The following is a 72,089-nucleotide window of genomic DNA, read 5'->3' on the forward strand; positions in this document are numbered from 1 at the left end:
TCCTTTAATGAAAATTATTATGAAAATCCTGAATCGAAGTGTCATAATTGGAAATAGGCCCAGGACAGTAATGAAGGAGTAGGAGGAATATTAATGTATTGGTCTTGTTTAATCCTTGTATCACAATTAAGTTACATATAGCGTGTGATTATTTGTGTTTCCATATAGCGTATGATTATGTGTGATTACATATAGCAGGTGATCAGTAGGGTTCTCATATAGCATTTGATCATCATGGTGAATTATTGAATCATTTAAGGGTGGAATTGATAAGATAATTATCTAATAAAGGTAAATGAATCAATAAACCATGATGAATTATTAGTCATACAGCATGGTTAATGAATAATCAATGTAATGATCAATGTAGGGATCGATTGGTCTGATTAGTTCCGGAAAGTCCAGGAACCACTGGAGAGGGAAAGAAATGTGTGTATGCAATTAGTATAGAGAGCTAGAGAAGCAGATGGTCAAGGGAGTAAAACTTCAGAGATTTCCTAATCTTGAAGTAAAGGAACAAGGTGAGCCAGAAGGTGATAAACAGTGTGAGAAGTTTATGGGGGATGCAGGTCACCAACAGATTGTGTGTAAATGAATGTGCGGAAGTAAGCAAGAACTATATAATGACTGTTTTGTTATCCTGACGCCAGAACGTTCTCATGAATAAAGCTACAGAAACCTTTTGCAGAAAGCTGAGTCCTTGCCTAATTATTATAACCCATTGTCTTACAAACCTTGGGCATTAGTCAAGGCGAATTGATTATTGATTATTATCATCAAGATATTAAATTCCTTTAACAGAACTACACTGCCATAAATACAAGGAAAGTCAAGTAGTGTTTTATGATTTAAAAAAATCACCTCCATCAAGGCACCAACTTTGAGAAGGGTTTAAAACAAAGGTTTCAAACAATTCATAGATGTTATTGAATGTAGGTATGCTTCACCTTTAATGTAATGGAATTGAAAATAAATGGCAGAATATTATACAATAGCTGTGTTTGAATACCCATACTAACATACTGTAACTACATACTATTAGTTAATTTTAGTATACTGTAACTACATACTTAATGAGTATATAAAACATACTATTAGTTAATTGTAGTATACTGTAACGACATACTTAATGAGTATATACTACATACTATTAGTTAATTGTAGTATACTGTAACTACATACTTAATGAGTATATACTACATACTATTAGTTAATTGTAGTATACTGTAACTACATACATAATGAGTATATACTACATACTATTAGTTAATTGTACTAAACTGTAACAAACCGTTTCCTTTCAGTTGAGGCTCTTCTCCTGTCTACCGGAAGTTTATGCTGTTGCTATGCAACCTCTTGCTAGCTAGTTAGCATAACACATTACAAGTTAGACATTTTACGACTTCGGGTGTGTTTTTAAATTCAATCTTGAATACCAGAGTGCTTCATGAATTCAGACCGTTGTCAGGTTGTTCGTTTGTAAATTCAGACCGTTTCGCTCTCGGAGCCACTGGACGCTCCGGCCGAGGAGTTGGGTTGATTTGACCGTTCTGACCTTAGCTTGCTAGCTACTTCCAGACACAAATGAGACTGGCCATTTTACTCGACCTAGCAGAGCTGGTTAGGAAGTTTTCATGTTATCCAGAGTGACAGTAACTGTGCTGCTGGAAAACATTTAATTACATTTTTTTTTTGCCTACGTTTACTGACACCTGGACATATTCAACGGGTGTTGAGCGCTAGTAAATTCATTATTCTGCTCTCTGGTACTCAGACGAGAGTGCTCTGAAATCAGAGTAGATAGCCAGAGTGAATTTATGAAAGCAACTGAATGTCTATTGAGAAAACACAATGACTATACCGTTTAGCTAAGCTAAGAATGACGGGAATAATCATGTCAATAAACATTGGGTAGTTAGTTAGATAGAATATAGTTAATATACTGACAAGTTTGATGTATAAGTAGCCAACTAACGTTAGGTAGCTAGATAACATGCCGGTACATACTGCTGTAATAACATGCTAACAAATTGTCAGCCAAAATAACGTGTGAGGTAACTTATTTGAAAAGTCATTACTTTATTACATTGCTCAACATTTTCTTAACCTCTTGAGGATACCCTAGGATAGGGGGCGCCACAGCGCATTTTGAAAAAAAATCGTTCCCATTTTCAACGGCCTACTAATCAAACTCAGAAGATAGGGCATGCATATACTTATTATATATGGATAGAAAACACTCTAAAGTTTCTAAAACTGTTTGAATGGTGTCTGTGAGTATAACAGAACTCATTTGGCAGGCAAAACCCTGAGACATTTTCTGACAGGAAGTGGATACCTGATGTGTTGTATTGAGTTCTAACCTATCCCATTGAAAAACACAGGGGTTTAGGAATATTTTGGCACTTCCTATTGCTTCCACTAGATGTCGCCAGTCCTTTCACAGTGGTTTGAGCCTTATAGAGTCAAAACTCAGTGAATGACAGGAGTTTGAAATTGGTCACAGGGGATGGGCCATCACCATTATGACGCCGGCGGCCATGTCTGCCCCCACCTTTGGAAACGGTTTTAAAGGCAATGAATGCATCCCCCTCGAATCTTATTGGCTCTCTTGGTGTTAGTGGCCCTGAACATTTATTTTATACAACGTTTGACATGTTTGAACGAACCTACATGCGCGAGGATTGCTTTCAGTATGAAGTGCAGAGCTGCGTTTGGAGAGAGCCATAGGACGCGCTACCAACATCAGGCTAATGGAACGTGAAGTATGGACTTTTTGACCGAAAATACATCTGTTGTGGACCTGGGATGCTTTCTGATGAAGACAACTAAAGGTAGGCGATTATTGACAATATTATTGAAGATGATATGGTTCATACTGTTGCATCCAAGATGGCGCCGAGCACTGTATATTAGCTGATTTTCTGAGTATCGCATCTCCTTTTATCGCAAAGTGTGATTACCCAGTAAAGTTAATTTAAAATCTGGTATGACGGGTGTTCTCAAGAGATATTCATCTATAAATGTTAGATTGACAATATACATTTAAAAAATCGTTATAGTATAGCAATTTATTGAAACGTAGCATTGTTTACCGGGACGCTTTTGAGGGGAAATTAGGTAGTCAACGTCAGACAGAGATGTAAAATGCTGTTTTTATATATAAATATGACCTTTATTGAACAAAAGAATGCATGCATTGTATAACATGATGTCCTAGGGGTGCCATCTGATGAAGTTTGTAAAAGGTTAGTGCTACATTTAGCTGTTTATTGATAATATGTGATGGAAGTGGTTGGTCGGAAAATGGCTATGAAGCTGCTTTTTACGATGGACTCATCTAATATAATCTAATGATTTGCTTTTCCTGTAAAACCTTTTTGAAATCGGACGACGTGGGTCGATTCAGGAGAGGTGTATCTATAAAAAAAAAAAAAAAATATTTTTAATTTTTGTAAAAAATTATGATAATTTTTTAATGCTAATTGGCGATATGATTTTTCGCTGGATTTTGATCCCGCTAGTTAAAGCAATGAATTTGTATCGGCTTTCGTTGAACTTCGGCTGCATATATAAATTGGCTGAATATTATACAATGACTTATCAATAGCTGTAACAATTTGATCCCCACAGGAAATCTACACTGGCAGTTATAGAAAGACCCATTTACTATATAACCATTGATACTTGAAGAATATAACTTATAAATGCCTCAAATGTTTCAACTTTATTACCCCACCAGAAACCAAAACATTAGCTTGTATAACGCCACTGTTTGTAAACAAGCACTGTAAAGAATTGAAATCTTGTTAAAAACTATCATTTTGACCTTTTGGATTGCCAGGCTTTGTATTTATAGTGTAGTCAATTCAGGGGGTAGTCCTGAGCTGAACTCAAACCTGGGTCCAGCAACTGTCAAGCCAACACTTTATAACTGTTACGCCAAGATGTCTGAACTTCTTGACAAGGTCGCTAGGTGTTTGGTTACGGTTGCTACAATAGCTTTCTCTATGAATGTGAGAGTGGTTACATTTCTCCAGCCCCCATCCCTCAGCTGTTTACCAAACCAAGTCTCAGGGCTGACAATTTTTTGCTATTTAAATCCTAGGTTGCCCCTATAAAATAGCTGCACATCTATCAACCAATCTGCAGTTCATACAATAAAAAAGCTGTCATTCCACCACTGATTTGGTAATAAGATGATGATGATGGAGAAATGTAACTACTCTCAAATTCAGAGACAGACCTACGGATGCAAGGACTGACCATCCATGATATCAACATTATATTTTTAACCATGTTGAGGCTATACAGTGTTGATTTACATTATTTCTAGACATTGGAGTAAAAAAGCTTATTTGGGGTTCTGATGGGGTACAACAGTTGAACTAAGCTCATGAGGCATGTGTTATATTCTTCAAGAATCAATGGCTATAAATAAATAATTTAAAAGTCTAAATATGGATGTAGCAATTGCAGATTTCCCCTTTAACACCACACATCAGTTCAACAACTGCAGAGTTTATGCCTCTGTTTTTAAGACAGTACTTACTAGTGTTAATCAGGGCCTGTTCATCGTTAGAACCATTGGACACCTTAAGATGCGTTTGGAAAACCGGGACCAGAAATCCACTTTCATCCTCTTCATCCTCGTCTTCTTCCAATGTGACAGTAATCTCCCCCTCCTCCTCTTTCACTCCAAAAACAGCATCCTTCTCTTTCTCTTCCTCTTCTTTAACTGAAACGTCTTTCTCTTCTTCTTTCACTGTAACAGCCTCACCCTCTACTTGTTTTTGTATTGTGACATCCTCCTCTTCCTCTTTCACGACAGCGTTCAGCCACAGTCCCTCTTTCTCCGTCCAGCAGACCTCCTCTTCTTTAACAGGAGGAGAGTAGCTTAGTGAACTCATGGTCGGGGATGTTAGCTAGCTATGCTAATGCTAACTTAAGCAGCCCGCTAGCTGACTAATAACAACAACACCGTAAATATGAAATTAAAACGGAAAACTAACTAGACTGCAGACAAGGGTTTAAAACACAGAGGCTAATATACACTAAAGCATCTTTGAAAGAAGCGTTCCGTCCACTCGATTATACGTCACACCAACAGCATCGCCTTAAAGCCCCACATGATGTATTGTTATACCATGTAGGAGCAGTATAGACCTAGTCTGTTCATTATATACATCTACATGATGTATTGTTACACCATGTAGGAGCAGTATAGACCTAGTGTGTTCATTATATACAGCTACATGATGTATTGTTACACCATGTAGGAGCAGTATAGACCTAGTCTGTTCATTATATACATCTACATGATGTATTGTTACACCATGTAGCAGCAGTATAGACCTAGTCTGTTCATTATATACATCTACATGATGTATTGTTACACCATGTAGGAGCAGTATAGACCTAGTCTGTTCATTATATACATCTACATGATGTATTGTTATACCATGTAGGAGCAGTATAGACCTAGTCTGTTCATTATATACATCTACATGATGTATTGTTACACCAAAATAAAGGGAAATTAGAATCATTTTATACTAATACAATAGCTCAGAAAAAGAGATTTAGTTTAACATGTAATTCACAAAATGTAGGGGTCTGAATTATTGCCACCCATGTTTTTAATTCTCCAGCACTTTCCCCTTGGGAGGATAATGACACTGAAATGTTTTATGAGATTAGAGAACACATACAGAATCTCTCCAGGTCCTTGATTGATTTAGTCTGCGCTTATGGACTGCCCTGTTCAATTCAAACCACAGGTTTTCAATGGAGTTCAAGTCCGAAGACTGAGATGGCCATTGAAAATGTTGATTTTGTACCCAATGAATCATTTCTTTGTGGATGTTGATGTGTCTTGCTGGAAGATCCACTTATGGCCAAGTTTCAGCCTCCTAGCAGAGAGGTAACCAGGTTTTGGGCTAAAATATCCTGGTAGTGGGTAAAGTTTATTTATTTATTTCATACAGTAATTTTAGCTAATATTTATCAAGGGTATCAATAACTAGGTGCTTATTTTGATATCTAGTTATTTGACTGAATCAGAAATACAGATGTGGAGTAGATGTAGAGTTTGTTTTAAATTCTCATAAAAACATCTGAACTAATCAAACAACACTTGTTGCTCTTTGTAAGTGTTGATATAATATTCATATTTAATGGAGAGGAAAAAAACGTTTCCCTAAACTGCTTTATAATATTATAATTCAATGAAGAAGAAAAATAGTTTTCCCTCCTCAACTGCGTTTCCTCCCTCCAGACAGCAGATGGCGATATGTGTCTTTCAGACGATGTTTCTAGTGTGACGTATAATCTAGTGGACGGAACGCTTCTTCAACAACTGCAGCCACCTCGGTAGCTCGCTAGCTGACAAAGTCGGAACATTCAAGCTGTTTGGACAATTTCGTGGTTTAATTGCCACTGTGATTTAAACATACTTATGTGTAAACAACTAGCTACCCCATTTAATTTAATATTTATGTTGTAAGTCAGCTAGCTAGCTGTCTGGTTAAGTTAGCACTAGTCTAGTCGCTAATGCTAACTAGCTGTTATCCCCGACCATGAGTTCACTAATCTACTCTCCTTCTGTTAAAGAAGAGGTCTGTTGGACGGAGAAAGAAACTCTGGTGAAAGAGGAGGAGGAAGAGGAGGCTGTTACAATACAAAAACAAGTAGAGGGTGAGGCTGTTACAGTGAAAGAAGAAGAGAAAGACGTTACAGTGAAAGAAGAGGAAGACGCGTTCAGAGTGAAAGAGGAGGAGGATGTTACTGTGAAAGAAAAGGAGGAAGATGCAGTTTTTGGAGTGGAGGATGACGTGAAAGAAGATGAAGACGTTTTTGGAATGAAGGATGAAGAGGGGGAGATTACTGTCACATTAGAGGAGGACGAAGAAGAGAAGACTGGAGAACTGATTAACACCAGTAAATACAGTGAGTACTATCTTATAAAACAGGGACATTGATCTGATCAACACCAGTAAATACAGTGAGTACTATCTAATAAAACAGGGACATTGATCTGATTAACACCAGTAAATACAGTGAATACTATCTTATAAAACAGGGACATTAATCTGATTAACACCAGTAAATACAGTGAGTACTATCTTATAAAACAGGGACATTGATCTGATTAACACCAGTAAATACAGTGAGTACTATCTAATAAAACAGGGACACAAACTCTGCAGTTGTTGAACTAATGTGTGATTTTTAAAAGGACATTCTACACTTGAATATGTTTTTGTACTGTATGAATTGTTCATGACGTCCTCCAGGATTTTTTTAACTTTTCCTGTTGAAAAGTGATATAAAAATACATTAAAGTATAAACACACTAAAAGGAAACAAAGAAATGTTTTGAGCAAAATAGTGTTTTTTTTAGACAACTGCAAACTAGAAGGAGTGAGTGATGTCATAGTAAGGCCTTCAAGGAGTTGGCTTGATGGGAAGTCATGATGTCATCCAATAGGAGACTGATCTTCATGTGAATATTCATTATTCTTTTTAAAATCCTTCCTGTTCTGTCAAGTTGGTTGTTGATCATTGCTAGAAAGCCAGGTCAGATCTGGGTGGTCTACCAGGGGCCGTTTCATTTAGTATCCGTTTGGGTCGGCATGGGGAATGATTGTATTTCCCCATAGTATGTTGTACCGAAGTTGACCGACTGAAAGGGAGTGTAACTTTATGACTATAATTACTGTTCCCTGTAGGAAAATAAATAAATCCTAAATCATTTCAGTTTGCTAAATCCAGTGGTTCTAACCAAGAGTCACTTTAACTTTATTGACACCCAAATGGATACTGTCATTAACGCGGTTCTTCAATAATTACACATAATACTTAATACTGTAGCTGTTTAGTTACAGTCACATGTTCAACTATCATCAGCTGATCCAGGAAATCATTTTCTGAATGACAGTCACATGACAACATCACGACATGCAACAACAACCAAAGTGCTTCTTCATTCATTACTCTGGTAAAGACAGTTATGCTGTGCTCCACGTTGGATCCAACATCCCTAACAAATTGATGTTTATAGTGTGTTATTGTCTGCTTGATTTACAGTAGGGTCTCGTTAGTCTGTTTGGACACAGAGATACTTAGTTCATAATGTGTAGAGAACTGTTCATTGATGGATAGGCTATTGTACAACACACAGAGCTATTTTCCTTTATTCAGGACATTTAGAATGACAACACATTACAGAGTAGCCTAGTGGGATTATTAACAAAATTATCTGGTGATCAGGTTATGAAATGTCATGACAAATACATTTTAGTTTCCATGTTTCACCTGAAGTATTAAATATATAGTCCTAGGTATGTGTTGTTGTTAGGTGAAGTTATGGGTCCTACAGTAGGTCTATGTTATTGTTAGGTGAAGTTATGGATCCTACAGTAGGTCTATGTTGTTGTTGTTGTTGTTAAGGGATGTTATGGGTCCTACAGTAGGTCTATGTTATTGTTAGGTGAAGTTATGGGTCCTACAGTAGGTCTATGTTGTTGTCAGGTGAAGTTATGGGTCCTACAGTAGTCTATGTTATTGTTAGGTGAAGTTATGGGTCCTACAGTAGGTCTATGTTGTTAGTTGAAGCTATGGGTCCTACAGTAGGTCTGTGTTGTTGTTAGGTGAAGTTATGGGTCCTACAGTAGGTCTATGTTATTGTTAGGTGAAGTTATGGGTCCTACAGTAGGTCTATGTTGTTAGGTGAAGTTATGGGTCCTACAGTAGGTCTATGTTGTTAGGTGAAGTTATGGGTCCTACAGTAGGTCTATGTTGTTGTTAGGTGAAGTTATTTGTCCTACAATAGGTCAATGTTATTGTGAGGTGAAGTTATGGGTCCTACAGTAGATCTGTGTTGTTGTTAGGTGAAGTTATGGGTCCTACAGTAGGTCTATGTTATTGTTAGGTGAAGTTATGGGTCCTACAGTAGGTCTATGTTGTTAGGTGAAGCTATGGGTCCTACAGTATGTCTGTGTTGTTGTTAGGTGAAGTTATGGGTCCTACAGTAGGTCTATGTTATTGTTAGGTGAAGTTATGGGTCCTACAGTAGGTCTATGTTGTTAGGTGAAGTTATGGGTCCTACAGTAGGTCTATGTTGTTGTTAGGTGAAGTTATGGGTCCTACAGTAGGTCTATGTTATTGTTAGGTGAAGTTATGGGTCCTACAGTAAGTCTATGTTGTTAGGTGAAGTTATGGGTCCTACAGTAGGTCTATGTTGTTGTTAGGTGAAGTTATTTGTCCTACAATAGGTCAATGTTATTGTGAGGTGAAGTTATGGGTCCTACAGTAGGTCTGTGTTGTTGTTAGGTGAAGTTATGGGCCAATTTGGCATGCACTTGGTGTACAAACCCTCATTGTCAGGCTGATGGAAAAACTTGCCAAAGAGCATTTTACTGGTTGAAGTGTTTTTTAAGTATAAAGCAGTTGATTTGCGACAATAACACAAACATATTAACCAGGACATTCAAACGAGCCTTACAATTATAATCCAAAAGTAATGTGAAATGCACTCATAAGCAACCTGGAAATGGAGGCTAATTTTGCTGTCAGCCTATGAGAACTCCCCTGAGTTTTCCCCCACGGTGGTGAAATAGTGAATAGACACAGAGCTTAATGTGAGTTTCCTTGAGTAGCACTCCTGATCTTGCGCTGTAATATTCAGAATACATTGTGAAAAACTAAAATCTTTGCTCACCATTTTTGCTCCATGCAGATGTACTACATCCATAACTAGTGGTTTCCTCATTACCAGATATACTACATCCATAACTAGTGGTTTCCTCATTAGCAGATATACTACATCCATAACTAGTGGTTTCCTCATTAGCAGATATACTACATCCATAACTAGTGGTTTCCTCATTAGCAGATATACTACATCCATAACTAGTGGTTTCCTCATTAGCAGATATACTACATCCATAACTAGTGGTTTCCTCATTACCAGATATACTAGATCCATAACTAGTGGTTTCCTCATTAGCAGATATACTACATCCATAACTAGTGGTTTCCTCATTACCAGATATACTACATCCATAACTAGTGGTTTCCTCATTACCAGATATACTACACCCATAACTAGTGGTTTCCTCATTACCAGATATACTACACCCATAACTATCGGTTTCCTCATTAGCAGGGAGGAGTTTCTACAACCAAATTGCCCTCGTGCCTCAATTTTAGCAAACACAGAAAGTGGCCTATATTGGAGACCAAAAGTCGTCTGCCACACTGCTTAGGGTTTCAACAACTTTAACTTATTTCTAGCCTGCAATCATCGATGTTACTAATAATGTGAAAACAAGACTAAATATGACTATTGTTGCTCATTTTAAGACAATTGTCAAATAATTTTAACATTCATTAGACGTCAATTGTTGTACAACATCATGGCTACGCTGTTGCCATCACCTTTTACAGTGGATTTCTGCTGTTGTGGGCCTTTAACCATCTATATGACTTTGTTGTTCACACAGGAGAGATATGGGACTATCGTGGATCCTCTGGGGAGCCTCAACAACCTCATGATGCTGACGAGGCAGAGAAGAGTCTCTCCAGATCAGAACTACTCAAGAAACACCTGCAGAGATCCACAGGGAAGAAAACTCACTGCTGCTCTGATTGTGGGAAGAGATTCACCTCCTCATCAGGCATTAAAATTCATCAGAGAACACACACAGGAGAGAAACCTTACGGCTGTGATCAATGTGGGAAGAGTTTTGTTCAGTATAGCCATCTGAAGATACACCAGAGAACACACACAGGAGAGAAACCTTTTAGCTGTGATCAATGTGGGAAGAGTTTTGGTCATTCAACCAGCCTGATATCACACCAGAGAACACACACAGGAGAGAAACCATATAGCTGTGATCAATGTGGGAAGAGTTTTACTACATCTAGCTATCTGAAGATACACCAGAGAACACACACAGGAGAGAAACCCTTTAGCTGTGATCAATGTGGGAAGAGTTTTGTTCAATCTAGCCATCTGAAGATGCACCAGAGAACACATACAGGAGAGAAATATTTTTGCTGTACTCAATGTGGGAAGAGTTTTGTTCATTCTGGTGATCTGACAGTACACCAGAGAACACACACAGGAGAGAAGTATTTTAGCTGTGATCAATGTGGAAAGAATTTTGTTACATATAGCCTTCTGACAATACACCAGAGAACACACACAGGAGAGAAGTATTTTAGCTGTGATCAATGTGGAAAGAATTTTGTTACATATAGCCTTCTGACAATACACCAGAGAACACACACAGGAGAGAAGTATTTTAGCTGTGATCAATGTGGAAAGAATTTTGTTACATATAGCCTTCTGACAATACACCAGAGAACACACACAGGAGAGAAGTATTTTAGCTGTGATCAATGTGGAAAGAATTTTGTTACATATAGCCTTCTGACAGTACACCAGAGAACACACACAGAATAGAAATCATATAGCTCTAATCGATGTGGGAAGAGTTTTACTCAGTCAAACAGCCTGGTACAACACAGAGAACACACACATGAGAGAAGCCTCTTAGCTGTGACCAGAGAGAGAATCATATACAAGTTCTCAGATCAAATATCAGAAAATACATGAAGGAGTTGTTTCATGATATCAATGAATTAATGTCAAAATGTAGAATGTTTTAACATTGTACTAGGAGTATTTTAATAATGTCACAATGTAGAAGCCAAAATGTTTGCCTCTTTATCAATTGATTTCAAAATGATATGGATATTATCCTCAGGGGAAAAACCCAGGCTCTGAATTGAAAGTTGTGTTGTGTTGAGTTGTGTTACACTTAACATGTTGGTGACGTGGATGGTAATAGTATTCAAATGGATGAGTACTATTTATGAGATTTAACAGTGATTTAACAAAAAGTGACTAACACAAAAAGAGCTGTGTTACACTTACCATGTCGGTGACCCACTGGAATCAAAATGCAACACTTCAAAATGTAGCTAGCTGTTTTCTAAAAATTGTCCTCTAACCAGGGATGTACACATTATTCCCAGATTCCATGTGGTTTTTGAGCTGTTAGTTTTAACAGGACGTGCAACCTCATCTCCCTCCTCTTGCACAATTGATTTCAACATGATATCGATGAGTGATGACAAATAAGTGTTGCGTTCCTTTGTTTAGCGACCCCTACATTTAAATGCATCACTCCAAAATGTAGCTGACTGTCTTCTGCAGGTTGTCCTCTAACCAGTGAGGTAAAATATATCTCCCATTTCCATGTGTTTTATTACATTTACATTTACGTCATTTAGCAGACGCTCTTATCCAAAGCGACTTACAAATTGGTGCATTCACCTTATGATATCCAGTGGAACAACCACTTTACAATAGTACATCTATATCTTTTTTTTTGGGGGGGGGGGGGGGGGGGTTAGAAGGATTACTTTATCCTATCCCAGGTATTCCTTAAAGAGGTGGGGTTTCAGGTGTCTACGGAAGGTGGTGATTGACTCCGCTGTCCTGGCGTCGTGAGGGAGCTTGTTCCACCATTGGGGTGCCAGAGCAGCGAACAGTTTTGACTGGGCTGAGCGGGAACTGTGCTTCCACAGAGGTAGGGGGGCCAGCAGGCCAGAGGTGGATGAACGCAGTGCCCTTGTTTGGGTGTAGGGCCTGATCAGAGCCTGAAAGTACGGAGGTGCCGTTCCCCTCACAGCTCCGTAGGCAAGCACCATGGTCTTGTAGCAGATGCGAGCTTCAACCGGAAGCCAGTGGAGGAGCGGGGTGACGTGAGAGAACTTGGGAAGGTTGAACACCGGACGGGCTGCGGCGTTCTGGATGAGTTGCAGGGGTTTAATGGCACAGGCAGGGAGCCCAGCCAACAGCGAGTTGCAGTAATCCAGACGGGAGATGCCTGGATTAGGACCTTTTAGTTGTGTTAGTTTCAACAGCACGTACAACCTGATTTCCCCGCTAATCGATTATCAGTGATTTATTTTTATTTATTGCTACTTGTCAAACCAACAGCGTTTTTGGTGCTTGTGCAGTTTATAAGGTGCTTGTTTGAAAAAAATACAAGTAATATGATTATTGTGGCAGATGTTTGTGTATATAGTACATTTGTTATTATTCCATACCTCACCATTAAGTGAATTATTGCCAATACATATTAACAAAGCGGTGTGCATTTGGTTTTGATATTTACAATTTATGTAACATTTAGTAATCATAATTATTTATGCAACCAGCTGACCATTTTTGGGTAAAATTATATTGACATTGTTGCCCTGATTTTAGAATATCAGGGTTCATTCTCAGATGTGCCAACCCAAATGTACTAGAGCATGACATTGGGGACTGGGCCCCGATCCAACAACATTCGAGTGAACCCTGAAAAGAGAGAGAAGCTCCGCAGTGAGGTGGAAAGTTACTACGGATATTGCAGGAGTTTCCTCTTGAAATCAGACATGTTCTTTTTAAGGACAACTTGGTTGCTGATTGTCTCAAGGGTGGGCAGTCAAAATGTTTGTGTTTTGCGTTTAGCCAATGGATCACAATTTATTATAACTGCATGTTTTTCCGTATTCGAGATTAGTTTTGTTTGGGCTCGTTCCAAGGGGATGGGAGTTCTAGAAGCTGGTGAGTTTTAGGAAGACGAGAGTTCTAGAAGCTAGTGGGGAAAAATATGTATACACGTATTTGGTTTTTCCATTTATGTTTTGAGGTTGGACTTTAGCACGTCTAGCTCGTTAGCTCTAGCTCGTTAGCACGTCTAGCTCGTTAGCACGTACAGCTCGTTAGCACGTAGGACGCACTGATTGACGTCACCTCCTTAGTCAATGTGTTACACCTGTGCTGGCTTGTCCATCTCGTTATGGTTGAATATTGCATCCAATTGTTAATATTTTAATCAATGGATTTTCCAATGCTCATTAGTCTTTGTTGTTGATCCTCTTATGTTTGTTGTGTAGTAAATATTTATGTTTATTTTCATTGGTTTTTTCCTGTGAAGCCATTGTGTTGCATCCATGTCTGAAATGTGCTGTATAAATAAAGCTTGATTTGATTTGAACATATTGCGAAAGAAATTAACCCAATGACTGAAAATCAAGACTTAATTATTTTATTTAACCTTTATTTAATTAGACAAGTCAGTTAAGAACAGATTCTTATTTACAATGACGGCCTACCAGGGAACAGTGGGTTAACTGCCTTGTTCAGGGACAGAACAACAGATTTCTACCTTGTCAGCTCTAACCACTAGGCTACCTGCTGCCCTCTTGCATAACCAATGAGCACATATTTTAGTCCATCTTAGTATGAAAAACAGTATCAATTCAGTGTATCTTCCACTATGTCAAAACAGTATCACTTTTCAACCAACCCAGTGCATTTGTTGAAACTGAAAAGTTTTGAAATCAACAATACGTCAAAGGATTCAACTACTGGAAACTGAAACAAACAATTGGATCAAACAGATCAATCCCACTGGACATTAGGTTTCATTCAGACCCTGCAGGGTTTAGATTAAGCCAGGACTAGATAAACTAGGACATTTAAGTAGATTTCCTGAACGTGGCTTAAATTAGGGTTAGTTAGTCGGAGTCAGGTAAGTAAGCCTAAATGAGAACACCTGGGTTAATCGTGATTAGGTTCAGTATGAACACCTGGGTTAATCGTGATTAGGTTCAGTATGAACATCTGGGTTAATCCTTATTAGGTTCAGTATGAACACCTAGATTAATCCTGATTAGGTCTAGTGGTGCTCATTAAAACCCGGAATAGAAAACACCAATACTGGTGTGAATCTGGAGACTAAACAATGGCAGAGGCAAAAATAATTTGTTCAAAAAAACTTTAGTGTGAATGAAAAAACGCTCCAAAACAAATGTTGTTAAACCATCCAGTTATTGAAGGTAAAAACCACACTGCAGCTACTGAGCAGTAGAACAAGAGGGTTGGGCTGCAATTTGCAGTGAATTCAATGGAAATGTAACCACAAGAAGAGTACAACAACTAGAGGTGAGATATCTGCATTATTATCAGGATTACAAGAAGAAACAACAACTAGAGGTGAGATATCTGCATTATTATCAGGATTACAAGAAGAAACAACAACTTCAGGTGAGATATCTGCATTATTATCAGGATTACAAGAAGAAACAACAACTAGAGGTGAGATATCTGCATTATTATCAGGATTACAAGAAGAAACAACAACTAGAGGTGAGATATCTGCATTATTATCAGGATTACAAGAAGAAACAACAACTAGAGGTGAGATATCTGCATTATTATCAGGATTACATGAAGAAACAACAACTAGAGGTGAGATATCTGCATTATTATCAGGATTACAAGAAGAAACAACAACTAGAGGTGAGATATCTGCATTATTATCAGGATTACAAGAAGAAACAACAACTAGAGGTGAGATATCTGCATTATTATCAGGATTACAAGAAGAAACAACAACTTCAGGTGAAATATCTGCATTATTATCAGGATTACAAGAAGAAACAACAACTAGAGGTGAGCAGCCAATCACTTCTGGGAACTGCCCATATTCAGATATTCATATTGCCCTTTATAGTTGGCTTGACCAGCAGCATCAGGAAACTAGATGTAAAGACTCCTCCTGCAGACTTTATAGTTGGCTTGACCAGCAGCATCAGGAAACTAGATGTAAAGACTCCTCCTGCAGACTTTATAGTTGGCTTGACCAGCAGCATCAGGAAACTAGATGTAAAGACTCCTCCTGCAGACTTTATAGTTGGCTTGGCCAGCAGCATCAGGAAACTAGATGTAAAGACTCCTCCTGCAGACTTTATAGTTGGCTTGACCAGCAGCATCAGGAAACTAGATGTAAAGACTCCTCCTGCAGACTTTATAGTTGGCTTGGCCAGCAGCATCAGTAAACTAGATGTAAAGACTCCTCCTGCCGACTTTGTGAACTATAAAACACACAGTTGCTTCACTGGCACCGACACAAATCACCAGTTTCACAATGAAAGATTCCAGATGCCAAAAACCTCAGTGATCAGAACTTGGAGAGAATTGGGTAAAGGCCTTCCTCTTTGAGACAGAGAGGACAGTCTAGGCTCAAGCGAGATATTATCTCGAATGCATTTTCTTTGTACATACGAAAGCGGTCTCAAAGTAATGTAATGGATTCCTCCTATCCACAAGTACTGGTCTGGCCTCTGTAGTGCATGTTGGTCTTCATTTAGACATTCCACATAGTCCAGGCTCCCTCACAAACAGCACTAAACAGAAGTTAAACCTGCCTCTTTGAAAGATTCATTTAATCTTCCATTTAGTCCTGGAGTAGCTCTAATCCTCCCTCTTGCAATCTGCTTTGATTAGTCCAGAACAGGCTAAATCGACCACTATTTTAAGATAAGTCTGTGCAAGTCGCTTTGAGTTAAGACAGCTCAAACAAGCATTTTAGTCTGGGACTAAGCTTAAGCCTTGTCTGTGAAACCTGCCCTGAGTGTTTTATATAATATGACTAAATGTGTTTATTTCTGTGTTGCAGGGGCAGTCAATAAATGGAACAGCAAGGCCACAGAACATGACATAATCAGAGCTGTGGGAGACCACCTCAAGCCCCTGGTAGAGCCGGGGGTGGTGTTTACCACTCCACCACGCCTTCAGCAGGCTGGAAAAGTGGGATTGATCTGGTTGATCCATTTGTTTGGTTCAGTTTCCAGTAGTTGAATCCTTTGATTTATTGTTGATTTAAAAACTTTTCAGTTTCAACAAATGCACTGGGTTGATTGAAATGTGATACTAAACTTACATACCATGCACTATTTTGACATAGTGGAAGATAAACTGTATAAATTCAGTGTTTCATACTAAGATACGTGTTGCTTTTGCACATATTTGTTCATTGAAGAGTCTGTTGATTGGTCATTGGGTGCAATTGTTTTACAGTATGATAAAATCAAGCTTTATTTATACAGCACATGTCAGACATGGATGCAAACACAATGGCTTCACAGGAAAAAACTATGAAAATAAACTGAAATATTTAGTAAACAAACATAAGAGGATAAAAAAGAGAAGATTAACAAGTCAAAGACCAATGAGCATTCTAAGGAAAATCCATTGATTAAACTACTAAGAATTGGATGCAACATCAACCCAAAATATCAGCTTGTTTTACTACATTGTTTGTTACGTTCCCCAGCAAGAAAACCAGAAATGTCACTAAAATAGGTGGAACTAACAAAGAGTCATTGACAACAACCACAACTAAACAGGTGGGGTTTTAGGAGGGGTTCTGAAAGACACTATGGGGGTGTCCACTGAAAGTTGACTAGTAACAACAACTGGGACATAAAAGACACCCACCATGAGATCCACTAAATCTGCCCAAGAAGAGGAAAACAAAAGAAAAACCCACACCAAACTTAACGACAGGAAGTAAACCAAAAAGGTGGCGCAACTAAAGGTGTTGACTCTCCACATGTATCAAGACAACTGGAGCACTGGGCCAGACACTCTTAAATAGAACCTGGACCAGCTCAGGTGAAACACCTTCCCACTAACGAGATGGACAAGCCAGCACAGGTGTAACACATACTGACTAACGAGGTGACACCAATCAGTGCGTCCTACGTGCTAACGAGCTAGACGTGCTAACGAGCTATACGTGCTAACGTCCAACCTCAAAACATAAATGGAAAAACCAAAGCCTGTAACACCTTCCCCCTTAAGACAACAAATATATCCTATATTTTTGTTGGACAAGTTTGCTCACCACCAACAGAAAACAACTTCCATTTCACATTATAATCAACTACAATGCTTCAACTTCATCAATATAAACATGGTGTCTACTGGCTGTCAACAATTAAAACCAATATATATATTTTTATATTTTTCCCCCACTAGCTTCTAGAACTGTTGTCTTCCTAAAACTCACTAGCTTCTAGAACTCTCGTCCCCTTGGAACGAGTCCAAACAAAACTCATCTCCAATACAGAAAAACATGCAGTCATAATAAATTGTGATCCATGGCAACGCACTGGCTAAACGCAAAACACAAATCTTTTTGACTGCCCACCCTTGAGACAATCAGAAACCAAGTTGTCCTTACCACAGACATGTCTGATTTCAAGAGGAAACTCCTGCAATATCCGTAGTAACTTTCCACCTCACTGCAGAGCTTCTCTCTCTTTTCAGGGTTCACTCGATAGGCATGTTGTTGGATCGGGGCCCAGTCCCCAATGTCATGCTCTAGTACATTTGGGTTGGCACATCTGAGAATGAACCCTGATATTCTAAAAGCAGGGCAACAATATCAATATAATTGTACCAAACAATTGTCAGTTGGTTGCATAAATAATTATGATCACTAAATGTTACATGAATTGTAAATATGAAATATCAAAACCAAATGTACACCCCTTTGTTAATATGTATTGTCAATAATTAACTTAATGGTGAGGCATGGAATAATAAAACATGTATTTTTTGTCAGGCTGGATGTTTGAAATATGAGGTGATTTGAGACCTGCTTCTTCAGTAGTGGAATAAAGACAATTAGCACTTGGATGTTGTAAAGAAATGCTGGAGTGATGTAGGATTGTTAATAAAATGGATTATAGACCGATTTATTATACTGGGTCCATGTGTATAGGCTGCAAGTAAGTTGAAATTAAGTTGTTTTCAAGCCATTTAAAAAAAACGACCAGAAAAACATCTCAATTTTCACTTTCAACCGAATGTATATTGGTCTTATTTAGTCTTATTTTCAACATCTTTTCAGTTACATTTTGCTAAGTGGGTTATTTCATTGATATCATGAAACAATTCCTTCATGTATGTATTTTCTGATGTTTGATCAGAGAATCTCTTGTCACATTGATCACAGCTACAAAGTTTGTCCATCTGTGTGTGTTCTCTGGTGTACAGTCAGATAGCCAGATGTACTAAAACTCTTCCCACATTGAGTACAGCTATAAGATTTCTCTCCTGTGTGTGTTCTCTGGTGCACTGTCAGATGGCCAGATTGACCAAAACTCTTCCCACATTGACCACTGCAATAAGATTTCCCTCCTGTGTGTCTTCTTTGGTGCACTGTCAGATTGCCAGATTGACCAAAACTCTTCCCACATTGACCAATGCAATAAGATTTCTCTCCTGTGTGTGTTCTACGGTGTACAATTAGATGGCTAGATGTACCAAAACTCTTCCCACATTGATCACAGCTAAAAGCTTTCTCTCCTGTGTGTGTTCTCTGGTGTACAATTAGATGGCTAGATGTAGTACAACTCTTCCCACATTGATAACAGCTATAAGATTTCTCTCCTGTGTGTATTCTCTGGTGCACTATCAAGGAGTTTGATGCAGTAAATTTCTTCCCACATTGATCACAGCCAAAAGGTTTCTCTCCTGTGTGAATTCTCAAGTGTACTTTCAGTGCATCTGCTCTTGAGTAACTCTTCCCACAATCAAAACAGTGGTGAGCTTTCTCTCCTGTGAGTACTCGCTGGTGTATTAAGTTCTGATGTAGATTTGCAGTAAGATTTATTCCCTGTGAGCCTCTGCTGGTGTTTCTTGAGGAGTTCTGATCTGGAGAGGCTCTTCTCTGCCTCGTCAGCATCATGATGTTGTTGAGGATCCCCAGAGGATCCACGATAGTCACGCCTCTCTCCTGTGTGGATGACAAAGTCAGACAGATGGTTAAAGGCCCACAACAGCAGAAATCCACTGTTTATTTGAGGTAAAAGGTGATGCCCAGAGCATACCCATGAAGTTCTACAACAATTGACATCTGTTAAATTTGACAATTAAGACAGTCAAGTTAGCAACAATAGTCATATTTCATCTTGTTTTCACATTAGTGGGAAGTAGAAATAAGTTATTAAAGTTGTTGAAATCCTAAGCAGTGTGCCAGACGACTTTTGGTCTCCAATATAGGCCCCTTTCTATGTTTAATAAAATTGTGGCACGAGGTCAAAACACACACAATTTGACTGCAGAAACTCCTCCCTGCTAATGAGGAAACCACTAGTTATGGATGTAGTATATCTGGTAATGAGGAAACCACTAGTTATGGATGTAGTATATCTGGTAATGAGGAAACCACTAGTTCTGGATGTAGTATATCTGGTAATGAGGAAACCACTAGTTATGGATGTAGTATATCTGGTAATGAGGAAACCACTAGTTATGGATGTAGTATATCTGGTAATGAGGAAACCACTAGTTATGGATGTAGTATATCTGGTAATGAGAAACCACTAGTTATGGATGTAGTATATCTGGTAATGAGGAAACCACTAGTTATGGATGTAGTATATCTGGTAATGAGGAAACCACTAGTTATGGATGTAGTATATCTGGTAATGAGGAAACCACTAGTTATGGATGTAGTATATCTGGTAATGAGGAAACCAATACTTATGGATGTAGTATATCTGGTAATGAGGAAACCAATACTTATGGATGTAGTATATCTACCTAGAGGAAAAATGGTGAGCGAAGATTTGAATTTTTTACAATGTATTTATAAGGTATTTATTTTTATCAGGATATTTTCTAACTGCAGTCTGCAACGTTTTTATTTGTTGGCTTTATGTAGGCTATTTTTACATAGTTGGCAATGGCAATAAAAGTTACTATTGGATTTGTATAATTTTCATTTAGATTTAGAGGGAATGTAGATTAATCACAGACAATGATTTTGAGATACTATTAGGAATTAAAATGAAACTGTTCCACGAAAATGAAAATATGACAATCATAACTGGCACCAGATCAGTAGAAATGGTCAGATAAATTGGCACCAAATGGAAAACGTTGCTGACTGCTGGTGTAGCCTATTACCAGAAACTATAGGAGCATAACGACTGCTGGTGTAGTCTATTACCAGAAACTATAAGAGCATAACGACTGCTGGTGTAGTCTATTACCAGAAACTATAGGAGCATAACGACTGCTGGTGTAGCCTATTACCAGAAACTATAGGAGCATAACGACTGCTGATGTAGTCTATTACCAGAAAATATAGGAGCATAACGACTGCTGGTGTAGCCTATTACCAGAAACTATAGGAGCATAACGACTGCTGGTGTAGTCTATTACCAGAAACTATAGGAGAATAACGACTGCTGGTGTAGCCTATTACCAGAAACTATAGGAGCATAACGACTGCTGGTGTAGCCTATTACCAGAAACTATAGGAGCATAACGACTGCTGGTGTAGCCTATTACCAGAAACTATAGGAGCATAATGACTGCTGGTGTAGCCTATTACCAGAAACTATAGGAGCATAACGACTGCTGGTGTAGTCTATTACCAGAAACTATAGGAGCATAACGACTGCTGGTGTAGCCTATTACCAGAAACTATAGGAGCATAACGACTGCTGGTGTAGTCTATTACCAGAAACTATAGGAGCATAACGACTGCTGGTGTAGTCTATTACCAGAAACTATAGGAGCATAACGACTGCTGGTGTAGCCAATTATCAGAAACTATAGGAGCATAACGACTGCTGGTGTAGTCTACTACCAGAAACTATAGGAGCATAACGACTGCTGGTGTAGCCTATTACCAGAAACTATAGGAGCATAACGACTGCTGGTGTAGCCAATTATCAGAAACTATAGGAGCATAACGACTGCTGGTGTAGTCTACTACCAGAAACTATAGGAGCATAACGACTGCTGGTGTAGCCTATTACCAGAAACTATAGGAGCATAACGACTGCTGGTGTAGCCTATTACCAGAAACTATAGGAGCACAATGACTGCGGGTGTAGTCTATTACCAGAAACTATAGGAGCACAATGACTGCTGGTGTAGTCTATTACCAGAAACTATAGGAGCATAACGACTGCTGGTGTAGTCTATTACCAGAAACTATAGGAGCATAACGACTGCTGGTGTAGTCTATTACCAGAAACTATAGGAGCATAACGACTGCTGGTGTAGCCTATTACCAGAAACTATAGGAGCATAACGACTGCTGGTGTAGTCTATTACCAGAAACTATAGGAGCATAACGACTGCTGGTGTAGCCTATTACCAGAAACTATAGGAGCATAACGACTGCTGGTGTAGCCTATTACCAGAAACTATAGGAGCATAACGACTGCTGGTGTAGTCTATTACCAGAAACTATAGGAGCATAACGACTGCTGGTGTAGCCTATTACCAGAAACTATAGGAGCATAATGACTGCTGGTGTAGTCTATTACCAGAAACTATAGGAGCATAACGACTGCTGGTGTAGCCTATTACCAGAAACTATAGGAGCATAGCGACTGCTGGTGTAGCCTATTACCAGAAACTATAGGAGCATAACGACTGCTGGTGTAGTCTATTACCAGAAACTATAGGAGCTTAACGACTGCTGGTGTAGCCTATTACCAGAAACTATAGGAGCATAACGACTGCTGGTGTAGCCTATTACCAGAAACTATAGGAGCATAACGACTGCTGGTGTAGCCTATTACCAGAAACTTTAGGAGCATAACATCAGAATTTACGAAGGCCAGCAGCAGCGGGAGGAGTACACTAAGGAAGAGGTTTTTCTGATGGTTAGCTATCTTTATTCAGAGGGGTGTCATCAATAGCCCATAATGACAAAGTGAAAACAGGTAAAAAAAAACAGAAATACCTTATTTACTTAAGTATTCAGACCATTTGCTATGAGACTCGAAATTGCTTTCAGGTGCATCTTGTTTCCATTAATCATCCTTGAGATCTATCTACAACTTATTTGGAGTTCACCTGTGGTAAATTCAATTGATTGGATATGATTTGGAAGGCACACACCTGTCTATATAACATCCCACAGTTGACAGTGCATGTCAGAGCAAAAACCAAGCCATGAGGTCGAAGGAACTGTCCGTAGAGCTCCAAGACAAGATTGTGTCGAGGCACAGATCTGGGGAAGGGTACCAAAAAAGATTCTGCAGCATTGAAGGTCCCTAAGAACACAGTGGCCTCCATCATTCTTAAATGGAATACTCTTCCTAAAGCTGGTCACCCGGCCAAACTTAGCGTTTGGGGGAGAAGGGCCTTGGTCAGGGAGGTGACCAAAAACCAGAGCTCCAGAGTTACTCTGTGGAGATGGGTGAACCTTCCAGAAGGACAACCATCTCTGCAGCACTCCACCAATCAGACCTTTATGGTAGAGCGGCCAGATGGAAACCACTCCTCAGTAAAAGGCACATGACAACCTGCTTGGAGTTTGACAAAAGGCACCTTAAGGACTCTAAGACCATGAGAACAAGATTCTCTGGCTTGATGAAACCAAGATTTAACTCTTTGGCCTGAATGCCAAGAGTCACGTCTAGAGGAAACCTGGCACCATCCCTATGGTGAAGCATGGTGGTGGCAGCATCATGCTGTGGGGATGTTTTCAGCAGCGGGGACTGGGAGACTAGTCAGGATCCAGGGAAATATTAACGGAGCAAAGTGCAGAGAGATCCTTGATGAAAGACCTGCTCCAGAGTGCTCAGGACCTCAGACTGGGGTGAAGGTTCACCGTCCAACAGGACAACGACCTTACGCACACAACCAAAACAACACAGGAGTAGCTCCGGGACAAGTCTCTGAATGTCCTTGAGTGGCCCAGCCAGAGCCCGGACTTGGGACCGATCTAACATCTCTGGAGAGACCTGAAAATAGCTGTGCAGTGATGTTCCCCATCCAACCTGACAGAGCTAGAAGGATCTGCAGAGAAGGATGGGAGGAACTCCCCAAATGCAGGCGTGTCAAATAAATTTGCTAAATGAAAGGGGAAAAAAGATTTTAATCAATTTTAGAATAAGGCTTTAACGTAACAAAATGTGGAAAAAGTCAAGGGGTCTGAATACTTTCCGAATGCACTGTATACAGCAACAGCTCCCCCAACAGCATTCCTGTCTTTTCTGTAGATGTTATATCCCTGTATTGCTACTGCTGTATCAAAGGAATTATCTCAGTGAGTTTCAGAGATGAACAGTACAGTGCATTCCAAATTCAATAGGCAGGCAAGTAAACAAAAACGTTTTAAAATAAAAACTATTCCAGAAAATGTCAACGCGTATATACCTCCCATCCAAGAGACTGTCGACCAATCGCGTTCACATTGTCATGCTGTGACACGCAGTTCCTAAGCTAATTCCCACCAAATCCCTTTTTAAAGTCAGGGTATGAGTTGAGAAACATGCCTATTTTCCTTGAAAGTACGTACTGTTACGATTGCAAAGCTATACGATATTACAGAGAACAAGTTAATTATCTCACATCTCTGAAAATATTTGTAATGTTGTGCTTCTAGTTCACATAGTGTAATTCATGCCAATGTTATTTTCTTTAAGCTGTTAATACGAATCGAAAGGAGTTTCCAATATTCTCATTTCTTAAAGTATTCCTGGTGATAGTGATACACAAGCTAGGTCTATTTGAAACATTGCCATCCCATGGCAGCATTTACCAGCCACCAGGTTCAGAAGCTTTAAAACCACATAAAAAGATATTTAAAACCCAATTCTATTTTTGCCCAAAGTTAAGATATAAATTATTCAAACTGAACATAATTCATGCTGGTTATTATTTTAGGCTATTTTAGTTTTGGAGTCAAAGATAGTTTTGGAATAGTTTAGATTTTTTAAACAGGTTTGTTATTTTATTTCAGTTTACCCCTAATTACTTTTTCTATAATAAGCATGGAGGTTTCCCCTATCAACCAGTCATAGGTACTGGTGACAAAGCACCTCGTACCCTAGCTGGGAATGAACAGACTGAAACCACTCCCCTATCAACCAGTCATAGGTACTGGTGACAAAGCACCTCGTAACCTAGCTGGGAATGGGACAGACGGAACCCTTCTGTGGTAACAGACAGGGGCGATTTGTAATCTAATCTAATTCCCAGGAATGGGGTTCATATGAACCACAGAGACTGTGTGTGGGATAATAACATGGCCGTGTCCAACCCTGCTTGTTCCCTCGACTCCGCTACCAACCACCAATCTCCAACAGGGCCCTTAACCTGTATCACTAGACACCTCATAGTGAGCTACAGGTAGGAATCAGCAATGAATCCCAATAATGAGACACCTCTGGGGAGGGGTGTCAGCAACATTTAACAATATATATATAGTGTTTTATGATAAACCGTTTTTACAAATCTGTCAAGACACCAACTCAGACTTTACCGATTTTGATGTGATATTTAAGTATTGTGTGAAATGATTTGACGTTATATGAAAGTACCGCAATTTATGTTTCTAGAAACGTATGGCAATTGAGAATCTATTCACATTTAGATGGAATATTTGACTATTTTAGCTGCCAGAGCCAGTCTACCTCTGAAAATAACATACAGTCCTTGGACCTTGAGGAGTAACGGGGGCAGCAATCAGCAGTAGAAACAATAAAAAAGCGTACTCCCTGCCCGTTTCGGTAAAAAGCTGAGGGATGGGGCTGGAGAAATGTAACCATCCATGATATCAACATTCTAGTTTTAACCATGTTTTGAGGATATACAGTGTTTGTTTATATTTACTGACAAACATTGGAGTTAAAAAAAGCCTATATTTTGGGTTCTGATGGGGTACGACAGTTGAACTAATCTCATGAGGCATTTATAAGGGATTTATTCAAGAAACAGATGGGTACATATCATTAATGTATAAGTCCCAAAATGGATGTAACAACTGCTGATTGCCCCTTTAAGAGAACATATCGGGCTAATCTAATAGGAGATATTGAGGACTACAGTATTTCAGGCATTGTCATTGGATGCATTTGATCAAATGTTAATGTGTTGTTGATGGTCCACTCTTGATGTTCTACACGTTACAGTGTAGCTTCAGCCATTCCTACAGAACAACATTAAAGTGTAGAACCCCTTTACTGCATATTGGTTCAACGACTGCAGAGACGGTACTTACTGGTGTTAAACAGATCTCCAACTTCCTCTTCTTCCTCCAATGTGACAGTCATCTCCCCCTCCTCCTCTTTCACTCCAAAAACTGAATCCTCCTCTTTCTCTTCCTCTTCTTTCACGGTAACAGCCTCATCCTCTACTTCTTGTTTTACTGTAGGAGGAGAGTAGCTTAGTGAACTCATGGTCGGGGATGTTAGCTGGCTAGCATTAGCGACTAGCCTAGTTCTAAGCTAACTTAGCAAACCAGCTAGCTGACAAACAACGTAAATATATAATTAAATTGGCCAACAAGTACATACGACAGAAGTGTGTTTAATACACAGCGACTAATATACACCAAACCAGTGTAAAGAGCGTGAATGTTGTAGCTATGTTTGCTAGAAAGCTACCGAGGTGTCTGACTAGCTGTTGTTGTTGATGAGCGTCCCGTCCACTAGATTATACGTCACACTGGCAGCATAGTCTGAACCTAAAAGACGCACATCGCCATCTGCTGACTGGAGGGGGCAACGCAGCTGAGGAACCAAACGTTTATTTTTCATTTATTTCAGAAAAGTTTAATATTATATTAAGTCGTTCAAAGAGAAGCATGTGTTAATTGATTCGTGTTTAATGATTTAGAATTTAAAACAAACTTTACACCCACTGCATATTTGCATTGAACCATACTTCTGACATGGATCATTTTGACCCCAGAGGCATATCTTTTATCATAGCCATAATGTGGTTTATTCAATTCTTCCAATTTTTCATGACTTTGTCAATCAACTTGTTCTTAATAAATACAAATCATGGTGTAGTGTTTCTGTATCAAAATTGACTTTTAACAAATTCAAATCCTTTGGAGTCATTTTGACTCCAGCCAAAAGCACCTTTGATAAATAGGACATTTATTTCAAATCAAAATCAAATCACATTTTATTGGTCACATACACATGTTTATCAGATGTTATTGTGGGTGTAGTGAAATGCTTTTGATTCTAGCTCCGACAGTGCAGTAATATCCAACAAGTAATATCTAACAATTTCACAACATTTACCCAATACACACAAATCTAAGTATTTGAATCTAGGTTTCTCTGTAGACATGATCCATCCCACCAGAGGGTGGAGGGGCATCTGTATCAGTGGTTTTGACCAGATAGACACCTGCAGATACACAGTATAGTGCCTCCCATGTACTCTCCTAAGATTGGACTTTTCTATACCACTTATCACATGACTGTGTACAAAACTGCCAATGAGGCGGTAGGGTAGCCTAGTGGTTAGAGCATTGGACTAGTAACCGAAAGGTTGGAAGTTTGAAACCCCGAGCTGACAAGATACAAATCTGTCGTTCTGCCCCTGAACAAGGCAGTTAACTCACTGTTCATAGGCCGTCATTGAAAATAAGAATTTGTTCATAACTGACTTGCCTAGTTAAATAAAGGTTAACATTTTTTGTTGTTGAAAACTCTACACAATCCCAAAGCAGGTTTTTAGACATTTTTACAAATGTACTTAAGTATTCAGACCCTTTGCTATGAGACTCGAAATTGAGCTCAGATGCATCCTGATTCCACTAATCATCCTTGAGCTGTTTCTACAACTTGATTGGAGTCCACCTCTGGTAAACTCAATTGATTGGACATGATTTAGAAAGGCACACACCTCTCTATATAAGGTCCCACAGTTCACAGTGCATGTCAGAGCAAAAACCAAGCCATGAGGTCAAAGGTATTGTCTGTAGAGCGCTGAGACAGGATTGTTTTGAGGCACAGATCTGGGGAGGGGTTCCAAATATGTCTGCAGCATTGGAGGTCCCCAAGAACACAGTGGCCTCCATCATTCTGAAATGGAAGAAGTTTGGAACCACCAAGACTCTTCCCAGAGCTGGCTGCCCGGTCAAACTGAGCAATCGGGGGAGAAGGGCCTTGGTCAGGGAGGTGCCCAAGAATCCGATGGTCACTCTGACAGAGCTCCAGGGTTCCTCTGTGGAGATGGGAGAACCTTCCAGAAGGACCATCATCTCTGCAGCACTCCACCAATCAGGCCTTTATGGTAGAGAGGCCAGACGGAAGCCACTCCTCAGTAAAAGGCATATGACAGCCCACTTGGAGTTTGCCAAAAGGCACCTAAAGGACTCTCAGACCATGAGGAACAAGATTCTCTGGTCTGATTAAACTAAGATTGAACTCTTTGGCCTGAATGCCAAGTGTCACGTCTGGAGGAAAATTTGCACCATCCCAACGGTGAAGCATGGTGGTGGCAGCATCATGCTGTGGGGATGTGTTTCAGCAGCAGTGCAAATTGTCCACTGATATTGGTATAACTTCTCACCCTTTTTGGCTGTATGAAAGTTAATTTCCCCTCAGGCACACACATTTGTTCTTTGATATAATGAAGGTCATTTGTGTAGAATGTACTTTTCCCCACCTCTTTATTTTTTTTTCCAAGAGAAAAACTGCTGATGCACATTTCGAAATTACACCTTGTCTATTCTTCTATTCTAACTCTCAACAGTAAGTTTAGACCCCGACTGATTTAAATATATATATATATATATATATATATTATATATATATATATATATATATATATATATATATATATATATATATATATATAGATTATTATTTATTACAAACAACACAAGGAAGGGGTAACATTAAAGTATTAGAACATGAAGGACAAACAATACAGCATCAAGACACTATCAAACATGTATCAGTCTGTCCACAACAGAGCCATCCTTATGTGTGAGGGTGCGTGTGCATGATAGTGATATAAAATATATATCATAGTTTCCTTTTTCATGATCACAATCTAGTGAAACCTGAACCCTCCAAGATCCCCCCCACAGTTCCCCAATAGCTGTTCCTCAACCCTGCAAGATCCCCCCACAGTTCCCCAATAGCTGTCCCTCAACCCTCCAAGATCCCCCCACAGTTCCCCAATAGCTGCTCCTCAACCCTCCATGATCCCCCCCACAGTTCCCCAATAGCTGTCCCTCAACCCTCCAAGATCCCCCCCACAGTTCCCCAATAGCTGTCCGTCAATCCTCCAAGATCCCCCCCACAGTTCCCCAATAGCTGTCCGTCAATCCTCCAAGATCCCCCCCACAGTTCCCCAATAGCTGTCCGTCAACCCTCCAAGATCCCCCCCACAGTTCCCCAATAGCTGTCCCTCAACCCTGCAAGATCCCACCACAGTTCCCCAATAGCTGTCCCTCAACCATTCGAGACACCTCCCACAGTCCCCCCTAATAAAAAAAAGACAATTAATTCCATTCCCCACCTCCAAGAACCCCCCCCCCCCAATGCACCAACAACCAAGAGAATGAACTAAAGAGAAAAAAGGAAAAGACAGAAGAAAACAGCAAACAATTCAAAAAAATTACAAAACAAAATAATACATTTAAAACAAAGGACATCAAGGACAACTAAAATCATAACAGCAATGCCAACTGTATATGTTTGTGTGCATGTCTGGCACTATTACATGTATGTGTGTGTTCTTGTATGTGTTTGTTTGAATGAGAGTGTGTGTATATGCATGTGTTCCAACACCTGCACGGCATCAGCCTCAGGCAAACCGGCATTAGTTGTAAAAACACTGCCACTTAGTGTCACAAAAACCATCCATCGCTATGATGAAGCTGGCTCTCATGAGGATTGCCACAGGAAAGGAAGACCCAGAGTTACTTCTGCTGCAGGAGATAAGTTCATTAGAGTTAACTGTGAAGACAACAACTATGCCTATGAGATGGTTTGGGATAAATCGGACCGCAGAGTGAAGGAAATGCAGCCAACAATTGCTCAGCATATGTGGGAACTCCTTCAAGACTGTTGGAAAAGCATTCCAGGTGAAGCTGGTTGAGAGAATGCAAAGAGTGTGCAAAGCTGTCATCAAGGCAAAGGGTGGCTACTTTGAAGAATTTCAAATATAAAATATATTTTGATTTGTTTAACACTTTTTTGGTTACTACATGATTCCATATGAGTTACTTCATAGTTGCGTTGTCTTCACTATATTGTATATTTTTTACATTTTAGTTGTTTAGTAGAAGCTCTTATCCAGAGCAACTTACCATAGTGAATGCAAACATTTCATGCATTTTTTTTTTTGTACTGGCCCTCCGTGGGAACCCTGGCGTTGCACACACCATGCTCTACCAACTGAGCCACAGGGAAGGCCAACTTAGACAACAGTTTTAAAATAAAGAAAAAACATTGAATTTGTAGGTGTGTCCAAACAATTGACCGGTACTGAATATGCATTGTGGAGGAGAACTGATCTTAGATCTGTACAAAGGCATAACATCTACAGCAGGAACAACTGTCTGTGTTAAAAAGGCCCAGCTGGATTGAATTTAGCTATTTAAAATGACATATTTGAATGTCAAATGATTTGTTCTGTTTGTCAATACAAGACAGGGTCTGTGGAGGCTTGGCCTATTAGTGGTAGATTTGGGGGAGAATTTGAGTTGGAATAGTGATAGATTTTTGGAGGGACCCTTGTCACTAAAGCCAATCAGTGAGCAGCGTCCCTTCCCCCACATCGTAGGCAGTTCTGTTACTCACAACACTTCCCCTGCTTTCCTCAACAATGGAAAAGCCCACTGAACTAAAGCCTTGCCATTTCCGATCTTTTTTAAAAGATTGAAGAATTTTTTACAATTAGGAAATAATATTTCATGTTTTACTCGTACCTCAGCCAGCATTGTGAATGGTTAGGAAATAATATTTCATGTTTTACTCGTACCTCAGCCAGCATTGTGAATGGTTAGGAAATAATATGTCATGTTTTACTCGTACCTCAGCCAGCATTGTGAATGGTTAGGAAATAATATTTCATGTTTTACTCGTACCTCAGCCAGCATTGTGAATGGTTAGGAAATAATATGTCATGTTTTACTCGTACCTCAGCCAGCATTGTGAATGGTTAGGAAATAATATGTCATGTTTTACTCGTACCTCAGCCAGCATTGTGAATGGTGTCTGATGCAGTGACATACTAGACCATGGCAGTAAATCTAATACTTAGGTGTTTTTAGTCATGCATGAAAGGTCTGGGGTGGTTCTGTGGTTATAAGTTACTGACCTTGGAATACATTTCTGGCCATGCTGGCAGGGTCTGAATCAAACCCAATGTCCACCTTGTACACTGGCAGGGTCTGAATCAAACCCAATGTCCACCTGGTACACTGGCAGGGTCTGAATCAAACCCAATGTCCACCTGGTACACTGGCAGGTCTGACAGTGTCTTACAACATTAACAATGTCTACACTGTATTTCTGATCATTTTGATGTTATTTTAATGGACAAAAAAAAGTGTTTTAATTTCAAAAACATTCCTAAGTGACCCCAAACTTTTGTTACATCATCTTGGAGCAGTATAGACCTAGTCTGTTCATTATATACATCTACATGATGTATTGTTATACCATGTAGGAGCAGTATAGACCTAGTCTGTTCATTATATACATCTACATGATGTATTGTTACACCATGTAGGAGCAGTATAGACCTAGTCTGTTCATTATATACATCTACATGATGTATTGTTACACCATGTAGGAGCAGTATAGACCTAGTCTGTTCATTATATACATCTACATGATGTATTGTTACACCATCTAGGAGCAGTATAGACCTAGTCTGTTCATTATATCCATCTACATGATGTATTGTTACACGATGTAGGAACAGTATAGACCTAGTCTGTTCATTATATACATCTACATGATGTATTGTTACACCATGTAGCAGCAGTATGGAGGTACAGTGGGGGACAAATTGTTGACACCCTTGATAGAGATGAGCAAAAACGACTCTATAAAATAAATAATTTAATTACTTTGATGTAAAAAATAAGGGGGAATTATATTATTGTATACTGATACAATTGCTCAAAAAAAGAGATATAGTTTAACATGTAATTCTCAAAAGGTAGGGGTCTGAATTATTGCTACCCATGTTTTCAATACTCCAGCACTCTCCCCTTGGGAGGATAACAACCCTGAAATGTTTTATGAGATTAGAGAACACATTGGGTGGGATCTTAGACCATTCCTCCATACAGAATCTCTCCAGGTCCTTGATTGATTTTGTCTGCACTTATGGAGTGCCCTGTTCAATTCAAACCACAGATTTCCAATGGAGTTCAAGTCCGAAGACAGAAATGGCCATTGAAAATGTTTATTTTGTGAACAAGTTCTTTGTGGATGTTGATGTGTCTTGCTGGAAGATCCACTTATGGCCAAGTTTCAGTCTCCTAGCAGAGAGGTAACCAGGTTTTGGGCTAAAATATCCTGGTAGTGGGTAAAGTTTATTTATGTATTTATTTTATACAGTAATTTTAGCTCATCTTTATCAAGGGTATCAATAACTAGGTGCTTATTTTGATATATAGTCATTTGACTGAATCAGAAACACAGATGTGGAGTAGATGTAGAGTTGGCCTTCCCTGTAGCTCAGTTGGTAGAGCATGGTGTTTGCAATGCCAGGGTTGTGGGTTCGATTCCCATGGGGGGCCAGCACAGAGAAAAAAAAAATATATATATATGTATGAAATGTATGCATTCACTACTGTAAGTCGCTCTGGATAAGAGCGTCTGCTAAATGACTAAAATGTTTAAAAAAAAGTGTAATGTAAAATGAAAAACTGTACTAATCAAACAACACTTGTTGCTCTTTGTACGTGTTGATATAATATTCATATTTAATGGAGAGGGAAAAAAACGTTTCCGTAAACTGCTTTATAATATTATAATTCAATGAAGAAGAAAAAAAGTTTTCCCTCCTCAACTGCGTTTCCTCCCTCCAGACAGCAGATGGCGATATGTGTCTTTCAGGCGATGTTTCTAGTGTGACGTATAATCTAGTGGACGGAACGCTTCTTCAACAACTGCAGCCACCTCGGTAGCTCGCTAGCTGACAATGTCGGAACATTCAAGTTCTTTAGACAATTTCGTGGTTTAATTGCCACTATGATTCAAACATACTTATGTGGAAACAACTAGCTACCCCATTTAATGTAATATTTACGTTGTGAGTCAACTAGCTGGCTGGTTAAGTTAGCATTAGCCTAGCTAGCTAACATCCCCGACCATGAGTTCTGTAAGCCACTCTCCTCCTGCTAAAGAAGAGGTCTGCTGGACGGAGAAAGAGGGACTGTAGCTGAACGTTGTCGTGAAAGAGGAAGAGGAGGATGTCACATTACAAAGACAAGTAGAAGGTGAGGCTGTTACCGTGAAAGAAGAAGAGAAAGACGTTACAGTGAAAGACGAGGAAGACGCCTTCAGAGTGAAAGAGGAGGAGGAAGATGCCGTTTTTGGAGTGGAGGATGAAGTGAAAGAAGATGAAGACGTTTTTGGAATTAAGGATGAAGAGGGGGAGATTACTGTCACATTCGAGGAGGACGAAGAAGAGAAGACTGGAGAACTGATTAACACCAGTAAATACAGTGAGTACTATCTAATAAAACAGGGACATTGATCTGATTAACACCAGTAAATACAGTGAGTACTATCTAATAAAACAAGGACATTGATCTGATTAACACCAGTAAATACAGTGAGTACTATCTAATAAAACAGGGACATTGATCTGATTAACACCAGTAAATACAGTGAGTACTATCTTATAAAACAGGGACATTGATCTGATTAACACCAGTAAATACAGTGAGTACTATCTAATAAAACAGGGACATTGATCTGATTAACACCAGTAAATACAGTGCGTACTATCTTATAAAACAGGGACATTGATCTGATTAACACCAGTAAATACAGTGAGTATTATCTAATAAAACAGGGACATTGATCTGATTAACACCAGTAAATACAGTGAGTACTATCTTATAAAACTTGGACACTTTTCCTGTTGAAAAGTGATATATAAATACATTAAAGTATAAACACACTAAAAGGAAACAAATAAATGTTTTGAGCAAAATAGTCTTTTTTTAGAGAACTGCAAACTATAAGGAGTGAGTGATGTCATAGTAAGGCCTTCAAGGAGTTGGCTTGATGGGAAGTCGTGATGTCATCCAATAGGAGACTGATCTTCATGTGAATATTCATTATTCTTTTTAAAATCATTCATGTTCTGTCAAGTTGGTTGTTGATCATTGCTAGAAAGCCATTTTCTGGTCTTGCCATAGACTTTCAAGACGATTTAAGTCCGAACTGTAACTAGGCCACTCAGGAACATTCAATGTCATCTTGGTAAGCTCCTCCAGTGTAGATTTGGCCTTGTGGTTTAGGTTATTGTCCTGTTAGGACAGTTTTTTGTATTCAGATCTCTGAAATGCTCTCTACCTACGTAACATTTAGTGTCTCCTTATGTTACGCTGGGAAAACAGTTTTCATGGGAACAGAAATCCTAAATCATTTCAGAGTTTGCTAAATCCAATGGTTCTAACCGAGAGTCACCTTAACTTTATTGACACCCAAATGGATACTGTCATTAATGCGGTTCTTCAATAATTACACATAATACTTAATACTGTAGCTGTTTAGTTACAGTCACATGTTCAACTATCATCAGCTGATCCAGGAAATCATTTTCTGCATGCCAGTCACATGACAAACATCACAACATGCAACAACAACCAAAGTGCTTCTTCATTCATTACTCTGGTAAAGACAGTTATGCCGTGCCCCACGTTGGATCCAACATACCTACAGTGGGGGAAAAAAGTATTTGATCCCCTGCTGATTTTGTACGTTTGCCCACTGACAAAGAAAGGATCAGTCTATAATTTTAATGGTAGGTTTATTTGAACAGTGAGAGACAGAATAACAACAAAAATATCCAGAAAAACGCATGTCAAAAATGTTATAAATTGATTTGCATTTTAATGAGGGAACTAAGTATTTGACCCCCTCTCAATCAGAAAGATTTCTGGCTCCCAGGTGTCTTTTATACAGGTAATGAGCTGAGATTAGGATCAAACTCTTAAAGGGAGTGCTCCTAACCACAGCTTGTTACCTGTATAAAAGACACCTGCCCACAGAAGCAATCAATCAATCAGATTCCAAACTCTCCACCATTGCCAAGACCAAATAGCTCTCCAAGGATGTCAGGGACAAGATTGTAGACCTACACAAGGCTGGAATGGGCTACAAGACCATCACCAAGCAGCTTGGTGAGAAGGTGACAACATTTGGTGCGATTATTCGCAAATGGAAGAAACACAAAAGAACTGTCAATATCCCTCGGCCTGGGGCTCCATGAAAGATTTCACCTAGTGGAGTTTCAATGATCATGAGAATGGTGAGGAATCAGCCCAGAACTACACGGGAGGATCTTGTCAATGATCTCAAGGCAGCTGGGACCATAGTCACCAAGAAAACAATTGGTAACACACTATGCCGTGAAGGACTGAAATCCTGCAGCGCCCGCAAGGTCCCCCTGCTCAAGAATACATATACATGCCCATCTGAAGTTTGCCAATGAACATCTGAATGATTCAGAGGACAACTGGTGAAAGTGTTGTGGTCAGATGAGACCAAAATGGAGCTCTTTGACATCAACTCAACTCGCCGTGTTTGGAGGAGGAGGAATGCTGCCTATGACACCAAGAACAACATCTCCACCGTTAAACATGGAGGTGGAAACATTATGCTTTGGGGGTGTTTTTCTGCTAAGGGGACAGGACAACTTCACCGCATCAAAGGGACGATGGACGGGGCCATGTACCGTCAAATCTTTAGTGAGAATCTCCTTCCCTCAGCCAGGGCATTGAAAATGGGTCGTGGATGGGTATTCCAGCATGACAATGACCCAAAACACACGGCCAAGGCAACAAAGGAGTGGCTCAAGAAGAAGCACATTAAGGTCCTGGAGTGGCCTAGCCAGTCTCCAGACCTTAATCCCATAGAAAATCTGTGGAGGGAGCTGAAGGTTCGAGTTGCCAAACATCAGCCTCGAAACCTTAATGACTTGGAGAAGATCTGCAAAGAGGAGTGGGGCAAAATCCCTCCTGAGATGTGTGCAAACCTGGTGGCCAACTACAAGAAACGTCTGACCTCTGTGATTGCCAACAAGGGTTTTGCCACCAAGTACTAAGTCATGTTTTGCAGAGGGGGTCAAATACTTATTTCCCTCATTAAAATGCAAATCATTTTATGACATTTTTGACATGCGTTTTCCTGGATCTTTTTGTTGTTATTCTGTCTCTCACTGTTCAAATAAACCTATTAAAATTATAGACTGATCATTTCTTTGTAAGTGGGCAAATGTACAAAATCAGCAGGGGTCAAATACTTTTTTCCCCCACTGTAACAAATCGATATTTATAATGTGTTATTGTCTGGTTGATTTAATGTAGGGTCTCATTAGTCTGTTTGCACTCAGAGATACTTAGCTCATAATGTGTAGAGAACTGTTCCTTGATGGATAGGCTATTGTACAACACACAGAGCTATTTTCCTATATTTGTTGTTAGGTGACGTTATGGGCCAATTTGGCAAACAGTTTACAAACCCTCATTGTCAAGCTGATGGAAAAGCCAAAGAGCATTTTACTGGTTGAAGTGTTTTTTTAAGTACAAAGCGGTTGATTTGCGATGACGACACAAACATTATATTAAGCAGGACATTCAAACGAGCCTTACAATTATAATCCAAAGTAGTGTGAAATGCACTCATAAGCAACCTGGTAATGGAGGTTACTCCCCTGAGTTTTCCCCCATTCACATTCAGAATACATTGTGAAAAACTAAAATCTTTGCTCACCATTTCAGATATACTACATCCATAACTAGTGGTTTCCTCATTAGCAGATATACTACATCCATAACTAGTGGTTTCCTCATTACCAGATATACTACATCCATAACTAGTGGTTTTCTCATTACCAGATATACTACATCCATAACTAGTGGTTACCTCATTAGCAGGGAGGAGTTTCTACAACTAAATTGCATGTGCATCGCCCTCATGCCGCAATTTTAGCAAACACAGAAAGGGGCCAATATTGGAGACCAAAAGTCGTCTGGCACACTGCTTAGAGTTTCAACAACATGAATAACTTATTTCTAGTCTACAGTCTTAGATGTTACTAATAATGTGAAAACAAGACTAAATATGACTATTGTTGCTCATTTTAAGACAATTGTCAAATAATTTTAACATTCATTAGACGTCAATTGTTGTACAACATCATGGCTACGCTGTTGCCATCACCTTTTACAGTGGATTACCGCTGTTGTGGGCCTTTAAACATCTATATGACTTTGTTGTTCACACAGGAGAGATATGGGACTATCGTGGATCCTCTGGGGAGCCTCAACAACCTCATGATGCTGACGAGGCAGAGAAGAGTCTCTACACATTAGAACACCTCAAGAAACACCCACAGAGTTCCACAGGGAAGAAACCTCACTGCTGCTCTGACTGTGGGAAGAGATTCACCTCCACAGCAGCCATTAAAATTCATCAGAGAATCCACACAGTAGAGAAACCTTATAGCTGTACTCAATGTGGGAAGAGTTTTACTCATTCAAACAGCCTGATATCACACCAGAGAACACACACAGGAGAGAAACCATATAGCTGTGATGAATGTGGGAAGAGTTTTACTACTTCTGGCATTCTGACTCTTCATCAGAGAACACACAGAGCAGAGAAACCTTATAGCTGTGCTCAATGTGGGAAGAGTTTTACTACGTCTAGCAAGCTGACTACACACCATAGAACACACACAGGAGAGAAACCTTATAGCTGTACTCAATGTGGGAAGAGTTTTACTCAGCTAAGCAACCTGATATCACACCAGAGAACACACACAGGAGAGAAATCCTATGGCTGTGATGAATGTGGGAAGAGTTTTACTCATTCAAACAGCCTGATATCACACCAGAGAACACACACAGGAGAGAAACCATATAGCTGTGATGAATGTGAAAAGAGTTTTACTACGTCTGGCATTCTGACTCTTCACCAGAGAACACACACCGGAGAGAAACCCTATAGCTGTACTCAATGTGGGAAGAGTTTTACTCAGCTAAGCAACCTGATATCACATCAGAGAACACACACAGGAGAGAAACCCTTTAGCTGTGATGAATGTGGGAAGAGTTTTACTGGTTCTAGCAATCTAACTCGACACCAGAGAACACACAGAGGAGAGAAACCTTATAGCTGTGCTCAATGTGAGAAGAGTTTTACTACATCTAGCAAGCGGACTACACACCATAGAACACACACAGGAGAGAAACCTTATAGCTGTACTCAATGTGGGAAGAGTTTTACTCAGCTAAGCAACCTGATAACACACCAGAGAACACACACAGGAGAGAAACCCTATGGCTGTAAGCAATGTGGGAAGATTTTTATTACATCTAGCATTCTGACTCAACACCAGAGAACACACACAGGAGAGAAACCTTTTAGTTGTGGTCAATGTGGAAAGAGTTTTACTCAGTCAAGCAGTCTGATACGACACCATGAGAACACACACAGGAGAGAAAGTAGTAGCAGTATTTTAATGATGTCGTAATGTAGAACCCTAAACGTTTGTCCCCTGTTCTATTGATTTCAACATGATATGGATATTAGCCTCAGGGGAAAAATCCAGGCTCTGAAATGGAAGAGTACTATTTTTGTGATTTAACAAAAAGTGACTAACAAAAAAAGAGTTGTGTTACACTTATCACTTTGGTGACCCACTTGAATCAAAATGTAGCTAGCTGTTTTCTACAAGTTGTCCTCTAACCAGGGATGTACAAATTTTTTCCCAGATTCCGTGTGGTTTTTCAGCTGTTAGTTTTAACAGGACATGCAACCTCATCTCCCTCCTCTCGCAGAATTGATTACAACATGATATTGATGAGTTATGACAAATAAGTGTTGCGTTCCTTTGTTTAGCGACCCCTAAATTTAAATGCATCACTCCAAAATGTAGCTGACTGTCTTCGACAGGTTGTCTTCTAACCAGTGAGGTAAAATATATTTCCCATTTCCATGTGTTTTTTTAGTTGTGTTAGTTTCAACAGCACGTACAACCTGATTTCCACCCTAATCGATATCAGTAGTTTATTGCTACTTGTCAAAACAACAGCATTTTTGGTGCTTGTGTCCATGGTGAGGACAACTTGGTTTCTGATTGTCTCAAGGTGGGCAGTCAAAGAAAATTGTGTTTGCATTTAGCCAGTGAGTTGCCATGGATCTTATTTTGACTGCATGTTTTTTCGTATTGGAGACGAGTTTTGTTTGGGCTCGTTCCAAGTGGACGAGAGTTCTAGAAGCAAGTGAGTTTTAGGAAGACAGTCAGAAGCTAATTTTATAATTTTATAAATTTCTATTTTTTTCTATTTTTTTAATTGTTGACAGCCAGTAGACCCCATGTTTATATTGGTGAAGGTGAAGCATTGTAGTTGATTTATAATGTGAAATGGAAGTTGTTTTCTGTTGGTGGTGAGCAAACTTGTTCATCAAAAATATAGGATATATTGGTGGTGAGCATTCTCTTAAGGTGTTTTAAGGGGGAAGGTGTTACATTCTTTGGTTTTTCCATTTATGTTTTGAGGTTGGACTTTAGCACGTCTAGCCCGTTAGCACGTCTAGCCCGTTAGCACGTCTAGCTCGTTAGCACGTCTAGCTCGTTAGCACGTCTAGCTCGTTAGCACGTCTAGCTCGTTAGCACATAGGACGCACTGATTGGTGTCACCTCGTTAGTCAGTGTGTGTTACACCTGTGCTGGCTTGTCCATCTCGTTAGTGGGAAGGTGTTTCACCTGAGCTGGTCCAGGTTCTATTTAAGAGTGTCTGGCCCAGTGCTCCAGTTGTCTTGATACATGTGGAGAGTCAACACCTTTAGTTGCTCCACCTTTTTGGTTTACTTCCTGTCTTTAAGTTTGTTGTGGGTTTTTCTTTTGTATGTCTCTTCTTGGGCAGATTTAGTGGGTCTCATGGTGGGTGTCTTTTAGGTCCCAGTTGTTGTTACTAGTCAACTTTCAGTGGACACTGAGAGCAAAACTGCAAGATTATGTTATAATACTTTTATTGCATCAAATGGTTGTTTTATTAACAGAATAGAGGGTTCTTAGAACTATAGTGTCTGTGTGTTCTACTGAGGATGGGTCTCTGGGAGAAAACACTGACAGGAGATTTACAATGTCTTTTGGGTGATAAAACCTAAAGAGACCGCATTCCAGAGCATGAGTTAATGTTTCTGTTCTATATGGTACCAGTGAGAGATGACCCCAGGGCCAGACCCTGGTCTCTACACAAAGAGTACTGTTTTTACAGAAGATACTGTCTGCTGAGAATTATAAGTATCTTTCATACAAATCTTAACCTTGTGACCCGTTCTATACATCTGTTGTTCGTCATGTAGGTTGAAAGGGGTGTATCTTGGCTGTAAAAGACCTTTGTACTTTTGTCTCATGGCTCTCGACGAATCATCTGGGGGTGATTCGTCGACCAGTCATCATTATCGTAGAGCACTCAATTGATTGACTTTATATTTGTGCGTTGTATTGACCTACTCTCTTATTAATAAGTGAATAAAGATTTAGTTTAAGAATAACTCTGACTTGTGTGATAAGTTTGTCTCTTCATTTGATATGAAAGAAATTAACCTGAGGTCCTGATGACCTGGCTAAGTGGTGCTCCAGGGATCCCTCAAACTTGATCTCAGGGAGACCACACTTTGGGAACGGAGCAGATGGACCCACCTTTGACCTGAGGGGCAGCGAGCCGAGTGGATACCACATCTCAAACCTAGTTTTTTTTAAAAGAGGTGAGCGTAAACACGCAAAGTGTAGTTTTTAGAAAAGCCTCGTAGGCTCTGAGTGTGTGTTCCTGTGTGGAGGGGGCACCTTGGAGCGGGGGGCACCTTGGAGGTGTAAACAGGGCCCAGTCAGTAGGCTCTGAGTTTATTCCTATGTGGAGGTGTAAACAGGGAGGCTCTGAGGCTGAGTCAGCTATCTGTGTGAACTGGATGAAAACTAGAATATGTGTTTACTAGTTAAGACCATTTATGATATAGTATAAGATAGTAAGGTGCACCTGTTATTGTTTTAAACCTGGACCCCATTTTAGAAGTATTGAAAGATGTAAATGTATGAGTTGCATTATCCTAGGAACTAACCATGACATAGAAATGTGAAAATATTTCTGCAGGTTAAAATATTGTTGAAAAACAACTAATTGATTAGGTATGTTTGAGAATAGCATTGTGTGACTGTGATATGAGAGTTGTGTGACTGTGATATGAGAGTTGTGTGACTGTGATATGAGAGTTGTGTGACTGTGGTATGAGAGTTGTGTGACTGTGATATGAGAGTTGTGTGACTGTGATATGAGAGTTGTGTGACTGTGATATGAGAGTTGTGACTGTGATATGAGAGTTGTGTGACTGTGATATGAGAGTTGTGTGACTGTGATATGAGAGTTGTGTGACAGTGTTATGAGAGTTGTGACTGTGATATGAGAGTTGTGTGACTGATATGAGAGTTGTGTGACTGTGATATGAGAGTTGTGTAACTGTGATATGAGAGTTGTGTGACTGTGGTATGAGAGTTGTGTGACTGTGATATGAGAGTTGTGTGACTGTGTTATGAGAGTTGTGACTGTGAAATGAGATTTGTGTGACTGATATGAGAGTTGTGTGACTGTGATATGAGAGTTGTGTGACTGGGGTATGAGAGTTGTGTGACTGTGATATGAGAGTTGTGTGACTGTGTTATGAGAGTTGTGTGACTGTGATATGAGAGTTGTGTGACTGTGATATGAGAGTTATGTGACTGTGATATGAGAGTTGTGACTGTGATATGAGAGTTGTGACTGTGATATGAGAGTTGTGACTGTGATATGAGCGTTATGTGGGAAATGAGTCTTAATCTGTCGTCTGGATAGTAACATATAGGGATATGCTTAATCAGATGATTGTAATGTGGATAATAAGCGGGATGATATTTTAGAAAGCAGCAGAAGGTCTATAGTTCCTGGGAGGCTTGATTTTGCCGTGGTCTCTGGGAGATTAGAGAACCGTTGACGATCCGGTCATTGTCCGGGAAACAAAAGTTTATTTTTTGTTCTGCTGGGAGTATGTTTGGAGAGCTGCTTCGTAGCTATGGAGAATCCTTGAAAAAGCAAATGGAATGGTTGTTGTGACTACCTGAGAATTTAAAAAGCGACTGCCCCTAAAAACCAACAACTCCCTTTGAAAACGGGCGATGTGGCATCAGAAACATTTATTATAGTGTAAAAATGTACTACAAAGTGTAGCTAAATATAATAACTTTGGTCATACCTAGTCAGCACGTGATGTCAATGGACTTCGAATTATGGTCGATATCAGGTCTGTCTGTTGTGGCCGCTATTTCACCCTAAAAAGTCATCCCAAATTGGGCTGTGTATAACTATGTAAATGTCTCTCGGACAAGGTGACTTTTATCAATATACACTCTAAAAAGTAAAGGTTTCTGGAGTATCCTTTAGGGGTTCTTCAAATTGAAACTGTGGGGGAACCCATAAAAGTTATTTGAAGAACATTTTGTGGGTACCCCTATAAGTTCTCCGAAGAACCCCTTATCATGGTTCCTCAAAGAACCTTTTGGGGTTAATTTTTTTAACTCCCTGTCCACCCTGCCTAAAAAAATATTTTAATAACAATATTGATTTATAAAAATTCATTGTTTATTTAGTGGCACCACAAACGTCAATTAATATTTAAAAAACAATTTACCAAAGAAAACACATTACCAAATTGCAACATTTCTGCAGACATGTCAGACCATAATAAATAATACATTTACTTTGTATAGTGCTTTTCATGACATTTAAAAAATAAATAATGATGTACAATAAAAACATAAAAAATGAATCACAGGTCAACTAACAATATTGTAGACTTGATGCTAAATACAGATTTTTCAGCTTTAGTGTGTATATTGTATCCACTTAGTTATGTTAGGAAGTTTTCCATCTTTATGACCGGCCCTGGTAACTTCACCCCAACTTCTCTTATCGCCAGAACACAGTAACTTAACAACATAAGTGTTTTTCTGACATTTTGGGGAAATTGAAGGGCAAATAAAAATCCAGCCGTAGCAGAGCCCCTAGTCCCATGGGGACGTCCTCGAGGGCCTGGATGTTCTCCCCATCAAAGGCCAGCGGGATTTCACTCTCGTGGTGGAATGGATTTCCACCGATGTGCAGTAAAGGAGTGAAGAGCGGTGAAATCTGTGTCAACAAAAGTAAGAAAAGATTAATACACATACAATTAACAAAGAACATAAAAAATGTTCAGCTGTAGTTTTATATAAGCATGCCCACCTATGTTTAAGAAGAAACAGATGATTGGTGCATAGGCATACCATGTCACGGACATAAAGGCCACTTGGGTCCTCATTGAAGACGTTGGGCAAGAGCAGAATCGCTGCTGTGGTCTCCAGTCCTAGTAAAGTAAAGCAATGATCTTACTACACTTGCTAATTTTATTACAAAACACATTACTGAAAGGGAAGGAATAAGAGCAAACTCCTCTTCTGTATTGTCCTTCAGGGACTGTCAAAATAGCAGGATGATGTCCTCACCCCTGCCTCGCCTCTCTACCTCTGATAGTCCTTGAATTATCTTTTTGTCTATATCCATTCCATGGACTTGATTCATTTCTGACAAGATCTGAAAAGATAATTTGCACACATTTGTATGCTAATAGATTTAATTTTGTATTGACTGCTATGTAGGTTAAATGTACACTTCAAATGCAGCTGTCCTACAACATATCTGTACCTTCTTCTTGATCCCAATTGCATTGTGTTGAATTGAATGCAAAACATAAGAACATATTGGAGAAAGCACTAGCCAATACAGTACTGCCATACAGTAACAGTACTGCCATACAGTAACAGTACTGCCATACAGACCTAATATCACATTTCAAGATATCTTTGTACACAAATTGTTCAATATTTTATCAGGCTGACTTGAAAGACTATACGCAACATTTTGCTGCGTGGCAATACTGTGTTTGGATTCTGGAGGACATTTATACAAAAGAGGTAGTCTAGACACTGTATTAGTACCATTATCCATTTGAATCCCATCTACAGCTACCATCTAAGATATTAATTTCCCTCCACAAGGGGGCGGACATGTAACGTATCCAAAATGGGATAGTATTGTACATGTAACGTTTCCAAAATGGGATAGTATTGTACATGTAATGTTTCCAAAATGGGATAGTATTGTACATGTAACGTTTCCAAAATGGGATAGAATTGTACATGAAACGTTTCCAAAACGGGATAGTATTGTACATGTAACGTTTCCAAAACGGGATAGTATTGTCCATGTAACGTTTCCAAAATGGGATAGTGTTGTACATGTAACGTTTCCAAAATGGGATAGTATTGTACATGTAACGTTTTCAAAATGGGAAAGTATTGTACATGTAACGTTTCCAAAATGGGATAGTATTGTAAATGTAACGTTTCCAAAATGGGATAGTATTGTACATGTAACGTTTCCGAAATGGGATAGTATTGTACATGTAACGTTTCCAAAATAGGATAGTATTGTACATGTAACGTTATGCCCCCTTGTGAGTTAATAGTATTGCATGCTGTAGCAGGCTATATAAAGAGGAAGACCTCCATTGACGATTCAGTTCGTTGTAACATCTCGTCTGGACAGGTCACCGTCCTTAGTTAGTTAGTTAGTTAGTTAACGAAGCTAACGTTAGCTAGTTCATTATCACAAAAGTGAGAACTGCTCTAGATTGGAAACTTACATTAATGAGTGTAAAGCCATGTTGGCTTTATGGAAACGATACACAATATATGGGAAAGAATATAGTTGAGGAAATAATCCAAACCTAGTTGTGCCTAGTTAGGACATAACGTTAGCTAGCTAGCTAACGGTACTGTACTGTAGCTCATACAACGCCGACGGTCAAACCCGGCTTTCTAATATTTACGTTCATTAACTATAGTAACGTTATGGAAGATATTCACAGAAAACCATCATTGTCTTCGTTATTCATTATTAGTATGTTATATTATTATAATAAATTATTTCGATACATATTCAGAGCCAAACATCAACCCAACTTAACCTTTTTAACTGTTGTCGCATCCAAACTTGTCACCATCGTTTTCAGTTGTAATTGCGAAGTTCCCGGAAGAAGTCCAGCAACAACGGAGGTTCCTCGATGAACCCACCTTCTAACAAGTTCTTTGAATAACCTTTTGGGGCTGTTTTTCATTGACCAAGAACCCTACAGTTCTTAGGGGATCTGAGAACAACTCCAGTTGAACCCTTCATTTTTAGAGTGTAGTCGGCTCTATTTACTCTCAGATTCAAACATGATGATTAGCATCAACGATCAAGTCAGCTGCTGCTGCTCCAATACAGTATGAGGTGAGACGGTGAACTGATGTTGAACTGGGCAGTCAGCTGCTGCTGCTCCAATACAGTATGAGGTGAGATGGTGAACCGGGCAGTCAGCTGCTGCTGCTCCAATACAGAATGAGGTGAGACGGTGAACTGACGTTGAACTGGGCAGTTAGCTGCTGCGGCTCCAATACAGTATGACGTGAGACGGTGAACTGATGTTGAACTGGGCAGTCAGCTGCTGCTGCTCCAATACAGTATGAGGTGAGACGGTGAACTGATGTTGAACCGGGCAGTCAGCTGCTGCTGCTCCAATACAGTATGACGTGAGACGGTGAACTGATGTTGAACTGGGCAGTCAGCTGCTGCTGCTCCAATACAGTATGAGGTGAGACGGTGAACTGATGTTGAACTGGGCCCTTCCTCTGACACCGCCTGGTATAGAGGTCCTGGATGTCAGGAAGCTTGGCGCCAGTGATGTACTGGGCTGTACGCACTACCCCCTGTAGTGCCATGCGGTTGGAGTAAGAGCAGTTGCCATACCAGGCAGTGATGGAACCAGTCAGGATGCTCTCGATGGTGCAGCTGTAGGCCCTTTTGAGGATCTGAGGACCCATGCTAAATCTTTTCAGTCTCCTGAGGGGGAATAGGTTTTGTCGTGCCCTCTTCACGATTATCTTGGTGTGCTTAGACCATGATAGTTTGTTAGTGATGTGGACACCAAGCAACTTGAAGCTCTCAACCTGCTCCACTACAGCCCCGTCAATAAGAATGGGGGCGTGCTCTGTCTTCCTTTTCCTGTAGTCCACAATCATCTCCTTTGTCTTGGTCACGTTGAGGGAGAGGTTGTTTTCCTGGCACCACACGGCCAGGTCTCTGACCTCCTCCCTATAGGCTGTCTCATCGTTGTTGGTGATCAGGCCTACCACTGTTGTGGCATCGGCAAACTTAATGATGGTGTTGGAGTCATGCCTGGCCGTGCAGTCATGAGTGAACAGGGAGTTCAGGAGGGGGCTGAGCACGCACCCCTGAGGAGCCCCTGTGTTGAGGATCAGCGTGGCGGATGTGTTGTTACCTACCCTTAAAAACATGAGCTGGCGCACACCCAGAAAAATAGTTTGTGTGGAGGTGCTGACTAATGGCGAATAAACTATAAACTATCAAAATAAAGAAAGTCGCACACTCCATGTATAAACCCCTAGCAATTTAATGGGTATTTACCAATGTTTCGGCATAACTGTGCCTTCCTCAGGGAGATGTAATGAATACTTGAACCAGGTTATGTAGACAAACAGTGCAATTAGTGTAACCAATGACAATAGTGAGGGGTGTGTCATAATGATTAAGTTAATTAAAATGAATTAGTGAAACTGTTAAATTGTTTATGGCATATTAAATATATTACACTATTGTTATCATATAGAAACATCATGGAATATCTTACATTATATTAAATATATTACTCTATTGTTATCATATAAAAACATCATAGAATATTGTACATCATATTAAATATATTACGCTATTGTTATCATGGAATATTGTACATCATATTAAATATATTACTCTATTGTTATCAGATAGAAACATCATGGAATATTGTACATCATATTAAATATATGACTCTATTGTTATAAGATAGAAACATCATGGAATATTGTACATCATATTAAATATATTACTCTATTGTTATCATATAGAAACATCATGGAATATTGTACATCATATTAAATATATTACTCTATTGTTATCATATAGAAAGATCATGGAATATTGTACATCATATTAAATATATTACTCTATTGTTATCATATAGAAACATCATGGAATATTGTACATCATATTAGCATCAACATACATTATTGTTATATACAATTTCACATAATAAGGATATTTAATAGTTTCAAGTTCAGAATGTTACATGTTTCAACTTTATTACCCCACCAGAAACCAAAACATAAGCTCGTATAACGCCACTGTTTGTAAACAAGCACTGAATAGCCTCGACATATGGTTAAAACTATAATTTTGACCTGATGGATGGCCAGTGCTTGTATTTATAGTGTAGTCAATTCAAGGGGTAGTCCTGAGCTGGACTCAAACCTGGGTCCAGCAACTGTCAAGCCAACACTTTATAACTGTTACGCCAAGATGTCTGAACTTCTTGACGAGGTCGCTAGTTGTTGGGTTACGGGTGCTACAATATCTTTCTCTATGAATTTGAGTGGTTACATTTGTCCAGCCCCCATCCATCAGCTGTTTACCAAGCCAAATCTCAGTGCTGACAATTTTTTGCTATTTAAATCCTAGGTTACCCCTATAAAATAGCCGCACATCTATCAACCAATCTGCAGTTCATACAATAACAAAGCTGTCATTCCACCACTAGTTTGGTTATAAGATGATGATGAGGCTGGAGAAATGTAACTACTCTCAAATTCATAGACAGACCTACGGATGCAAGGACTGACCATCCATGATATCAACATTATAGTTTTAACCATGTTGAGTGTTTACAGTGTTTGTTTATCATTTAAATTGTTTCTAAACATTGGAGTAAAAAAAGCTTATTTGGGGTTCTGATGAGGTACAACAATTGAACTAAGCTCATGAGGCATGTTTTATATTCTTCAAGAATCAATGGCTATAAATAAATTATTTAAAAGTCCAAATATGGATGTAGCTATTGCATATTTCCCCTTTAACACATAAGTTCAACAACTGTAGAGTTTGTGCCTCTGTTTTTAAGACAATACTTACTAGTGTTAATCGGGGTCCGTTCATCGTTAGAACCATTGGATGCCTTAAGATGCGTTTGGGAAACCGAGACCAGATATCCAGTTTCCTCCTCTTCATCCTCTTCTTCCTCCAATGTGACAGTAATCTCCCCCTCCTCCTCTTTCACCCCAAAAACAGCATCCTCCTCTTTCTCTTCCTCTTCTTTAACAGTAACATCCTCCTCCTCTTTCACTCTGAACGCGTCTTCCTCTTCTTTCACTGTAACGTCTTTCTCTTCTTCTTTCACTGTAACAGCCTCACCCTTTACTTGTTTTTGTATTGTGACATCCTCTTCCTCCTCTTTCACGACAACGTTCAGCCACAGACCCTCTTTCTCCGTCCAGCAAACCTCTTCTTTAGCAGGAGAGTAGCTTAGTGAACTCATGGTCGGAGATGTTAGCTAGCTAGGCTAATACTAACTTAACCAGCTTGCTAGATGAATAATAACAACAACACCGTAAATATGAAATTAAATCTGATAACTAACTAGACGACAGAAGTGGGTTTAAAACACAGTGGTTAATATACACTAAAGCGTCTAAAGAGCTTTATTGGTTCGGCTATTTTGTCTAGCAAGCTACCGAGGTGGCTGAATAACTGTTGTTGCTGTTGAAATAAGCGTTCCGTCCACTACATTACACGTCACACCATCAGCATCGCCTTAAAGCCCCACATGATGTATTGTTACACCATGTAGGAGCAGTATAGACCTAGTCTGTTCATTATATACATCTACATGATGTATTGTTACACCATGTAGGAGCAGTATAGACCTAGTCGGTTCATTATATACATCTACATGATGTATTGTTACACCATGTAGGAGCAGTATAGACCTAGTCTGTTCATTATATACATCTACATGATGTATTGTTACTGTTGGCATGTGGACTAATTGAGTTGTGTTCTTACACTGGTACAGTCATTCCCTATGAGAGATGTATGACTGCGCATGTGCGAAAATAAATAAAGTTCATTTTCCCGGTTCTGGTTAAAACACCAATGATGAACATGTGTGTTTATTCCTCCGTTAAGTAAACCGGTATTCCTGTCCTGAAGATGTCAGCACCAACAGGTTATGGGCCCAGGAAGGAACATGGAAGCCGATGGAATAGATTATATTTCGACGGAGATGAAAAAAACTACGAGTTATGGGAGACAAAGTTTTTGGGGCACTTGCGTTTGCTTGGGCTAAAGGCCGCCATATTGAGCGTGGATGAAGATGAAGAAGACAGAGAGAAAAATGAAGAAGCCTACGCCGAATTGATACAGGTTTTGGATGATAAAAGTCTTTCCCTGATAATGAGAGAAGCAGCAGATGATGGGAGAAAAGCGTTGAAGATATTGAGGGAACATTATGCAGGTAAAGGGAAGCCACGTGTGATTAGCCTCTACACTGAACTAACTTCTCTTCAGAAAGCCGCTGACGAAAGTGTTACGGACTATATCATTCGTGCTGAGACGGCTATTACAGCACTGAGAAATGCTGAAGAGACTTTAAGTGACGGGCTGTTGATTGCAATGATTCTGAAAGGTTTGCCCGAATCATTTAAGCCGTTTGCCATCCACATAACGCAGAGTGACGAGCCGACAACTTTTGGCAAGTTCAAAACCAAGTTGAGGAGCTATGAAAGCACCGAGTAGTTTAGCGCCATTTCCACTGACGACAACGTGATGAAGGCAAGTAACATTAAAGTTAGCTGGCCAAGAGGGAGAGATAAAGGGACCGAGATAACCTGCTTCAACTGTGGCCAGAAAGGGCACAAGGCCCGGGAATGTACCGTTACTGGAGAGCGCAAAGAACGGAGACAGTGGTGTAGTTTTTGCAAGAGCTCCACTCATACTGACGCAAATTGCAGACGAAAAAGAAGAGACAATGTGAAACAAGCAACAGATGCTGAAAGCCACACATTTGCATTCAGAATAAGTGACTGTCAGGTTAGTGGACTGAAACAGAAAGGGCTGATGGTTGATACGGGAGCAACGTCACATATAGTCACGGACATCGGGAAGTTTAAGGAGTTTGACGAGACTTTCAAACCGGAAAAACATTCCGTGGAGCTGGCTGACGGAACAAGAACGAATGGTGTCGCGGAGAGGAGAGGTGCAGCGGAGGTTTAACTGAGAGACAACACGGGTCGTCGGGTAAAAACAACGCTGACGAAGGCGCTGTACGTGCCGTCGTTTCCACAGGACATTTTCTCTGTTAAAGCAGCGACAGCCAACGGAGCTTCAGTCAACTTTCGACAGGGGTGTAACAAGCTCATCCACAAGAACGGTACCACTTTTGACATCGAGGAGTACGATAGACTTTACTATCTTAACACTGTAAGTGATGAAAATGATGATGGATGTCATGGGTGCTATGATATTCACACATGGCACAAAATTCTTGGCCACTGTAATTTTGAGGATGTGTCAAAGTTAGAAAATGTGACAGAGGGAATGAAAATCACAGGTAAGATTGACAAATCTACCCTCAACTGTGAAATCTGCACTCAGGGAAAATTTGTTCAGAGCAGAAACAGAGAGCCTGATGAAAAGGCAAAAGCGGCTCTTGAGCTTGTGCACACTGATTTGGCTGGCCCTATTGAGCCAGAGGCGAAAGATGGGTTCAGATATACTCTAGCATTTACGGATGATTATTCAGGGGCAGTTTTTGTGTATTTCCTAAAAGCAAAGAGTGATACTGTAAAAGCTACTGAGAAGTTTATTGCTGATGTGGCCCCTTATGGGAAAATAAAGTGTGTCAGGTCAGATAATGGCACAGAGTTCACAGCCAAAGAGTTCCAGTCACTGCTCAGTAAGAACGCCATAAGACATGAAACTTCAGCCCCTTACTCACCCCATCAAAATGGGACCGCTGAGAGAAATTGGAGAACACTGTTCGAAATGGCAAGATGCATGCTACTTCAAAGCAACCTACCAAAGAACTTGTGGACATATGCTGTAATGACTGCTGCAGTAATTCGCAATAGGTGTTACAATAAGCGTGTAGGACAGACTCCACACTACATGTTTACTGGGAGAAAGCCTGATCTTTCAAAGATGAAAGAATTTGGATCTGTTTGCTATGCATATAGACAGAACAAGAAAAAGTTAGACTCAAGATGTGAAAAGGGTATTTTTGTCGGGTATGATAAAAATAGTCCAGCATACCTAGTCTACTACCCAGACACTGGGAAAGTTCTTAAAAACAGATTAGTCAAGTGTGTTACAAAAGGTGTAGTCGAACACCAAACTCAGACAGATTTGGAAATCAGTGATGATCTTCATGGGGAGAGATTTGAAAACCCCATGCCGAAAGCCAAGATGGCAGATCAAAACTCAGAAGAGACACAAGATGTGCAAATCGAGACTTCAGATGGTCAGAGTCCACGCTATCCAGACAGAGCGAGGAAGAAACCCCAGTACTTAAAAGACTATGAGTGTAAAGTGATGACCAGATACCACCTAGTGTTGACTACTGCTACAGAGTAATGTGCAATGCACCACATTTTTTAAAACATTTTAGTCACTTAGCAGACGCTCTTATCCAGAGCGACTTACAGTAATGAATGCACACATTTCATTTCATGCATATTTTTTTTTTTTTTTTTTCTTGTACTGGCCCCCCGTGGGAATCGAACCCACAACCCTGGCGTTACACACACCATGCTGGCGTTGCAAACACCATGCTCTACCAACTGAGCCACAGGGAAGGCACCACAAACCTTCAAAGAAGCAATGATTTCACCAAAATCAGAGATTTGGGGTACTGCTATGAAGGAGGAGATGGATTCCCTTAGGGAAAATGATACATTCACATTAACCACACTGCCAGAGGGTAAAAATGCAGTGGGGGGCAGGTGGGTCTATGCGGTCAAAAACAATTCAGATGAGACTGAGACATACAAGGCAAGATATGTTGCAAAGGGGTATAGTCAAGTGGCAGGAATAGACTATAAGGAGACTTTTTCTCCAACTGCAAATATGACATCAGTACGCTGTTTGATGCAGCTAGCAGCTCAGTTTGACTTAGAGTTACATCAGACGGATGTCAAAACAGCATATCTACATGCTCCTATTGACTGTGAAGTGTACATGGAGCAACCAGAGGGTTTTGAAGTCAGGTCAGATACAGGTGAGCAACTAGTCTGCAAACTGAACAAGTCACTGTACGGCCTGAAACAGTCAGGAAGGAACTGGAACAAAATGTTGCATGATCACCTTAGTGAAAATGGTTTTACACAGAACCCAGCTGATCACTGTGTTTATAACAAACAAACTGCAACAGAAAGGATCATTTTGATAATTTGGGTCGATGATCTAATTATCGCTGCTAGTGATAGTGACTCACTCACAAGTGTTAAAGAAATGTTAAGTGAAAAATTTAAGATGAAAGATCTTGGGAGGCTTGGACATTTCCTAGGCATTGATTTTACACAAAGTGAAGGGAAAATAAAGATGAACCAAACAAGGTACATAACCAAGATACTGGAAAGGTTTGGTATGTCAGACTGTAAAACAAGGTCAACACCATGTGAACAAAAACTAAACTTTGATGGTGATGGTGAACTTATTGATTCAAAAAGGTATCGTGAAGTGATAGGCTGTGATGACATGTACAAGATCGGATATCAGTTGGATTGTCAGCAAGCTGTCACAATACCTATCAGAACCAAAAGAGCAACACTGGATAAAAGCTAAACATGTGTTGAGGTACTTGAAGGGAACAATGAATCAGGAGTTGTGTTACAAAAAGGGGGTGGAAAAACTCAACCTCGTAGCATATAGTGATGCTGACTGGGCAGCAGATCAAAGTGACAGACGAAGCATAACAGGGTATTGTTTTAGTTTAACTAAATGTGGACCTGTCATTTCATGGAGGTCTAAGAAGCAGCCAACAGTAGCTTTATCTACATGTGAAGCAGAGTACATGGCACTGGCTGCTACTACACAAGAAAGTTTGTACCTTGTACAGTTATTGGGCGAGATGGATAATGAGTGCCAATATACACCAGTAACAATCTTTGAAGATAACCAAGGTGCAATTGCTCTGTCAAAGAACCCAGTATGTCGTCAGAGATGTAAACATGTCGACATCAGATATCATTTAATTCGATCTGCACTCAGTGATGGTAAAATAAGTATTGAATATTGTCCAACGGCAGACATGGCTGCAGATGTTTTGACTAAACCTGTAACGAAGTTCAAAAATGAAAAATTCTTGGGTTACATGTTTGGAATATATTATATATTATATTATATATTATAGACCTAGTCTGTTCATTATATACATCTACATGATGTATTGTTACACCATGTAGGAGCAGTATAGACCTAGTCTGTTCATTATATACATCTACATGATGTATTGTTACACCACGTAGGAGCAGTATAGACCTAGTCTGTTCATTATATACATCTACATGATGTATTGTTACACCATGTAGGAGCAGTATAGACCTACAGTAACTGGCTACTTATTTAGATTTAGTTTGACTGAATGAAACTGCCTTAAATGTGCTGTAGTAAACATTTTTTATTCACACTAATCAACCAACACATTCAGGTCTTTGTATGTCTCAATATAATAGTATTATTTAATTAAATCCATGTAAAATAATCTTTGTCTGAAAATAAAATCTGATCCTCAACTGCGTTTCCCTCCAGTCAGCAGACGGCGATGTGCGTCTTTCAGGCGATGCTGCCAGCGTGACGTATAATCTAGTGGACGGTTCTTCATAAACAGCTCGTCAACCACCTCGGTAGCTTGCTAGCCAACATAGCCGAAAGATTCAAGCTATTTATACGCTTTCGGTCTATATTACCTACTGTGTTTTAGACACACTTCTGTCGTATCTACTTGTTAACCTATTTAATTTAATATTACGTTATTGTTTATTAGTCAGCTATAGTAGCTGGCTGGTTAAGTTACCATTAGCCTGGTCGCTAATGATAGCTAGCTAACATCCCCGAACATGAGCTCCCTAAACTACTCCCCTCCTGTTAAAGAAGAGGAGGTCTGCTGGACGCAGAAAGAAGCTCTGGGGCTGAACATTGTCGTGAAAGAGGAGAAGGAAGAGGAGGATGTTACAGTAAAACAAGAAGTAAAGGGTGAGGCTGTTACAGTGAAAGAAGAAGAGAAAGACGTTTCAGTGAAAGAAGAGGAAGAAGAGGATGATGCTGTTTTTGGAGTGAAGAAGGAAGGAGAGATTACTGTCACATTGAAAGATGAAGAGGAGGAGACAGGAGATCTGATTAACACCAGTAAGTACCGCCTTCAATTCGTTTTTAACTTTGGATATTCAGAGTTGGCTCGTCAATACCTCTTCAACGGAGGGCCCTGGGATGATGACTGATATGTCTAGAATCAGACGGCGTAGAGAACAAGCTACCCCTTGTTTTCTCCGTTCCGTTTCCAAAAAGTGACTTAACATATATATTTGAGAAGGGTCTGTCTGCTGACCGCAGACTGGGGGCCACGGCATGTAGTGATTTTAATGTAGTGATGTTTTACTACACACCGTGCCCCCCAATAGAGCCATGTGAGAGTTGGGTTGGCTACACCAAAGATTATGGATATACTGACAAGATGTCTCTCTGCCCTAACAAGGGGAGTCGTTGTCCACAAAGCAGCACTGTGGGTTGTCTCGCTCCCACCTATCCTGTCTTTGGATTGGTGGATACATCTTATTATTGTAATCTATTGTTTATATTCTATGAGGGTTGTTGAAGTCAACCGCCTGTATTCAATGGAGAGAGATGCTAAGCTACTAGCATGAATATGCATAGCGATCTGGAGACAAACCCTATAGTGTTTTTATCAAAGTTGTCGGTATGTCACGTGTCCACATAACTGAAGAATTACAAAACTTCTGTTGGATCAAGTAAACCTCACTTAGCAAATAAGCCATTCATTTTGTTGTTGACCAAATTCAACACTTTCCACATTGTGTTGATAATTGTTTCCACTTGGATACAACCTACTGTAACCTACTGGCATGACCTAGAGAGATACAACCTACTGTAACCTACTGGCATGACCTAGAGAGTTACAACCTACTGTAACCTACTGGCATGACCTAGAGAGTTACAACCTACTGTAGCCTACTGGCATGACCTAGAGAGTTACAACCTATTGTAACCTACTGGCATGACCTAGAGAGATCCACCTACTGTAACCTACTGGCATGACCTAGAGAGTTACAACCTACTGTAGCCTACTGGCATGACCTAGAGAGTTACAACCTACTGTAGCCTACTGGCATGACCTAGAGAGATACAACCTACTGTAACCTACTGGCATGACCTAGAGAGTTACAACCTACTGTAACCTACTGGCATGACCTAGAGAGATGCAACCTACTGTAGCCTACTGGCATGACCTAGAGAGATGTTGCCTACTGGCATGACCTAGAGAGTTACAACCTACTGTAACCTACTGGCATGACCTAGAGAGATACAACCTACTGTAGCCTACTGGCATGACCTAGAGAGATACAACCTACTGTAACCTACTGGCATGACCTAGAGAGATACAACCTACTGGCATCACCTAGAGAGATACAACCTACTGTAACCTACTGGCATGAACTAGAGAGTTACAACCTACTGTAACCTACTGGCATGACCTAGAGAGTTACAACCTACTGTAACCTACTGGCATGACCTAGAGAGTTACCACCTACTGTAGCCTACTGGCATGACCTAGAGAGATACAACCTACTGTAGCCTACTGGCATGACCTAGAGAGATCCACCTACTGTAACCTACTGGCATGACCTAGAGAGTTACAACCTACTGTAGCCTACTGGCATGATCTAGAGAGATACAACCTACTGTAGCCTACTGGTATGACCTAGAGAGATACAACCTACTGTAACCTACTGGCATGACCTAGAGAGTTACAACCTACTGTAACCTAATGGCATGACCTAGAGAGATACAACCTACTGTAGCCTACTGGCATGACCTAGAGAGATACAACCTACTGTAATCTACTGGCATGACCTAGAGAGATACAACCTACTGTAACCTACTGGCATGACCTAGAGAGTTACAACCTACTGTAGCTTACTGGCATGACCTAGAGATCCAACCTACTGTAGCCTACTGGCATGACCTAGAGATATATATATATATAGATATATAGATATATAGATATATAGATATATAGATATATAGATATATAGATATATAGATATATAGATATAGATATAGATAGATTGATAGATAGATAGATGTATAAATATCTATCTATCTAAGTATTTCTAAACTTTTTTTCTCTCACTTTTATGGTGTATTGTGATGTCTTTATGAGGTATTGTCTGAATATTGATAATTGAAAAAAATATATATATATTATAATAACCAAATGTGTAAAAAGGGAAGGGGTCTGAGTGCATGTATGTTGTATGTTCTAGGTGGATTTATAAAAAAATTGTATTTTCTTTCTACCAATTGATTGGTTGAAATTTTATGACGTGTATTTGTTCATATAGACACACCCCATGTGTTTAATAAAATCAACTGTATGTGCAGAACTTGAACTGAACTGATGCTTCAAGCGTTTGAATAAATAGTTAACACACACAAATGACTTGAGGAAGCCAGAGGTCAATATAACCAGAAGAAAATAACCAATTCCCCACCTGCTGCTGGCCTTCGTTAATTCTGACGTTATGTTCCTGAAGATTCCGGTAAAATAGGCAAACTTTTTCCATTTCCGTTTGAAGTGCCAATTTATCTGACCATTTCTACTGATCTGCGTGCCAGTTATGAATGAGTTACAACACCTGTTTGGCTCCGCCACTTCCTGGGTCGGTGAAGTGAGGTATTACATTTAAGGATTAAATCATTTAAGGAATATATCCGAGTCTCACGCTCATCACCTGTGGAATGCGGGGCTTCCAGCGAGGTGTGGATTTAACCTGTTAGGGCTAGGGGGCAGTATTGACACGGCTGGATAAAAAACATACCCGATTTAATCTGGTTACCACTCCTACCCAGTAACTAGAATATGCATATACTTATTACATATGGATAGAAAACACCCTAAATTTTCTAAAACTGTTTGAATGGTGTCTGTGAGTATAACAGAACTCAAATGGCAGGTCAAAACCTGAGAGATTCCTTTACAGGAAGTGGCCTGTCTGACCATTTCTTGAACTTCTTTTCCATCTCTATCATTTACTAAGGATCTCTGCTCTAACGTGACACTTCCCACGTCGTCCATAGGCGCTCAGAGCCCGGGAAAAAACTGAATGTCGTCATTCCAGCCCCAGGCTGAAACACATTATCGCCTTTCTCAAGTGGCCGATCAAGGGACACTGGGCTTATGCGCGTGACCCGACCGCCCCCGCCTTTGGGATTTTTTCCTCTGTTTGCCGAAAAGGAGATTCCCTGTCGGAATATTATCGCTTTTCTACGAGAAAAATGGCGTAAAAATTGATTTTAAACAGCGGTTGACATGCTTCGAAGTACGGTAATGGAATATTTAGAATTTTATTGTCACGAATTGCGCCATGCGCGCGACACTTCTTTACTATTTCGGATAGTGTCTGGAACGCACGAACAAAACGCCGCTATTCGGATATAACGATGGATTATTTTGGACCAAACCAACATTTGTTATTGAAGTAGCAGTCCTGGGTGTGCATTCTGACGAAGACAACAAAAGGTAATCAAACTTTTATAATAGTAAATATGATTATGGTGAGTGCTAAACTTGCCGGGTGTCTAAATAGCGAGCCCGTGATGCCTGGGCTATGTACTTAGAATATTGCAAAATGTGCTTTCACCAAAAAGCTATTTTAAAATCGGACATATCGAGTGCATAGAGGAGGTCTGTATCTATAATTCTTAAAATAATTGTTATGCTTTTTGTGAACGTTTATCGTGAGTAATTTAGTAAAATGTTAGCGAATTCCCCGGAAGTTTGCGGGGGGTATGCTAGTTCTGAACGTCACATGCTAATGTAAAAAGCTGGTTTTTGATATAAATATGAACTTGATTGAACAAAACATGCATGTATTGTATAACATAATGTCCTAGGGTTGTCATCTGATGAAGATCATCAAAGGTGAGTGCTGCATTTAGCTGTCTTCTGGGTTTTGGTGACATTATATGCTGGCTTGAAAAATGGGTGTCTGATTATTTCTGGCTTGGTACTCTGCTGACATAATCTAATGTTTTGCTTTCGTTGTAAAGCCTTTTTGAAATCGGACAGTGTGTTTAGATTAACGAGAGTCTTGTCTTTAAATAGCTGTAAAATAGTCATATGTTTGAGAAATTGAAGTAATAGGATTTTTAAGGTTTTGAAAATCGCGCCACAGGCTGCCAGTGGCTGTTACGTAGGTGGGACGAATTCGTCCCACCTAGCCCATAGAGGTTAATAGTATGTTGTACCTAGTTTCCCTTCCTTCAGGGAACAGTAGTTATAGTCATAACATGTGGATTTAATAGTATGTTGTACCTAGTTTCCCTCCTTCAGGGAACAGTAGTTATAGTCATAACATTTGGATTTAATAGTATGTTGTACCTAGTTTCCCTCCTTCAGGGAACAGTAGTTATAGTCATAACATGAGGATTTAATAGTATGTTGTACCTAGTTTCCCTCCTTCAGGGAACAGTAGTTATAGTCATAACGTTACGCTTGTCATATGATGAACTTCAACTTAAATACTGGATCTTGCTGTCGGACAGTTTTTTGTATTCAGATCTCTGAAATGCACTTTAACTACGTAACATTTAGTGTCTCCTTATATTACGCTGGGAAAACAGTTTTCATGGGCACAGAAATCCTAAATCATTTCAGTTTACTAAATCCAATGGTTCTAACCGAGAGTCACCTTAACTTTATTGACAACACCCAAATGGATACTGTCATTAATGCGGTTCTTCAATAATTACACTTAATACTTAATACTGTAGCTGTTTAGTTACAGTCACATGTTCAACTATCATCAGCTGATCCAGGAAATCATTTTCTGCATGCCAGTCAAATGACAAACATCACGACATGCAACAACAACCAAAGTGCTTCTTCATTCATTACTTTGGTGAAGACAGTTATGCCGTGCTCCACGTTGGATCCAACATCCCTAACAAATCGCTATTTATAATGTGCTATTGTCTACTTGATTTACAGTAGGGTCTCGTTAGTCCGTTTGGAAACGGAGATACTTAGCTCATAATGTGTAGAGAACTGTTCCTTGATGGATAGGCTATTGTACAACACACAGAGATATTTTCTTTTATTCAGGACATTTAGAATGACAACACATTACAGAGTAGCCTAGTGGGATTATTCACAAAATTATCTGGTGATCAGGTTATGAACTGTCATGACAAAGACATTAAATGATTTATAGTCCTAGGTCTATGTTGTTGTTAGGTGAAGTTATGGGTCCTACAGTAGGTCTATGTTATTGTTAGGTGAGATTATAGACAATTTTGGCATACACTTAGTGGACAAAACCTCATTGGCAGGCTGATGTCAGGATGATGGAAAACTAGCCAATGAGCATTTTACTGGTTGAAGTCGTTTTTAAATATAAAGTAGTACATTTGACAATAACACAAACATTACATTAACCTGTTAGGGCTAGGGGGCAGTATTGACATGGCCGGATAAAAAACGTACCCGATTTAATCTGGTTACTACTCCTGCCCAGTAACTAGAATATGCATATAATTATTGGCTTTGGATAGAAAACACCCTAAAGTTTCTAAAACTGTTTGAATGGTGTCTGTGAGTATAACAGAACTCATATGGCAGGCCAAAACCTGAGAAGATTCCATGCAGGAAGTGGCCTGTCTGACAAGTTGTGTTTCATCTTGGCTCTTTTTATTGAAGACTGAGGATCTTTGCTATAACGTGACACTTCCTACGGCTCCCATAGGCTCTCAGAGCCCGAGAAAAAGCTGAATGATATCGAGGCAGCCTCTGGCTGAAACACATTATCGCTTTTGGCAAGTGGCCGATCAGAGTACTATGGGCTTAGGCGCGTGCCCGAGTCGACCCCATGCTTTATTTTCTTTCGTCTGTTTACCTAAACGCAGATTCCCGGTCGGAATATTATCGCTTTTTTATGAGAAAAATGGCATAAAAATTGATTTTAAACAGCGGTTGACATGCTTCGAAGTACGGTAATGGAATATTTAGATTTTTTTTGTCACGAATTGCGCCATGCTCGTCACCCTTATTTACCCTTTCGGATAGTGTCTTGAACGCACGAACAAAACGCCGCTATTTGGATATAACGATGGATTATTTGGGACCAAACCAACATTTGTTATTGAAGTAGAAGTCCTGGGAGTGCATTCTGACGAAGACAGCAAAGGTAATAACATTTTTCTTATAGTAAATCTGACTTTGGTGAGTGCTAAACTTGCTGGGTGTCTAAATAGCTAGCCCTGTGATGCCGGGCTATCTACTGAGAATATTGCAAAATGTGCTTTCACCGAAAAGCTATTTTAAAATCGGACATATCGAGTGCATAGAGGAGTTCTGTATCTATAATTCTTAAAATAATTGTTATGCTTTTTGTGAACGTTTATCGTGAGTAATTTAGTAAATTCACCGGCAGTGTTCGGTGGGAATGCTAGTCACATGCTAGTCACATGCTAATGTAAAAAGCTGTTTTTTGATATAAATATGAACTTGATTGAACAAAACATGCATGTATTGTATAACATAATGTCCTAGGGTTGTCATCTGATGAAGATCATCAAAGGTTAGTGCTACATTTAGCTGTGGTTTGGGTTTAGGTGACATTATATGCTAGCTTGAAAAATGGGTGTCTGATTATTTCTGGCTGGGTACTCTGCTGACATAATCTAATGTTTTGCTTTCGTTGTAAAGCCTTTTTGAAATCGGACAGCATGGTTAGTATAACGAGAGTCTTGTCTTTAAAATGGTGTAAAATAGTCATATGTTTGAGAAATTGAAGTAATAGCATTTCTAAGGTATTTGAATAACGCGCCACAGGATTCCACTGGCTGTTACGTAGGTGGGACGATTTGGTGCCACCTACCCTAGAGAGGTTAAATCAGGGCATTCAAACGAGCCTTACAATTATAATCCAAAGTAGTGTCAAATGATAATAATAATCATAATCAACCTGGAAATGGAGGCTATTTTTGCTGTCAGCCTATGAGAACTCCCCTGAGTTTCCCCCACGGTGGTGAATTAGTGAATAGACACAGAGCTTAATGTGAGTTTCCTTGAGTAGCACTCCTGATCTAGTGCTGTAATATTCAGAATACATTGTGAAAACTAATCTTTGCTCACCATTTTTTAAATATATATATTTTTTCACCCCTTTTTTCTCCCCAATTGGTACTTACAGTCTTGTCTCATCGCTGCAACTCCCATACGGACTCTGGAGAGGCGAAGGTCGAGAGCCATGCGTCCTCCGAAACACAACCCAACCCAGCCGCGCTGCTTCTTGACACAATGCCCATCCAACCCGGAAGCCAGCAGCACCAATGTGTCGGAGGAAACACGTACACCTGGTGACCTGGTCAGCGTGCACTGCGCCCGGCCCGCCACAGGAGTCGCTAGTGCGCGATGAGACAAGGATATCCCTGCCGGCCAAACCCTCCCCTAACCCGGACGACGGTGGGCCAATTGTGCGTCGCCCCATGGGCCTCCCGGTTGCGGCTGGCTGCAACAGAGCTTTGACTCGAACCCAGAATCTCTAATGGCACAGCTTAGGCCACTTGCTCACCATTTTTGCTCCAGGCAGATATACTACATCCATAACTAGCGGTTTCTGCATGAGCAGGGAGGTGTTTCTGCAATCAAATTGTGTGTGCATCGCCCTTGTCGCAATTTTAGCAAACACAGAAAGGTGCCTATATTTGAGAACAAAAGTCGCCTGGCACACTGCTTAGGAGTTCAACACCTTTTACTTATATCTAGTTACTACTAATGTGAAAATAGGACTAAATATGACTATTGTTGCTCACTTGACTGTCTTAAGACAATTGTCAAGTAATTTTAACATTCATTACAGACGTCAATTGTTGTACAGTATCATGGCTACGCTGTTTGCATCACCTTTTTCAGTGGATTTCTGCTGTTGTGAGCCTTTAACTATCTGTCTGACTTGTTCACACAGGAGAGAGACGTGACTATCATGGATCCTCTGGGGAGCCTCAACATCATGATGCTAACGAGTCAGAGAAGAGTCTGTCCAGATTCTATCACCTCAAGAAACACCAGCAGAGACCCACAGGGAAGAAATCTATCTGCTGCTCTGACTGTGGAAAACATTGCAAATCTTCATCAGAACTTAAAATACACCAGCGAACACACACAATAGAGAAATCTCACCACTGTTTTGATTGTGGGAAGAGTTACTTAAGATTAAAATCACTAAAAGTACACCAGAGAATTCACACTGGAGAGAAACCTTACAGCTGTGATCAATGTGGGAAGAGTTTTACTACATCTAGCTATCCGATTATACACCAGAGAACACATACAGGAGAGAAACCGTACAGCTGTACTCAATGTGGGAAGAGTTTTACTCAGTCAAGCAACCTGTTATCACACCAGAGGACACACACAGGAGAGAAATCTTTTAGTTGTAATCAATGTGTGAAAAGTTTTATTACATCTAGTGAACTGACTGTACACCAGAGAACACACACAGGAGAGAAATCTTATAGCTTTGATCAATGTGGGAAGAATTAAATTGTATCTTGCCATCTGACTAGACACCAGCGAGTACACAGGAGAGAAACCATTCCACTGTTCAGATTGTGGAAAAAGATTCTCATCTTCACAGAATATGAAGAAGCACCAGAAAACACACACAGGAGAGAAATCTTATAGCTGTAATCAATGTGGGAAGAGTTTTACTCGGCCAGACGCCTGATATTACACCAGAGAACACACACAGGAGAGAAACCTTATAGCTGTACTCAATGTGGGAAGAGTTTTTCTACATCTCGAGATCTCACTAAACACCAGAGAACTCATACAGGAGAGAAACCATATAGCTGTACTCAATGTGGGAAGAGTTTTTCTACGTCTAGCTATCTCACTAAACACCAGAGAACACACACAGGAGAGAAATAATGTAGCTGTAGTCAATGTGGGACAATATTTTCTTGGCTCACCAGCCTAGTATCACATCAGAGAACACACACAGGAGAGAAATCTTATAGCTGTGATCAATGTGGTAAGAGTTTTGCTGCATCTGGCTCTCTGACTCTACACCAGAGAATACACACAGGAGAGAAATCTTATAGCTGTGATCAGTGTGACAAGAGATTCTCCGATAAAAGACATCTGATCAAACATCAGAAAATACATGAAGGAGTTGTTTCATGATATCAATGATATAATGTCACAATGTAGAATGTTTTAACATTGTAGTAGGAGTATTTTAATGATGTCACAATGTAGAACCCTAAACATTTGTCCCCTGTTCTATTGATTTCAACATGATATGGATATTAGCCTCAGGGAAAATCCAGGCTCTGAAATGGAAGAGTACTATTTATGAGATTTAACAAAAAGTGACTAACAAAAATAGTGTTTTGTTACACTTACCACATTGATGACCAACTTGAATCAAAATGCAACACTTCAATATGTAGCTAGCTGTTTTCTACAAGTTGTCCTCTAACCAGTGATGTACACATTATTCCCAGATTCTGTGTGGTTTTTGAGCTGTTAGTTTTAACAGGACGTGCAACCTCATCTCCCTTCTGTCACACAAATGATTTCAACATGATATCGATGAGTTATGACAAATAAGTGTTATGTTCCTTTGTTTAGCGACCCCTACATTTTAATTCATCACTCCAAAATGTAGCTGACTGTCTTCTGCAGGTTGTCCTCTAACCAGTGAGGTAAAATATATCTCTCATTTCCATGTGTTTTTTGTTGTTGTGTTAGTTTCAACAGCACGTACAACCTGATTTCCCCCCGAATGGATATCAGTGATTTATTGCTACTCGTTAAAACAAGTGTTTTTGGTGCTTGTGCAGTTTATAAGGTGCTTGTTTAAAAAATTACCAGTAATATGATTGTTGTGGCAGATGTTTGTGTTCATAGCACATTTTATGTTTAGGTTTTCAGTATATTACAAACTGTGTTTTGACATTGGGGATATCCCATCTAGCACCATGTAATTGAAAAGACTTCGAAAATAAGACTATGCAACCAAATATTTCATATTTACATTTCATGTAAGATTTAGTAATCATAATTATTTATGTAACCAACTGACAATTTTTCGGTACAATTATATTGACATTGTTACCCTGCTTTTAGAATATCAGGGTTCATTCTCAGATGTGCCAACCCAAATGTACTAGAGCATGACATTGGGGACTGGGCCCCGATCCAACAACATGCCTATCTAGTGAACCCTGAAAAGAGAGATAAGCTCTGCAGTGAGGTGGAAAGTTACTACGGATATTGCAGGAGTTTCCTCTTGAAATCAGACATGTCCGTGGTAAGGACAACTTGGTTGCTGTTTGTCTCAAGGGTGGGCAGTCAAAAAGTGTTGTGTTTTGCGTTTAGCCAGTGCTTTGCCATGGATCTTTATTTATTTTGACTGCACATTTTTCTGTATTGGAGATGAGTTTTGTTTGGGCTCGTTCCAAGGGGACGAGAGTTCTAGAAACAAAACAAAAAACATTGTAGAAAAATGTATATATTAAGAATTACATTTTTTTTAATGTTTTTTTAATTTTTATTGTCAGCCAAAAATATAGGATGTATTTGTTGTCTTAAAGAAGAAGGTGTTAGAGGCTTGCTTGGAGATTAGTTTTGTTTGGGCTCGTTCCAAGGGGGTTGAGAGTTCTTGAAGATATTGAGTTTTAGGATTCTATAGAAAGAAAAGGGAGAGAAAACAATACGATTGTATATTATTATTTAGAAATGTTTTTTTTTTCTTGTTTTAATTGTTGACAGCCAGTAGACACCATGTTTATATTGGTGAAGGTGAAGCATTGTAGATGATTATAATGTGAAATGGAAGTTGTTTTCTGCTGGTGGTGAGTAAAATTGTCCATAAAAAATATAGCATATATTTGTTGTCTTAAGGGGGAAGGTGTTACAGGCTTTGGTTTTTCCATTTATGTTTTGAGGTTGGACTTTAGCCCATATAGCTCGTTAGCACGTCTAGCTCGTTAGCACGTCTAGCTCGTTACCACGTATAGCTCGTTAGCACGTAGGACGCACTGATTGGTGTCACCTCGTTAGTCAGTATGTGTTACACCTGTGCTGGGTTGTCCATCTCGTTAGTGGGAAGGTGTTTCACCTGAGCTGGTCCAGGTTCTATTTAAGAGTGTCTGGCCCAGTGCTCCAGTTGTTTTGATACATGTGGAGAGTCAACACCTTCAGTTGCTCCACCTTTTTGGTTTGCGTCCTGTCTTTAAGTTTGGTGTGTTTTTTTTCTTTTGTTTTCCTCTTCTTGGGCAGATTTAGTGGGTCTCATGGTGGGTGTCTTTTAGGTCCCAGTTGTTGTTACTAGTCAACTTTCAGTGGACACCCCATAGTGTCTTTCAGAGCCCCTCCTAAAACCCACCTGTTTAGTTGTGGTTGTTGTCAGTGACTCTATGTTAGTTCCCTCTTCTATTTGAGCAACATTTTAGATTTTTCTTGCTGGGGAATGTGTAGTAAAACAAGCTGGTATTTTGGGTTGGATATTGCATCCAATTAATATTTTAATTATTGGCATTTCCTTAGAATGCTCATTTGTCTTTCAGTTGTTAGTCTTCTGGTTTTTATCCTCTTATGTTTGTTGTGTATTAACGTCTTCCCTGTGGCTCAGTTGGTAGAGCATGGTGTTTTTAATGCCAGCATGGCGTGCGCAACGCCAGGGTTGTGGGTTCGATTCCCACGGGGGGCCAGTACAAAAAAAAATATGCATTAAATGTATGCATTTAAGTTGCTCTGAATAAGAGCGTCTGCTAAATGACTAAAATGTAAATGTACTAAATATTTCTGTATATTTTCATTGTTTTTTTTCCCTGTGAAGCCATTACGTTGCATCCATGTCTGAAATGTGCTGTATAAATAAAGCTTTATTTGAACATATTGTAAAACAAATTAACCCGATGACTGACCAATCAACAGACCATGTCCATCTTAGTATGAAAACAGTATCAATCCCACTTTCCCAGCCTGCTGAAGGCGTGGTGGAGTAGTAAACACCACCCCCGGCTCTACCAGGGGCTTGAGGTGGTCTCCCACAGCTCTGCTTATGTCCTGTTCTGTGGCCTTGCTGTTCCATTTCTTGACTGTCCCTGCAACACAGAAACACATTTAGTCATATTATATAAAATACTCAAAGTAATTGATATGGAGCATCTATGGCCTCAGTTACACCTGGCACCTAAATGTGACTTCTGTCATCTGATCACTCCAATCTGCATTAGGTCTGGATGCACAAAAGTCACAATGTGCTGCATTAGGTTTAGATCTGCCAGGATGGGCATTGTGTTCGGAATTTGAGTCTGGCCACCGAATATGCAAATTAACGTTCATACAGCCAGAAGGGGTGAGAAATTACACCAATATCAGTGGACGATTTGCACTAATGTAAATAAATATAGATGATGGAACATATTCCCTTTTGCTGATGTGATGAACCGCTAAGGGGACATAAAAATTTACCATCTAAACCATGTGTGACCTCTCACCTCTCTGGCTGTAGAAGTGTTCTTCCTAACCAGTCCCTCAACAACTCTCTGACTGAGCTCCACCCTCCCTGGGTCTTCAGAGGAGAGGAAGGCTGAGGAGGGATGGAAGGATGAATGGATCAGTCAGTCAATAAAGTGTAGAGCTGCTGTCTATGGTGTCTGACAAAATCACTATTTTAGTAGTTCATTAAAGTAAATAAGGCTTTATAACTGCTGAATACCAACTATCAATCACTTAGATCATGTATTTTCAGGTAGAGATACATCCTTGGGACGTCCCTAGCCCGTTGAAGTTGACATTTAAAATGGTTAAGGTTAGGGTTTAGGGTAGGGATGTCCCAAGGATCCCAGATAGCATTGAACATTGTGCATTCTTCTGTCTCTTTTACATAGCAGGTGATGGGTTCTGACTTCTGAACTTGAAAATATTAAATATCCTTATTATGTGAAATTGAATGAAACAATAATGTATGTTGATGTTAATATGAAGTACAATATTCCATGATGTTTCTATATGATAACAATACAGTAATATATTTAATATGATGTACAATATTCCATGATGTTTCTCTATGATAACAATAGAGTAATATATTTAATATGTCATATACTCTTTTTTAACAGTTTCAATAATTAACTTAATCATTATGATTCAACATCAGTTCACCGTCTCACCTCATACTGTATTGGAGCAGCAGCAGCTGACTGCCCAGTTCAACGTCAGTTCACCGTCTCACCTCATACTGTATTGGAGCAGCAGCAGCTGACTGCCCAGTTCAACATCAGTTCACCGTCTCACCTCATACTGTATTGGAGCAGCAGCAGCTGACTGCCCGGTTCAACATCAGTTCACCGTCTCACCTCATACTGTATTGGAGCAGCAGCAGCTGACTTGATCGTTGATACTAATCATCATGTTTGAATCTGAGAGTAAATAGAGCCGACTACACTCTAAAAATGAAGGGTTCAACTGGAGTTGTTCTCAGATCCCCTAAGAACCGTAGGGTTCTTGGTCAATGAAAAACAGCCCCAAAAGGTTCTTCAAAGAACTTGTTAGAAGGTGGGTTCATCGAGGAACCTCCGTTGTTGCTGGACTTCTTCCGGGAACTTCGCAATTACAACTGAAAACGATGGTGACAGTTTGGATGCGACAACAGTTAAAAAGGTTAAGTTGGGTTGATGTTTGGCTCTGAATATGTCTCGAAATCATTTATTATTATAATATAACATACTAATAATGAATAACGAAGACAATGCTGGTTTTCTGTGAATATCTTCCATAACGTTACTATAGTTAATGAACGTAAATATTAGAAAGCCGGGTTTGACCGTCGGCGTTGTATGAGCTACAGTACAGTACCGTTAGCTAGCTAGCTAACGGTATGTCCTAACTACGCACAACTAGGTTTGGATTATTTCCTCAACTATATTCTTTCCCATATATTGTATATCGTTTCCATAAAGCCAACATGGCTTTACACTCATTAATGTAAGTTTCCAATCTAGAGCAGTTCTCACTTTTGTGATAATGAACTAGCTAACGTTAGCTTCGTTAACTAACTAACTAACTAACTAACTAACTAAGGACGGTGACCTGTCCTGCTTCTCACTCATCTCATCCCAGGAACTATAGACCTTCCTCTGCTTTCTAAAATATCATCCCGCTTATTATCCACATTTCAATCATCTGATTAAGCATATTTCTATATGTTACTATCAAGACGTCAGATTAAGACTCATTTCCACATTCAGACAACTCTCATATAACAGTCACACAACTCTCATATCACAGTCACACAACTCTCATACCACAGTCACACAACTCTCATACCACAGTCACACAATGCTATTCTCAAACATACCTAATCAATTAGTTGTGGATAATGTAACTCGTACATTTACATCTTTCAATACTTCTAAAATGGGGTACAGGTTTAAAACAATTACAGGTTTAAAATAATTACATGTTTAAAACATTTACAGGGGCACCTTACTATCTTATACTATATCATAAATGGTCTTAACTAGTAAACACAGATTCTAGATTTCATACAGCTCACACAGATAGCTGGCTCGCCCCTCTTTACACCTCCAAGGTGCCCCCCTCACTAAGGAAAACACACTCAGAGCCTACTGCCTCGGCCCCGTTTACACCTCCAAGGTGCCCCCCTCACTCAGGAATACACACTCTGAGCCTACGAGGCTTTTCTAAAAATTCCACTTGTTTCGCTCACCTCATTCTTTATTTTTAAAACTACGTTGGAGATGTGGTATCCACTCGGCTCGCTGCCTCTCAGATCAAATGGGAGTCCATCTTCTCCGTTCCCGAAGTGTGGTATCCCTGAGATCCCAAGTTAGAGGGATCCCTGGTGCACCATTTACCCAGGTCATCAGGAGCGGTCACCAAGTGAAGATTCACATCACCAAATGTGGTTGTTAATTTCTTTAATATTAAATGATTAAAACTTATCACAAGTCAGAGTTATTCTTAAACTAAATATTTATTCACTTATAAGGGAGCAGGTCAATACAACACACGTATAAAGTCAATCAATTGGGTGCCCTACGATAATGATGGCAGGTCGAACAATCATGATTCGTTGAGAGATGAATCACATCCAGATGATTGCCATCGCCAAATGTGGTTGTTAATTTCTTTAATATCAAATGAGGAGACAAACTTATCACACAAGTCAGAGTTATTCTTAAACTATATCTTTATTCACTTATTAATAAGGGAGCAGGTCAATACAACACACATACAAAATTAATCGATTGGGTGCTCTACGATAATGATGGCTGGTCGACGAATCACCCACAAATGACTCGTTGAGAGCCCGGAGACAAAAGTACAAAGGTCTTTTACAGCCAACCTACATGACGAAAAACAGCTGTATAGAACGGGTCACAAGGTTAAGATTTGTATGAAAGATACTTATAATTCTCAGCAGACAGTATCTGCTGTAAAAACAGTACTCTTTGTGTAGAGACCAGGGTCTGGCCCTGGGGTCATCTCTCCCTGGTACCATATAGAACAGAAACATTAACTCATGCTCTGGAATGCAGTCTCTTTAGGTTTTATCACCCAAAAGACATTGTAAATCTCCTGTCAGTGTTTTCTCCCAGAGGCCCATCCTCAGTAGAACACACAGACACAATAGTTCTAAGAACCCTCTATTCTGTTGCATAAAACAACCATTTGATGCAATGAAAGTATTATAACATAATCTTGCAATTTTGCTCTCAGTGTCCACTGAAAGTTGACTAGTAACAACAACTGGGACCTAAAAGACACCCACCATGAGACCCGCTAAATCTGCCCAAGAAGAGGAAAACAAAAGAAAAACCCACACCAAACTTAAAGACAGGAAGCAAACCAAAAAGGTGGAGCAACTAAAGGTGTTGACTCTCCACATGTATCAAGACAACTGGAGCACTGGGCCAGACACTCTTAAATAGAACCTGGACCAGCTCAGGTGAAACACCTTCCCACTAACGAGATGGACAAGCCAGCACAGATGTAACACATACTGACTAACGAGGTGACACCAATCAGTGCGTCCTACGTGCTAACGAGCTAGACGTGCTAACGGGCTAGACGGGCTAACGAGCTATACGTGCTAAAATCCAAACCTCAAAACATAAATGGAAAAACCAAAGACTGTAACACCTTAAGAGAATGCTTACCACCAACAGAAAACAACTTCCATTTCACATTATAATCAACTACAATGCTTCACATTCACCAATATAAACATGGCGTCTACTGGCTGTCAACAATTAAAAACAAGAAGAAAAAAAACACTAGCTTCTAGAACATTTCTAAATATATATTTTTCTACAACCTTAATTTTTGAAAAACTCACTAGCTTCTAGAACTCTGGTCCCTTTGGAACGAGCCCAAACAAAACTCATCTCCAATACGGAAAAACGTGCAGTCAAAATAAGATCCATGGCAACTCACTGGCTAAACACAAAACACATATTTTTGACTGCCCAACCTTGAGACAATCAGAAACTAAAAATTGTCCTCACCATGGACACAAGCACCAAAAACACTGTTGTTTTGACAAGTAGCAATAAATCACTGATATCGATTAGGGGGGAAATCAGGTTGTTCGTGCACAACTAAAAAAAACACATGGAAATGGGAGATATATTTTTCCTCACTGATTAGAGGACAACCTGCAGAAGACAGTCAGCTACATTTTGGAGTGATGCATTTAAATGTAGGGGTCATTAAACAAAGGAACGCAACACTTATTTGTCATCACTCATCGATATCATGTTGAAATCAATTGTGCGAGAGGAGGGAGATGAGGTTGCACGTCCTGTTAAAACTAACAGCTCAAAAACCACACGGAATCTGGGAATAATGTGTACATCCCTGGTTAGAGGACAATTTGTAGAAAACAGCCAGATACATTTTGATTCAAGTGCGTAACCAACATGGTTAGTGTAACACAACCCTTTTTGTGTTAGTCACTTTTTGTTAAATCTCATAAATAGTACTTTTTCATTTCAGAGCCTGGATTTTTCCCCTGAGGCTAATATCCATATCATGTTGAAATCAATAGAACAGGGGACAAACATTTAGGGTTCTACATTGTGACATCATTAAAATTCTTCTACAATGTGACATTATTTCATTGATATCATGAAACAACTCCTTCATGTATGTATTTTCTGATGTTTGATCAGATAACTTTTATCAAAGTATCTCTTCCCACATTGATCACAGCTATAAGGTTTCTCTCCTGTGTGTGTTTTCTGGTGCTTCTTCATATTCTGTGAAGTTGAGAATCTTTTTCCACAATCTGAACAGTGGAATGGTTTCTCTCCTGTGTGTACTCGCTGGTGTCTTGTCAGATCGTTAGATGCAGCAAAACTCTTTCCACATTGATCACAGCTATAAGATTTCTCTCCTGTGTGTATTCTCTGGTGTTGAGTCAGATGGCCAGATTGAACAAAACTCTTCCCACATTGACCACAGCTATAAGGTTTTTCTCCTGTGTGTGTTCTCCGGTGTAGAGTCAGACTGCTAGAGTTAGTAAAACTCTTCCCACATTGACAACAGCTATACGTTTTCTCTCCTGTGTGTGTTCTCTGGTGTAATGTGAGCTGGCTAGATGTAACAAAACTCTTCCCACATTGACCACAGCTATAAGGTTTCTCTCCTGTGTGTATTCTCCTGTGTTGAGTCAGACTGCTAGAGTCAGTAAAACTCTTCCCACATTGATCACAGCCATAAGATTTCTCTCCAGAGTGAATTCTTTGATGTATTTTAAGGCCTAGTGAAGAGTTGAATCTTTTCCCACAGTCAGAGCAGCAGTGAGATTTCTCTCCTGTGTGAACTCGCTGGTGTTTCTTGAGGAGTTCTGATCTGGAGAGACTCTTCTCTGCCTCGTCAGCATCATGATGTTGCTG

The 72,089-nt window shown here is 39.7% G+C and overlaps 3 protein-coding genes and 2 long non-coding RNA genes across 5 annotated transcripts in view; 3 read left to right on the top strand and 2 right to left on the bottom strand.

Annotated features, from left to right (window-relative positions):
- Window positions 1–6,347: 6,347 nt before the first annotated feature.
- LOC123732791 (uncharacterized) lies at window positions 6,348–11,782 on the top strand. Its single transcript, XM_082968297.1, has 2 exons — window positions 6,348–6,948; window positions 10,506–11,782. The coding sequence occupies exons 1-2, from the start codon at window positions 6,579–6,581 to the stop codon at window positions 11,468–11,470; spliced, it is 1,335 nt and encodes a 444-aa protein (XP_082824423.1). The 5' UTR covers window positions 6,348–6,578; the 3' UTR covers window positions 11,471–11,782.
- A 5,124-nt stretch (window positions 11,783–16,906) lies between these two features.
- Window positions 16,907–26,312, bottom strand: LOC145863125 (uncharacterized). Its single transcript, XR_014382450.1, has 2 exons — window positions 25,896–26,312; window positions 16,907–19,655 (listed from the first exon to the last, which is right to left on the bottom strand). It is a non-coding gene; the product is annotated as an uncharacterized LOC145863125 (long non-coding RNA).
- Window positions 26,313–32,983: 6,671 nt separating this feature from the next.
- Window positions 32,984–40,413, top strand: LOC123733246 (uncharacterized). The gene is made up of 3 exons (XM_082969674.1): window positions 32,984–32,992; window positions 33,053–33,338; window positions 37,134–40,413. The coding sequence occupies exons 1-3, from the start codon at window positions 32,984–32,986 to the stop codon at window positions 38,381–38,383; spliced, it is 1,545 nt and encodes a 514-aa protein (XP_082825800.1). The 3' UTR covers window positions 38,384–40,413.
- A 13,282-nt stretch (window positions 40,414–53,695) lies between these two features.
- LOC145863052 (uncharacterized) lies at window positions 53,696–66,055 on the top strand. Its single transcript, XR_014382384.1, has 2 exons — window positions 53,696–54,257; window positions 62,117–66,055. It is a non-coding gene; the product is annotated as an uncharacterized LOC145863052 (long non-coding RNA).
- Window positions 66,056–71,333: 5,278 nt separating this feature from the next.
- Window positions 71,334–72,089, bottom strand: part of LOC123738803 (uncharacterized) — an 888-nt gene continuing 132 nt past the window's right edge. The window contains exon 2 of the mRNA XM_045713525.2: window positions 71,334–72,089. This exon is cut by the window's right edge and continues 38 nt beyond it. Within this exon, the coding sequence (XP_045569481.2) occupies window positions 71,334–72,089 (756 nt within the window).

Source organism: Salmo salar, chromosome 02 (genome assembly GCF_965601325.2).
Source record: "Salmo salar chromosome 02, fSalSal1, whole genome shotgun sequence".
Lineage (NCBI taxonomy): Eukaryota > Metazoa > Chordata > Actinopteri > Salmoniformes > Salmonidae > Salmo > Salmo salar.

Coding starts and splice junctions, on each gene's coding strand:
- LOC123732791 (XM_082968297.1), top strand. CDS start 6,579: ATGAGTTCACTAATCTACTCTCCTTCTGTTAAAGAAGAGGTCTGTTGG. Junction 6,949..10,505: donor GATTAACACCAGTAAATACA/GTGAGTACTATC, acceptor TTGTTCACACAG/GAGAGATATGGGACTATCGT.
- LOC123733246 (XM_082969674.1), top strand. Junction 33,339..37,133: donor GATTAACACCAGTAAATACA/GTGAGTACTATC, acceptor TTGTTCACACAG/GAGAGATATGGGACTATCGT.